At 34.1% G+C, this 72,089-nt stretch overlaps 2 protein-coding genes across 4 annotated transcripts; both read right to left on the reverse strand.

Moving 5' to 3' along the window:
• Nucleotides 1–26,193: 26,193 nt before the first annotated feature.
• LOC120080336 lies at nucleotides 26,194–30,073 on the reverse strand. Its single transcript, XM_039034979.1, has 7 exons — nucleotides 29,696–30,073; nucleotides 29,457–29,537; nucleotides 29,180–29,356; nucleotides 28,351–28,521; nucleotides 27,867–28,079; nucleotides 27,661–27,749; nucleotides 26,194–27,283 (listed from the first exon to the last, which is right to left on the reverse strand). The coding sequence occupies exons 1-7, from the start codon at nucleotides 29,778–29,780 to the stop codon at nucleotides 26,552–26,554; spliced, it is 1,548 nt and encodes a 515-aa protein (XP_038890907.1). The 5' UTR covers nucleotides 29,781–30,073; the 3' UTR covers nucleotides 26,194–26,551.
• A 4,687-nt stretch (nucleotides 30,074–34,760) lies between these two features.
• LOC120079363 (potassium transporter 8-like) lies at nucleotides 34,761–41,496 on the reverse strand. 3 transcript variants are annotated; one of them, XM_039033524.1, is made up of 9 exons: nucleotides 41,118–41,496; nucleotides 40,549–41,044; nucleotides 40,392–40,445; nucleotides 39,036–39,296; nucleotides 38,894–38,946; nucleotides 38,657–38,780; nucleotides 38,312–38,566; nucleotides 37,193–38,214; nucleotides 34,761–35,082 (listed from the first exon to the last, which is right to left on the reverse strand). In XM_039033524.1, exons 1-9 carry the CDS (start codon nucleotides 41,151–41,153, stop codon nucleotides 34,909–34,911), a joined length of 2,475 nt encoding a protein of 824 aa, XP_038889452.1. In that variant the 5' UTR covers nucleotides 41,154–41,496; the 3' UTR covers nucleotides 34,761–34,908. The 3 variants fall into 3 exon arrangements, with proteins under 3 accessions (XP_038889452.1, XP_038889454.1, XP_038889453.1); XM_039033526.1 differs by lacking the exon at nucleotides 41,118–41,496 and having other exon boundaries at nucleotides 34,769–35,082; nucleotides 40,549–40,836; nucleotides 40,965–41,044; XM_039033525.1 differs by lacking the exon at nucleotides 34,761–35,082 and having other exon boundaries at nucleotides 37,018–38,214; nucleotides 41,118–41,153.
• Between the last annotated feature and the right edge of the window lie 30,593 nt (nucleotides 41,497–72,089).

The following is a 72,089-nucleotide window of genomic DNA, read 5'->3' on the forward strand; positions in this document are numbered from 1 at the left end:
CTATAGGTTATATTGTATTTGATACAATATAAAAACTATAGATTATATGTTATATTTGATATAACATATAGTTTAATATATATATTATATGATAAGGTAGTTATCATACAAATATATATTAAATTGATTTATGATAATAAATTAATTTAATTTGATTTATTTTGAAAATCATTTTGGAAGGGAGTTGTAACTCCCTGCCCCCTCTTTTCTCTAAAAAACGTGCTAGTGTGCAGAAGAGAAGTAGTTATTCTTCTTCCTGATGTGGTCTTCACATAAAGGGAATAAATCCATAGAAACGTTCTAAGATTTTTGGAATCCATCACTTCCTCTCATATCTCTCAAAATCTCTCTCTTCCAAAATAGCCAAAGCCCACAAAACTCCTGGATTTTCACCTAGAGAAAACAGAGGTAATATTTGTGGTGGTGTCCTCATTGGTGGTTAGAGGGTTCGAGGTTGTTCGTGACAAGATTTGGAGAAGGAATCTCATGAGAAAGAGTGCTTCAAGGGTAAGGTTTCTTAAACTTTTTTTTTTCTTTTCTGTAATCTTTGTTTTAAAGCATGGTACATCTATCTTATAAATGCATAATCTGTATTTTTTTTTGCTGTAAAATTTATGCTTTGTAAATTTTGGATATTTGGTCTGATCCCATGCTTCTGCTCAAGGATCTTCAATGGTTCCTTCAATTATATATAACTTGTATTCAAGATTGGGCAAATATTTGTAAAACTCTATTGAAATTTGTATAAATAGATGATTTTCAAATGAGATGTATTAGAGAAGTTTCAAGCAGTAGATATCACAAAAGGATGGTATATGTCATCCTCACACCTCCATTGGGGATTCAAAAGTGAACTTGGGAAGGGGTTTGACAAGTTAGTATTATAGCATAAGATTTTGGGAATGGGTTTATTAGTATAAGCATGATGACATTATAATATGTCTAATGTGTGATATATTGTAGGAAACCATGCCCCGTAAAAGTGGTTGACTTTGAAAGCAACTGCCGAAAGAGACTCATGATGCTACTTCTAAATCAATGGAAGAAGACCAGAGTAAGTCTAGTCGTCCGTAGTTAAGAATTGAAAGAGGAGAGCAACTCTTAGGGAGATTTGCTCAGTTTGTAGCAGAAGGATTAGGAGCATGGTCAGTGGACCCAAAAAAGCGTTTCGAAATCGAAAGGTTAAAGGCACTAGGTGCCACAACTTGCCAAGGAACTACAAACCCAGCCGACATTGAAGCTTAGTTTGTGCTGATAGAAAAGTGCTTCAGGGTAATGCAATGCCCTGACGATAGGAAGGTAACTTTGGCTACCTTTTTATTGCAAAAGATAGCTGAAGATTGGCAGCGTATGTTAAAAAGTAAAAGGAGGATGGGGAATGAGTTTACCTAGGAAGAGTTTAGGAAAGCTTTCCATGAGAAATTCTATCCCTAATCTTTTGCGACGCAAAGCGAAATGAATTCTTAAGACTTGTACAAGGCACCATGTCGGTGGCCGAGTACGAGCAGAAGTACACTGAACTTAATAGATATACTGCCAATATAATTGATGATGAAGAATAGAGATGCAAGAGGTTCGATAAGGGATTAAAAGCAGAAATCCGCACACTTGTAACTGTCGATGTTGATAGATTGGAATTTTCCAAATTAGTTGAGCTGGCAATGCGGGTAGAAGCTAATCTAGCTAGGGAAATCGAGTCGGAACCCAAAGATTTGGGAGAATAGAGTCAGAAGGTTACAATAGGGGTTTCGAGTAAGAACATATCTAAGATCAATTCCAGAAAACGGAAAATGGAAGTAGAACTCTCACAGGATGAAGTACACACTCAATACCCTGGAAAATCCATCGCGAGTGTAAATCGGAAACCGTGGTGCTTCGAATGTAAGTGGTATCACTTAGGGCGATGCTATGGAGGTACTGATGTGTGCTACTGTGGGGAAGAAGGTCACTACAAGCGGAACTACCCATGGTCTAAACAAGAAGATAAGGAGAAAACAAAGACTTTGGAAACCTGAAATGCGAATTTATCTTTCTAAAGTTAAACTTTTTAGTTGAACTTATATTATCTAGACCAACTATTATTGTATATATATGTTTTATAATGAATGAGGTACTTTGACTTTATGATGATTTTTGTTTGTTCATTAAACTAACAGATGGGAATAGAGGAAAAGAGAAACCCTTTCTGCATGATATGTGAAAAGAACCACATGGGAGAATGTTTGCGAGGAACAAACGGGTGTTATATATGCAAGCAAGTAGGACACATAGGAAAGAAATGCCCGAAATTTTTTTGATTTCTAAGACATCGGGACGCAGTGACTAGTTGAAGTACAAATCTTCCCTACCGAAATTGTCATAGAAACCATAAGAAAGACTAGGAAGGAAGAGAAAGACTATGTTTAAAATGTGAACAACAGGTCATCACTGCAAGGATTGTCCAGCAAATAGCCTAGATAATTCAAAGAAAGCTTGGAAATATTATTGGTATTAAATATCAAAGGTTGTATATATGTAAATACAAGAATAACTAAGGAAAGTGTAACCTGTAAAAGCTTGGTAAACAAATGAATAAAAAAGAGTTTCTATAGTTAGTATGATCCAATTTCAAGGACGAAATTTCATAAGGGGGAGATAAATTGTAAACCCTGAACCCTATTTTCCCTACGGTACGTTAATAAGTAGTAATGAAAACTAAGTTTAAAAGAATGTTATGCTGTAAGGAAAAAGCTTGAGAATGATAAGGGAAAAGAATATTCTAAGGGTTGAAGCATATATCTCTTGGGTAAGAACTTGTTTATGTGCCTAGAAGGAAGAAGGAAATTTACCTAAGTGTAAACCTTGCGTTGAAGCCTTGATGCATTGAGGACCAAGGTTGGCACGACAACCATGTATAGGTACGGTGGAAAGGTGTGGTGCAAGACATGTGCTGATGGGGGCAAATTTTATGCATGCATGAGTTAGCAAGGGCCGAGAGGGATGCCATGTGGTGAGCGTTGGCCTATGCATTAATAGTATGACAAGGACGCTTGCATGGACAAGGATACTATAGGCGATGTAGCTTAAGCGTGCGATGGTATACGATGGCCAGTAAGGATGTGCATTGGGTGCAAGAGGAGTGCTGAGGCATGCGCTGGTTAAGTAGTTTATACGTTTAAGGTGGCCTATCCGATGCCAAGGCCGGTGGGCTATGCGATGCCGAAGCTGGTGGGTTGTGCAATGATGATTGCTATGCGTTAATAAGGTGGTATTGAGCCATACGTTGAAAGTACTACCATGGATGCATGAGGAAGGTGTTGAATGCATGGAGGTTGGCTGTTGATGCAACCATGAGAGGAGTCTTGGAGGACAAGGTCAAGTTGACAGCACAATGAAGTACGTGCCTCAACCAAATGAAGCACTAGACAAACCTAGTAGGAGGTGGACGCATATTAGGGAATGCAATGGAGACCTATGTGTTGGACATGGCATGGAAAGGACATCTCAAGCTCATGCAAGGAGGTGGTGTCTGATAGAGTATATTAATATGCAACAGAGAAAATTAGAATCAACAAGCACTCTAATTATACTTAATTTGAGTTTAAAACATTCTTCAAAGTAACTATTACAGAAGAGGGTTTGCTGAACACAATACCTTTGAAGAAACCTCTTCAACACTAACTGAGTTCTACGTAAATGTGCTTCAATCTACAGACCACCACGAAGATCTTCTCTACTATTTGATGGAACACGAGACATACGCAGCAGAAAAAGGACCTAATTACACTATAATTGCTTTTAATTAAAAGGAAATTAGTATGCAATTGAAGGGGAAAAAAGTAAATTAAAAATTACCTTTGAAGCTCCCAAAATGCTTTTATTCGCTGAATCTCGACTCGAACTCTTCCGGACCACCACTAGAGCTGACCTACTATCCTCTGGACTCTGAACCGGGTTGTAGGACCCGATGTATGAAGAACCCGAGAGAGATAAAGAGATGGAAAAGAAGATGGAAATTTTTTGTTTGGGTTTTTATTTTTTCAGCCCAAATTTAGAAAACAAGTTTGGCAAAAATGGCAAAAAAAATTTCATTCAAATTGAAAGCCCAATTTATAGAAAAAAGCCATGCAACAATTGCATAAAACAAATCCATAAAAATCCAACACCCAGAATCCACTATCTAAGTGAGCTTAATGTCTCCACTATAAGCCAACACCTAACCCACTATTTTGTTAGTGAAATTATCCAACAAAAGTTTGGATTTTCCCACTAACTTTAGTCAAAGGGCAAAATAGTCATTTTGTCAAAGTCAAACTTTGACCAAAAATTCAACATTTTGACTTTTTATGATTTTTTTCGTGTTGACTAATTTTGACTTCCCGAGCATAAATCCGCATTCATTTTCTCGAAATTCAAATATGAATCCGCATTCACATTTGAACATTTTGATTTTTTATGATTTTTTTCGTGTTGACTAATTTTGACCTCCCAAGCATGAATTTTGACCTCCCGAGCATGAATCCACATTCATTTTGACCTCCAGTGCATCTACTACCACGATCACGAATTCTGATACCAAGATGCCCTGGCGATGGCGCAGCGGAATTCGTGATTGTGCCGCTGGGACTAGTTTTTTTTACGCTTCCGCATCATGACATTTAGAGTCCTTATTTTTCTCTTAATGTTTAGTTTTATTGTTTTAAACTTATTATTAAGGATTATTTCTTTTATATACTTTTAGTAGTCTTTACGAATTATGGGTACCCTATTATTGTTTTAACAATTGCATTTAATAAATGCCTTTTGAACTTCTCTTGTTTAATTAACCTTTATTTCAACATAATTGAGCGTCGTTTTAAATTCTATGCATGCATTTATTATAGTAACGACCTAACCTAAGTTCTAGGGGGTCGGGTCGTTACATCCACTTTGAATTTTCAAAATTTTTTTTGTTTTCAAATTTAGTTTTTCAAAAATTTATTTCTAAAACCAATTTTTAAATAAACCAATTTATTTAGTTTTATAAAATTAATTCAATTAACTAATTTTAAATAAAACTAATTAATTAAACCTTTTAATTAATTTTGTTAATTTAATATCTAATATTAAATTAATTAAAAAACCAATTCCATTATAATGAAATTAATTTTATGCAATTAATATTTAAATCATATTTTAAACATTAATCGATTCTCCAATTTCGTTTAATTTCGATAAAATTAAACATTTCAATTGTATCGAATATAATAAATTGAAACCCTAATTGAATTTGAACATTTCAAACTCTAAACCCTAATTTCAAATCTCATCAAGATTACTCAATTTACTAATTCAAATTACGAGCTAGTAGAGGGACCTTATGAACCTACAGATCATGAGCTCCAACGATTTGTAATTAATTGGTTAACCTCTTTAAACCAAATTAATCACTATTCGTTAACTACCAAGACATTCCACTATAGCTCGATAGTTGCACTCTTCTCACTGTAGATATATTTCTGTCCATTTTAACCATAATCGGTAAGTCAATCCTTCACAAATCGTTCGTATTTACAGCTGGGTCAAAGATTACTATTTTACCTCTGTAAATACATCTTACTCCTTAACCTCCCACTGATCCTCCATTGAATAATTGGTTTATAGTCTAACTTATAAATCATAACCCTCTCTTCCATGAGAGGGCAGACCCCATTGTTCAAGACGGGTAGGAGTGAATTCCATATTACAAAGTTGTCCCAACTATCTATCCAGTCTTATCCCCAAAATAGGAGATTTATTGAGCAGTGTTGTTGGACTATTCTCACCTATGCAGATCAAAGGATAATCCCAAATAAACAGGAGTTCATAGTTAGCTTAGGATTAAGATCAAGTTACCCTAGGTCATTGAGTTTGAGATAGTCAATTTTAATAGTAAACGATTGTTATAAAGAAAAGTGACTATTTCAAGGTTCGGTATTTATGCAAACTCATTGCACAGGATGCCTCCACTCATATGTCTCTACATGCATGATTTTTGGATCACATCATTTGCATCAATATACAAAATGGAGCACATCCAATAGTGTCACCAGGATGAGGTACCCAATCTCATCCGTATACTTATAGACCATTTTGGCTACATACTAAAACTTGATCCATTTTTATGTCGCTACATAAAGTTAAAATATTCATATTATAGCCATGGATTCGTTTATTGGATTTTCCTAAAAGGATGCAATATCAATAATAATTTATTGATTAAAAAACTCAACAACATTTTTATTGATAAATAGAATATGTTACCAACATTTACGAACTATAAGTTTAGGACATTCCTAACAGTGTCAAGGACCCTTATGCTGGACATTGCGTGGTGCTGACACTTAGGATTTTCATACATTACATGTGGCATGCGTTGAAGGCTTGTAGTTGATGACCAAGAAGCTTCCTTAAAACCTATAAATACCCCAACAATGTTTCATTTCATCTCACAACACATTTTTCTTCAAAAGAGGCTCAAAAGAGAGTTTTTTAGGGAAAATTAGGGTTTTTGTGGGAAGACCATGCGTTGACCACAAGAGGATTGCGTTGATCAAAAGTAATCCATGCACCTAACACTGTCCATGCGATGATCAAGTGTTGTCCATGGGTCCTGAAGGTGTTGTCATGCGTCCAACAACTTAAGAGAGGCTTACCTTGTGTCCAACTATTGTCCAAAGATGTCTAGGATCCTAGTTTCATATCAGCACGACAACGAACAGCTAAAAGACCAAAGGTTTCTCCTAAGTAAAACGACCATCTTTGGCATCTAAGGTTAGGTCACATCAACCTCAATAGGATTGAGAAGTTGGTGAAAAGTAGACTTCTAAAGAGTTTAGAAGAAAACTCCTTGTTGGTGTGGGAATCATGCCTCAAAGGCAAGATGACCAAACAATCTTTTACTAGAAAAGGTTACAGAGCCAAGGAAGTCTTGGAGCTTATACATTCAGACCTTTGTGGTCCAATGAATGTTAGAGCTTGGGATGGGTATGAATATTTCATCTCTTTCATAGATGATTATTCAAGGTATGGGTATTTCTATCTAATGCAATGTAAGTCCGAAGCCCTTGACAAGTTCAAAGAGTATAAGACTGAAGTTGAAAACTTGTTAGGTAAAAAGATAAAAACACTACGATTTAATCGTGGTGGGGAGTATATGGACCTCAAATTCCAGAACTATGTGATGGAACATTTGATTGCATCCCAACTTTCAGCCCCAGGTACACCTCAGCAGAATGGTGTATCAGAAAGGAGAAACAGAACCTTGTTGGACATGGTTCGGTCTATGATGAGTTATGCTCATCTTCCAGACTCGTTTTGGGGTATTACAATAGAGACTGCATGTTATATGCTGAACAACTTCCCTCGAAAAGTGTTTCTAAAACACCTTTTGAGCTGTGGAAAGGCCATAAAGGTAGTTTACGCCACTTCAAGATTTGGAGATGTCCGGCCCACGTGCTTGTAACTAACTGAAAGAAGTTGGAACCACGTTCGAAAGTTTGCCTCTTTATAGGCTACCCTAGGGAAATGAGGGGTGGATACTTCTATGATCTGAGTGAGAACAAAGTTTTCGTCTCTACAAATTCTATCTTCTTGGAAGAATACCACATCCAGGATCATAAGCCACGGAGTAAGCTCGTTTTGCGTGAGATCTCTAGTGAGACTGAAACTACTGAGGGCTCAACAAGAGTTGTTAAAATGGCTGACAGATCAATAAGAGTTGTTGAGGTCAGAAAATCTAGTCAACCAGCTCAAGAGTTGAGGCTGCCTTGACATAGTGGGAGGGTTATGAACCCACTGGATCGCTACATGGGTTTGACTGAAGCCCAAAATGTCATTTCGAATGATGGGGCCGATGATCCGTTGTATTTTAAGGAAGCAATGAAGGATGTTGACAAAGATGAATGGATTAAGGCCATGAACTAGGAAATGGAGTCTATGTACTTCGATAACGTTTGGGAGCTTGTTGATCCACCTGATGAGGTAATACCTATTGGGTGTAAGTGGATCTATAAGCGAAAGAGAGGTGTAGATGGAAAGGTGCAAACCTTTAAGGCTAGACTCGTGGCAAAGGGTTATACCCAGGTTGAGGGAGTTGACTATGAGGAAACTTTTTCACCTGTTGTCATGCTCAAGTCTATCAGGATTCTCTTGTCCATAGCCACATTTTATGATTATGAAATATGGCAAATGGGCATCAAGACTGTCTTTCTTAATGGTAATCTTGAGGAGACCATCTATATGACTCAACTAGAGGGGTTCATAGTTCCAGATTAAGAGCAAAAAGTTTGCAAGCTTAATAAGTCCATTTATGGGCTGAAACAAGCATCTAGATTTTGGAACATAAGATTTGACATTACGGTCAAATCGTTTGGCTTTGATCAGAATGTTGATGAGCCTTGTGTCTACAAGAAAATCATTAAAAGCTCAGTAGCTTTCCTGGTACTGTATGTGGATGATATCCTACTCATTAGGAATGATGTAGGAAATCTGACTGACATTAAGAAATGACTAGCTGCCCAGTTCCAAATGAAAGATTTGGGTGAGGCATAGTATTTTCTAGGGATCCAGATCATTCGGGATCGTAAGAACAAATGGTTAGCCCTATCTCAGGCATCGTACATCAATCAAATATTGATCAAGTACAGGATATAGGATTCCAAAAGGGGTTTGTTACCTTTCAGACATAAAATCATTTTGTTTAAAGATCAATGTCCTAAGACACCTCAAGAGGTTAAGGAGATGAGACGGATTCCCTATGCTTCAGCTATAGAAAGCTTAATATATGCAATGTTGTGTACCAGACCCAACATTTGCTATGCAGTAGGGATTGTCAGTCGGTATCAGTCCAATCCAAGATTTGATCACTAGGCGACGGTCAAGAAGATCCTTAAGTATCTTCGGAGAAAAAGGGACTACATGCTCGTGTATGGAGATAAGGATTTGATCCTTACAGGATACATGGACTTTGACTTTCAAACAGGTAGAGATTCTCGCAAATCGACATCGGGGTCAATTGTCACTCTGAATGGAGGGGCTGTAGTATGGCGAAGCATCAAGCAAGGATGCATCGTGGACTCCACTATGTAAGCCGAATACGTAGCCGCTTGTGAAGCAGATAAGAAGGCTGTTTGGCTGAGGAAATTTCTTTCTGATTTGAAAGTTGTTCCAAATATGGATTTGCCTATCACTCTGTATTGTGATAACAGCGAAGCCGTGGCAAATTCAAAGGAGCCTCGGAGTCATCGTCAGGCTAAGCACATAGAGCGAAAATACCACTTAATCATGGAAATTGTGCATTATGGTGATGTGATAGTTATGAAGATCGTTTCGGAGCACAACGTTGTTGATCCTTTTACAAAGACTCGCAAGGCTAAAGTTTCGAGGGTCACTTGGAGAGTCTGGGTATACGAGACATGCGGCATCTTGTCTAGGGCAAGTGGGAGATGATACAGGGGTATACCTTAGTTTATTGTTTATTGTACATATTTTATATTGTATTGTACATTAGTCTCCTGAGGCATTAGGACAAGTGGGAGATTGTTGGGATTGGTATCCTAATTCTCCTGGAGTCTCGTTATTTGTAATGATACACATTGTTTTATGAATAAAATAATTGTTATTTCATTCTGGTATTTACTCATATCCAATAAACAAAGCTTCATGGTTATCTTATGTAAACTTAAGCATGTATATGTGATATACAAGTGGATCATGCCTTAAGTGATAACCTAAATAGGTCTGTAGTATAAGGATTAAGGTGGGATTCCTGATCCTAGTGATACTACGGATACGGTCCGCTTTGTAGAGGTTTGCAAGTGTTGTAAACTACTATAGATGGTAGATCATGTGAAGACATGCAAACAGGGGTGTCCTATACAAAGAGTTTATATAAGACTGGACCACGAGATGACTAGACTCTGTATATAACGCCGTTGATACTAGAGACTTACATCTCACCTAAATGACCATAGGTGACACGACCTCAATCCTGAGTGTTTTGGGAACTCTTGCCTTCGAGGACGGTCCTTTGATTAGTATGGGTGAGAGTGGCCAGATTGCCAACTCTACATACCTACCTTTTTAGGGACTTGTTTGATCTGGGAGCTGGGAACTCAATACACAAGATGGAATTCACTCTTGCCTTTGGAGCTTTGAGCTACAGGTCCATAAGGTTCCCTTAGTAGCTTAATGGATTCAGTTGAAGATCAGTTCTTGGTGTTGATTTGAAATATTCAAATTGACAAGAGGTAGTTCGATTATATATGATATGATCGATATGGTGTATGAGATACATCAAGTGGAGAATTAATGTAAATGAGATTTATATTAAGTACCATGGAATAGAAAAAGAGTTATGATTTGTATGTTTCATGAGATGAAATATTAAAACTATAGGTTATAAATATAGTATGATAAGTTGGTTATCATTTATATTTATAATAATGTTAATTATTGGATAATTATCTCTTTTTCTCTAATAACCAATTGAGTGGGAGATTATTGGTGGTTCTATGGTAACCGTGAGATAAAAAGAAAAATGTTTTCCTAATTTTAGTAAGTTTTTGACAAGGTTGAGAAATCTCGGAAAAATTCTCGCGGAGAGTTGTTAGTAAATAATTAATTAGATCATATAATAAGGTCCAATCTAATAAAATAACCTAATGTGATAAACTATTAATCCACATATATAGCCCATACTTTAATTAAACATATTGCTATTTAAATATGTCTAACAATTCCAGTGGATATAAGTTCCTTAGCCAATTCCTAGTCAATTAGGGTTTAATGACTATAAAGACTTAATGGGAACGTCCAACAATAATACCACTTTTCAAGAATAACATACCGGATTCCATTGCAAAATTGATGATAGCTTCAAGATGATGATGGATGACCATGGTTTTCCTCAACCAAAACTTTGAATGCCCTTAGTGGGATCTCTCTCTAGATGGGATTCAAGAAAGACTGAGTGCTTATATTGTTTTGGTATATCGAGGACCATAGCCTAAGGTCTCTTTATATACTAGTTCAATTAGGGTTCCCATTAAACCCTAATTAACTAGGAATGGGCTTCTACCCATTAAGTTCATACTCAATTAGAAATCTAGGGCCTTAATTAATTAGATCACATAATAGGGCCCAATCTAATAAAATAACCCAATGTGATAAATTATTAATCCACATACATAGCCCATACTTTAATTAAACATATTATTATTTAAATATGTCTAACAATCTCCCACTTGGGCTATGTTTATGTACCTAATATAATTAAATCACATAAATCTTAAGCGTGCATAAACAAGTTATTTCAATAATAGAATTCCCCTTTAGTTCAATCTAGTCCATCTCCTGTATTAGCATGGAATCAAGGCGGCTTTCGTCATTACCCTTGTAACTAAACCTTCCTTGATCACCAATTCCAATACATTCAATGACATAGATCGAGTATGGATGGATAGCATGGAAACTACATGCAAAGTGATCTAGATCATGCCTGTTTCCAACTAGTCCAAATTCCTTAATGAGATCATTCTAAAAAACTTTATGCTAAACTGCATGCATGATAAACAAGTTCAAATAATAAAACATAAACCATCAACTTTATTCTAAATAAAAAATAAACAAAGTAAGGTCAAAGAACATCCTCAATAACAAATTCCCACTAAACCATGGAATTAGAAAAGTGACTAACACCCATGTGAGCAAGATGCTCATGAAAAACTTTAGGTGGTAAACCTTTAGTCAATGGATCTGCCACCATAGAGTTTGTTTCTATGTGTTTTATCGAAATTTGACCATTCTGAACTCTTTCTTTAACAACCAGAAACTTCACGTCTACATGCTTAGACTTCGTATTGCTTATGTTGTTTTTGGAATACATCACAACCAACTTATTGTCACAAAATAATTTTAGTGATTTTTCTATGCCAACCACTATCCGCAGCCTAGTGACAAAATTTTGCAACCATATTCCATGATTGGATGCCTCATAACATGATATAAACTCCACAGCCATGGTAGAAGAAGCCAAAAGCGTTTGTTTAACACTTTTCCAGGATACAGCTCCTCCAGCCAAATGAAGATATAGCCTGAAGTGGATCGCAAAGTGTCTTGACATCTAGCATAATCAGAATCAGAATACCCAATGATCTCCAAAACTTCTTATCTCCGATAAGTGAGCATATAATCTTTTGTTCTCTGTAAATACCTCATAACCCGTTTGGCCGCTTTCCAATAATCCATCTCTGGGTTACTCAAATATCTGCCTAACACTCCAACTATGAACGCAATATCTAGACGCGTACATATTTGAGCATACATTAGACTTCCAATGGCCGATGCATAGGAAACGTTCTACATCTTCTTAGTCTCGAGTGTGGTCTTGAGGCATTGACCTAAATGAAATTTATCACCTTTAGCGATCGGGGTATCTCCCGGCGCACAATCTTTCATGCCAAATCTACTTAAGATCTTTTCAATGTAGTTCTTTTATGACAATCTCAAAATACCTTGAGAACGATTTTGTAGTATTTCAATTCCTAATACAAAAGAAACATCACCAAGATCCTTCATCTCAAAATTTCTTTTTAGAAATCTCTTAGTGTCATGCAATAAACCTACATCATTACTAGCTATAAGTATGTCATCAACATATAATACCAGAAAGATTGATTTACTCCCATTGAACTTGTGATATACACAATCTTCCACAATGTTTACCTCAAAACCAAATGAGGTTATCACTTTATGGAATTTTTGATACCATTGACGAGAGGCTTGCTTGAGACCGTAGATGGATTTCTTTAATTTGCATACTATAGACTTTGAATTATCAGACATAAAGTTTTCTTGTTGCACCATATAAATCTTCTCATCAATGTTCCTATTGAGAAACGCAGTTTTTACATCCATCTAGTGTAGCACTAAATCAAAGTGAGCTACCAGTGCCATGATTACTCTAAAAGAGTCTTTCGATGAAATCGGAGAGAAAGTCTCTTTGTAATCAATGTCTTCCTTTTGAGTAAAACCCTTTGCAATAAGATGAGCCTTATATCTTTCGATATTGACATGTGAATCCCTTTTGGTTTTAAATATCCATTTACAACCTATGGGTTTCATTCCTGATGGCAGTTCGACAAGTTCCCAAACGTCATTGTCTTTCATGGATTTTATTTCCTCTTCCATAGCACTTATCCACTTTTGAGAGTTAGAACCTTGTAAAGCTTGTTGGAAGTTGATTGGATCATCTTCCATTACGCCCACATCATCCTGATGTTCTTGAAGAAACACAATATAATCATCTGAAATTGCATTTTTTCTTTCTCTAGTAGATCTTCTTAGTGGCACTTCTTGAGGTTGTTGAGTTTGAACTTCAGGTTCAATAATGGGGACTTCAATGTTGTCTTGTTCTATAATTGGTTCAATAATGAAGTCAGGAATTGGAGCCTGAACATCATTTATAATCACATGAGGAAAAGAAACCAATTCCTCTTCAAAGACAACTTTCCTTATGTTATATTTTCCCCCAAACTCAACATCCTCAAGGAATCTAGTATTTCCTGTCTCAAACAATGATCTAGAAGTGGGATCATAAAACTTGAAACCCCGAGAGTGCTTAAAATACCCAACAAAATAGCAGCTAATAATTCTTGAGTCTAATTTTCTTTCATTAGGCCTATAAGGCCTAGCCTAGCTGGACAACCCCATATGTGAAGATGCCTAATACTAGGCTTCTTTCCTGTCCACTACTCATAAGGGGTTTTGGCTATTGCTTTACTAAGTACCCTATTAAGGATATATGTTGCAGTCTTTAGTGCCTCATCCCAAAGGGATTCTGGTAGAGAAGAATGACTAATCATACTTCTTACCATATCCTTAAGCGTTATATTTCGCCTTTCCGCTACACCATTCATGCTGGATTTGCCCGGCATAGTGTACCCTAAGTACCAGATGCACAAGTAAATTTTCATTATCTCGATATCAAGTGCCTTTAATTTACTTGCGAGATTGGACATTTCCATAATGTACTCCCTTATGTTTCCATTGCCCTTATACCTCATAGAAGTTAAAGAAGTCAAAAGACTACTTGCTTCCCCTTTCTCATTTTTAGCAAAATATTTCTCAATTTGAGCAAGGAACTTATTGGCATTTTCACTTTCCGTGATAGAGCCCCGAAAAGACTCCGAAATGGAGTGCCTAATGATCATCAGACACATGCGATTTGACTGTTCCCACTTCTCTATATTAGCCGTATTTGGTTGTTCCTCTGTAGAAGTAGGTTTATCGGTCCTTAATGCAAGGTCCAAATCCATACACCCAAGAAGTATCTCTAGGCTTTCTTTCCAAATCTTAAAGTTCGATCCATTCAACTTACAGATTGAACTTAGATTTCCAAATATTGAGTAAGACCAACTGAAACAATAAACAAAAAAACATATGCTCACAACTAAAACATAACAAAATAATTTCACATATATGGTGGACCCCTTTAACAAGATAGCTAGCACAACATTGATGTCCAGCCTTTGGGCAAAAAACACCAACTGTAAATGGTACTCTCAACGTAGTAATCAAAGTACTGACAATTAACTCTGTCAAAAAATAGCCTTTCTTTGGACCGACTATTTTTCACACGAGCAATTCTTATAATTGCCATAACTTATTACCACATGCATACTCACAATTTGGTCAAATAATTATCTTCCTTTGGGCCGATAATTATCCGCATAAATTCATGAATATGCACCATCTTATATTTCATATTAAAATGATCTAGATAATAGAGGCTTACTTTGGTAACATATTATTTTTTTACCAATTCAATCTAAAATATAAGATACAATAATATAATTAATATTATTGTACAAAAAATAAAGGAGGAAGAACACCAAATAGTCTTTTACAAAATTCACCAATTAAAATAACATAAACATGTGAATACACAAAAAGAACAACAATAATTTGTAGATTTTAATTCACCAAAACTTATCAATCTAAGACTAAGAACTCTTTTCAATATATTTCACCAAGTTTATTAATCAATAAACTTAGATTTCACTAAATCAATCAGTTTTTTTTTTTAAACTCATAATTCATCAATTAAGTATTACATAACTTTTAGTTAAAAAAAAAAGGGAAAAAAAACTAGTGAACACATTACTTTTTCCATTACTAATTCAAATTTGAAATCGAACTCGATAAAGTCCATCCATTAAGAATTAAAGGAAAAAACTCGATAATTAAAACCAGAACCACCGGCAAGGCTTTAATTGATAATTGGACCGATACCTTCGCCCACCCGACAACTCCAATCAAATCATTAAACCGAAAGACTTGATGGGTAAAACTTGTAGCAACTAAAAACCTCTAACTCCTTCGATCGGTTCTTTAACTTTTTTCTAGTGGAGTTTCATCAAACATTTGTGGACTTTTGTCAAGAATGTTGAACTGTAACATCCTTAATTTTTGACTAATAATAGAACTAAGACATTTTTTTTCCTTTAAAAAAATTTTTAGGAAAACCACGTTCAATCAAAATAATCAACCAAAAAAAAATCACTTATAATCCACCACTAGCACATTCATTCATAATCGGTGATGGTATGCCCAAATAACACAGACAAGAATTACAGTTTGCAAGAAACCACATATTGCCAAAGAAAAAATGATCGCCGAGATTTCCATTCCTACCGTCGATGAGTTTTACAACACTGCTATAGTTAAGCACCGACCATTTTTTTTAATTTCTTTAAAATTCTTTACCGAAACCAAAAATTTACCAACAATGCCAATGGAAAATCAATAAACTAACTAATCCAACAATAGAAATTCATGCTTTGGATACCACTGTTAAAATAAAATCTCTTTATATCTATATTGAATAGTGGACTTTTGTCAAGAAAAAAAATTGGTCAACTTCAAGAAAGATGTGTCCCAAGTACGCAAGTGGTACTATGTATTCCTTCCATCGTGTAAAGCAGAGGGTACGAACTTCTTTACTTTTGATTTGTTCTAAAAAGTTTTATTTAGCTTCTGTACCTACAAAGATACTTAGTGAGTAAAATTCTTTGTGGCTACTACTCACATAAGTATATCAATGCAGGGTTACCTGTGGGCTGGCCGCCAAGTGGATGTGAAAGATTCATCTATGTGGGCGATTGGCCAAAGCAGTTCTAGTTAAAGACTATTAGAATTTTTAGATTACCTTTTAAAAAGACTGTTTTTATTTGGGATCTGAATGAGACTTTTGTTGGTCTGTACCGTTCATTTAGACGGGAAATTAGTTTTCTATTTCCAGTTTGGACAAATGTTTTCTTGTTCTTTTGGAAAATAATAAAGTTTAGTCTTTTTTTTTCAGATTCTAAGCTTATGGTACCGGTTCTTTTAATTGATAATCTATATATACTTTGATTCTTTTGCTGCTTCATTTAACAAGATCTGTTATCTAATCATGTGGTACAAAGCATAATAAATGAGGAATTCTCGCTATGTTATTGGCACAAAGGCGTTCTGTCACATCTCTAAACAAGAGGAATTTGAGAGATTGTGTCAGATGGAAATTCTTGTATTTCCTTGATTTAAGTAACTTCAACGTTTTTGTATGGAATGTTATTAAAGGGAAAACAGTAAAGAAACATTAAGAAAATTAGGTGCAATCAGATGCTCAGACGTCTTAGAACTAATACATTACAGACATTGTGGTCCATTTCCGTACGGCCTCTTGGAAATTGGACAACCAATATTTTATTACGTTCATTAGACGACTATTCAAGATATGGGTACCTATATTTATTCATGAGAAGTCTCAATTCTTGGACGTTTTCAAGTCTTCAAAGTTGAAGCTTTTGGAAGAGAAAAATTTAAGGCTGTCAAATTAATCGTCGGTGGATAACATATTTACAGTAGATATGATGGATCAGTGAACAAGTCTTAGGCCCTTTGCCAAATACCTAGAGGAATTGTGGGAATCGTCCCACAATTACACCTATGGCCGAGCAACCGCAATGAATGGTGTGCAGAATAGGCGAAATAAACAGCTTAATGGATATGGTAAGAAGTTATGATTAGTCATTCTTCTCTACCAGAATCCCTTTTGGGTGAGGCACTAAAGACTGCAAACATAAATTCCTAATAGGTACTAGTTAAAGGCAATAGCCAAAACCTCCTTATGGCAGTTGTGGACAGGAAAGAAGCTAGTATTAGGGCAGTCTTCAGATATGGGGTTGTCCAGCTTTGAGGCTAGGCCTTATGGACCTATTGAAAGAAAATTGACTCAGAATATATTAGCTGCCTATTTTGTTGGGTATTTGAAAGCACTCTTGGGTTTCAAGTTTTATGATCCCACTTCTAGATCATTGTTTGAGATCAGAGAATGGACTAGATTCTTGAGGATGTTGAGTTTGGGGGGGGGGGGTGGAAGGATAACATAAGAAAAAGTTGTCTTTGAAGGAATTTGGTTTCTTTTTCCTCATGTTATTATAAATGATGTTCGGGCTCCAATTCCTGACTTCATTATTGAACCATTATTAGAACAAGACACATTGAAGTCCCCATTATTGAACCTGAAGTTCAAAACTCAACACTTCAAGAAGTGCCACTAAGAAGATCTACTAAAGAGAGAAGAAATGCAATTTCAGATGATTATATTGTGTTTCTTCAAGAACATCAGGATGATGTGGGCGTAATGGAAGATGATCCAATCAACTTCCAACAAGCTTTACAAAGTTCTAACTCTTAAAAGTGGATATGTGCTATGGAAGAGGAAATAAAATCCATGAAAGACAATGACGTTTGGGAACTTGTTGAACTGCCATCAGGAGTGAAACCCATAGGTTGTAAATGGATATTTAAAACCAAAAAGGATTCACATGGCAATATCGAAAAATATAAGGCTCGTCTTGTTGCAAAGGGTTTTACTCAAAAGGAAGGCATTGATTACAAAGAGACTTTTTCTCCGGTTTTATCGAAAGACTCTTTTAGGGTAATCATGGCACTGGTAGCTCATTTTGATTTAGTGCTACACCAGATGGATGTAAAAACTGCACTTCTCAATGGGAACATTGATGAGACGATTTATATGGTGCAACCAAAAAACTTTGTATCTAATAATTCAAAGTCTATGGTGTGCAAATTAAAGAAATCCATCTACGGTCTCAAGCAAGCCTCTCGTCAATGGTATCACAAATTCCATGAAGTGATAACCTCATTTGGTTTTGAGGTGAACAGTGTGGAAGATTGTGTATATCACAAGTTCAGTGGGAGTAAATAAATCTTTTTGGTGTTATATGTTAATGACATACTTATAGCTAGTAATGATGTAGGTTTATTGCATGACACTAAGAGATTTCTCAAAAGAAATTTTGAGATAAAGGATCTTGGTGATGCTTTTTTTGTATTAGGAATTGAAATACTGCAAGATCGTTCTCAAGGTATTTTGAGATTGTCACAAAAGAACTACATTGAAAAGATCTTGAGTAGATTTGGCATGAAAGACTGTGCGCCAGGAGATACCCCAATCGCTAAAGGTGATAAATTTCATTTAGGTCAATGCCCCAAGACCACACTCGAGACTAAGGAGATACAAAAGGTTCCCTATGCATTAGCTATTGGAAGTCTAATGTATGCTCAAGTATGTACGTGTCCAGATATTGCATTCATAGTTAGAGTGTTAGGCAGATATTTGAGTAACTCGGGGATGGATCATTGGAAAGCAGCCAAACGGGTTATGAGGTATTTACAGAGGACAAAAGATTATATGCTCACTTCTCGGAGATAAAAAGTTTTGGAGATCATTGGATATTCTGATTCTGATTATGTTGGATATCAAGACACTTTGCAATCCACTTAAGGCTATATCTTCATGTTGGTTGGAGGAGTTGTATCCTGGAAAAGTGTTAAACAAACATTTATGGCTTCTTCTACCATGGCTGCGGAGTTTATAGCATGTTATGAGGCATCCAATTATGGAATATGGTTGCGAAATTTTGTCACTGGGCTGCGGATAGTGGTTGGCATAGAAAGATCCCTAAAATTATTTTGTGACAATAAGTCAGCTGTGATGTATTCCAACAACAACAGAAGCAATACGAAGTCAAAGCATGTAGACGTGAAGTTTCTAGTTGTTAAAGAAAGAGTTCAGAATGGTCAAATTTCGATAGAACACATAGGAACAAACTCTATGGTGGCAGATCCATTGACTAAAGGCTGTCTCTTATACACATCTAGATGTGTATAAGAGACAGACACATAGGAACAAACTCTATGGTGGCAGATCCATTGACTAAAGGTTTACCACCTAAAGTTTTTCATGAGCATGTTACTCACATGGGTGTTAGTCACTTTTCTAATTCCATGGTTTAGTGGGAGTTTGTTATTGAGGATGTTCTTTGACCTTATTTTGTTTATTTTCTATATAGAATAAAGTTGATGGTTTATGTTTTATTATTTGAACTTGTTTATCATGCATGCAGTTTAGCATAAAGTTTTTTAGAATGATCTCATTAAGGAATTTGGACTAGTTGGAAACAGGCATGATCTAGATCACTTTGCATGTAGTATCCATGCTATCCATCCATACTTGATCTATGTCATTGAATGTATTGGAATTGGTGATCAAGGAAGGTTTAGTTACAAGGGTAGTGACAAAAGTTGCCTTGGCTCCTTATTAATACAAGAGATGGACTAGATTGAACTAAAGGGGAATCCTATTATTGAAATAACCTGTTTATGCGCGCTTAAAGTTTATGTGATTTAATTATATTAGGTATATAGACATAGCCCAAGTGGGAGATTGTTAGACATATTTAAATAATAATATGTTTAATTAAAGTATGAGCTATGTATGTGGATTAATAATTTATCACATTAGGTTATTTTATTAGATTGGGCCCTATTATGTGATCTAATTAATTAAGGCCCTAGATTCCTAATTGAGTATGGACTTAATGGGTAGAAGCCAATTCCTAGTTAATTAGGGTTTAATGGGAACCCTAATTGAACTAGTATATAAAGAGACCTTAGGCTATGGTCCCTGATATACCAAAACAATAAGCACTTAGTTTTTCTTGAATCCCATCTAGAGAGAGATCTCACTAAGGGCATTGGAGTTTTGGTTGAGGAAGACCATAGTCATCCATCATCATCTTGAAGCTATCATCAATTTTGCAATGGAATCTGGTATGTTATTCTTGACAATTTGACATGAATGATCCTAGGGTTTATCTATTCAATATAGATATAAAGAATTTATGCTAACATGTCAAGGGGCCATGAAGCCTAGTTTCTAAGCCTGTGGAAGGAATCCTTGTGTGGGATGGTCAGAGGGCCGACAAGCCTAGTTTTTTAGCCCATAAAAGGGAAGATCTATGTACACATAGCAAAAAAAGTAGCTATAACGAGATTATGAGACATGAGTTTGACTATCTACCGTGTGTGTAGGTAAAGCAGTAAACATACTTGTTCGAGATGAAGGCTTGCGTAGTAACCTCGTGTTGTGATATGCTTTTATGTTTATAAGTTGAAAGAGATTCTTTATGATGTTGCCACTCACCGAGCTCAAGACTCACACTTTTCTCTTATGTTTTCCTTTGCAGGTAGCAGAAGAGTCCAGGTTGCTATGAGAAGTCGAGGTCTGCCACGAGCTAGAATGTTATATATAAGTTGTATTCAGGATTGGGCAAATATTTGTAAAAACTCTATTGAAATTTGTATAAAGTGATGATTTTCAAATGAGATGTATTTTCAATTGTTTTCTTAAATCCCTGTCTAAATTAGGTTAAGATAATTAGAGAAGTTTCGGGCAATTGATCTCAAAAAAGGGTGGTATCCGTAGTCCTCATGCCTCCTTTAGGGATTCAAAAGTGAACTCGAGAGGAGGTGTGACATGGTAAGTTAAGTTTAAAAAATTAGTCAAGTCGGTATAGTCTATCACACAATCTTTTAAAATCATAACTAAAGTTTGATTGAAATGACTTTTCAAGTGTTTAGGAATACTTTTTTAAGCATTTAGGTCTCATTTGATGATGAGTATAACTCAACCAGTATAATGTTTGTACTAATATTTTTAAAACAAAGTCAGTTTTGAAAACTAAGATTTGTTTTATAAATGTCTGTTTAAATTTCTTGTTTTGTTATCTACTTTTTATCCATGTCTTTAAAAATCAAGCCAAATTTTGAAAACTAAAAAATAGTTTTAAAAAAGCTTGTTTTTATTTTGGAATTTGGCCAAAATTCAATTCTTATACTTCAAAAAAAAAATGATGTAGACCCTGATAAGAAATTAAGAGAAAATAAATTTAATTTTCAAAAACTAAAAACAAAAAACGAAATAGTTACCAAATGGGGACTTAAGAAATAGGCTTTAAAAAATATTTTTTTTTTTTTTGAAATTTAGCTAACAGTTCAACTCTTTTACTTAAGAAATATGAAAACCATTATAAGAATTTGAGAAGGAATAAGTACATTTTTCAAAAAGCAAATGGTTACCAAATGGAACTTTATCTTTTTATTTTAGAAAAATTAAATAACACTACTTTCATTTATTGCTTTCTATTTACCTTCTTAAATATTTTCAAAATCATAGCCAACACTTGATATTTGAAAAAAAAAAAAAAAAAAAAAAAAAAAAAAAAAAAGTCAAAAATTTTGTTTTTGTTTTTGAAAATTGGCTAAGTACTCTAATTTAAGAAATTATGAGAAAACAAACACAATTTTCAAAAATTAAAAAAAAACTCAAATAGTCACAAAAAAAAACCTAAAAAATAATTTTTTGAAAATTTGTTTTTCATTTTAGAATTCAGCTATGAATTCAAGTATTTTGTTAGAAAATATGTGAATATCATAGTAAATAAATTGTAAGAAAAAAAATGGTTATCAAAAGTAACTTTAAAAAATCTTTCCATACAAACCCTAACCCGACTTTGTTTGGATCGATAAAACTAGAAAGGTAGGTGTTCCTTTGTCACTCTATTATATTTGATAGTTCATTTATTGTTAGATTAAATTACTAATTTAGTTTATAAACTTATGTTCATGTCTAACATGTATTTGAGTTTTAGTAAGAAACTAATAGGTTCTTAAGTTCTCAATTTGTATCTAATAAGCCAATTTTAAAAATGTTTAGCATGTCTTTAAGCTTTCAAATTTGTGTCTACTAAGTACAAATGTTCTACATTATGTAAAATTAACAAGTCTATTAGATATAAAATTGAAGGAAAAATCTTCAAATTTTAATTTATATCTAGTGAGTTCATGAATTTCAAAAAAATGATTGAAAAAGATGAATTCGTGCGATTTATTTTATATAAAATTAAAACCTAAGAACTTATTAAACTTTTTTTTTTTTAAGTTTAGAGATTTATTAAACATAAAATTGTAAATTTCAATGATATACTACACACAACAAAAGGTTTACGAGTTAAACTTGTAATTTAACCTCATTTCTATCATCTAATTATGTTGGGTTAAATTAGCTAAATTTCTGTAATAAGCATGCTATATTATTATTGAAAAACTTTAATACAATAAATTATACGAGATCACAATCTTCATACCATGGTTGAATTTTAGTTTATGAACTCATAAACTCCGCTGTCATCAAAATTTAAAAATTGTCAACATGAACATGTTTAATGGTAATATAATATACTCCTTTCTTTAAAGTCCAATAATCAAATCTTTATACCTCATATTTATTGTAATAAAAAATATAAAATTTGAAACTAAGATCTCGTTTGGTAATCATTTGGTTTTATGTTTTTGTTTTTAAAAACTAAGACTATTTCATGTACATCAAATTCCAAAAACAAAGACAACTTTTAAAAAGCGATTTTTTTTTTAGTTATCAAAATGTGGTTTGTTTTTTAAACCATAGGTGAAAGGTAGATAATAAAGAAAGAAATTTGGAGGTAAAACTAATGTCCATAAGCTTGATTTTTAAAAACAAAAACAAAAAAATAAAATCAGTACCAAACAAAAACTAATATTTTCGTTCAAATTTCTTAACCATGGAATTTAGGTAGGTATTCACTTATTTATTCTCTCTTGAATTTCTTATTAGTCTTGGTTGTAATAGAAAAGAAAGAAGTCCAAGTCTTGAAAATAATCACTCACATATATTTAAATTCATGGATTCAATTCATTTGGGATTGAATTCAAAGACAATCCTTATTTGATTGATGGTTGAAAAACCATACATAAATCTGTTCTTAATCGTTTAATTGATTCTCGATTTGTTCATCATTCAAAATACTTAATTTTATCTAATCTATTAATTTTTGGTCTTTTTATTAAAAGAAAGAAAAAATTGGCACAAGAGAAAAACTATTCACAAAATCAAAGTTTGGAATTCAAAGTATAGATAGTATTTTCCATCCATCCACCATTAAAAGTAATTTCCAACACTTCATTTTCCAACCTCCATATTCCTTTCCCTCCTAATCACTTTCCCTCCCTGCTTCCTCCAACTCACACACAAATCACATCAAAGTCTTTGAGTTTAATTTGAACCAACTTTAGTGTATATGGATTGGATTGGATTGAGAAAACTTTTGGGACCAATTCGAAAATTCGGATTGGTCTGATTGACTATCCAAATGACCCGAATAGAGTCTCCAACCCAATCCTTAAAATTCGAGTTAAGTTAGGTTGTCGGGTTATTTATTTTTTCTTTTCTTTTTTTATTACTTTTTTTATTACCTTATAATACTTAAATTTGTGTACAACACATATTAATAATTAAAATTTCATAAAACTCAAAGGTTAAATATCAAAATCCAAGATACTATCATAAACTTCAAACAAACATCCTATATATATATATAATATATATATATTATATTATATATATATATATATATATTAGAAATTTGGGTCGGGTTAAGTCAACCCGGATTTTTAAAAGTGTAACCCGAGCTGAACTCAACCCAATCCGAAATTATAATTAACCCAACTCAACTCTTACAATTTGGATTGGGTAGTCTGGGTTGTTGAGTCATTTGAACACTCTTACTTTCTACCAACATTTTGTAATATTTTAATTCTAATTTAGGAAAAATATCAACCTATCAACTTTAAGCATTTTATCAATTTAAACCCTTAACTCTTGTAACTATATTAATTTATATCATCTATTATTTTTCGTTCAGGAAAACCTGAAGTAAAACTTATAATCATGTGAATTAAACCCCTAAACTTTTATAAACGAATCACACTCTTAGACATAATTTCTTTTTAAAATTGTCCATGCATTTACTCTAAACCTTCGTAACTGAATCATTTTTAGAGTTTAAATTGATACAAACTCAAAATTTAATGGTATAAATTGATATTTCTCCTAATATTTATTTATACATTTAAAATATCTAAATGTTGAAAAAGAATCTTATTACGAAGATAAGTGAACAACATCTTCATTAGTATGAAGCAAAACTCGGACGCTTATATATACTTCAAAGTAGACAATATCATGTCAATATAAAAGATCGATCATCTCTAACACAATATTGTAAAAAATATTCCCTACCTGCCCAAATCATCTGGTGGTCAAAAGAGAAGGAAAAAAGAAAGTATAAATAGAAGACAAAAGGAGCAAGAAAAAAGCATCGATCCTACGAGCAACATCAAACACAAAAATGACGAAGAATTTGAAATTCAATAATGGGTTGGTTGTGTTAGTTTTTACCTTCATTTTGCTGCTTTATTGTGCACAAGGCCGTCCATTGCAGCGCATTGATGAGCTTGTTGAGCTTTGGGGAATGAAGCACTCCGGTCCAAGTGCCTCCGGGGATGGCCATTGATTCTTAGTCACCATATAATAAACATTGGCTTCGTTGCCAAATGCCTTAAATTGGTCATACGACTGATACTTAGATACATTATCGACGATGTCTATTCTATATGTAATGCTTATATATAGAATATAAGTTTAAATCTCATTTTCGTCTTATGTTCTATTTTGATTCTTGAACTTTTGAAATGTCTATTTTAGTCTTTGAACTTAAAAACAATCAGCTTTGTCAATGTTTATCCGTTCATTTGACATGAAATTATGCTCGTACTAACATGTTTGTATACGTATTCAAAGCTACGTTATTAATTTATTTATATTAAATTAAAAGTAAGGATCAAAATAGTTTTTTTTTCTTAAGATCAAAGTATAAAATAATAAGAACGATTGATGAATGTTGATGCTTCTTGGAATTCTAAGAAGCAGTGTGGTAGCATGGGCATGGGTGGTGTGTGACTCCCTTGGATCTCGAATCTTTGTTGGATTCTGAAAGTTTGCCTAGGAGTGGTTGGTCAAGTTGTTAGAAGCTCAAGTGATCATTGAGGGCCTTCATCATCTCGTCCCTCCTTACCCTCTCTTCTTTTCTATTGTGGCTCTTGGGATGTGGTTAATTTGGTAAATAACTACTCATCGAATTTTATTGAAGTGAAGAATGTAGTTGATGAGATCAATATGCTGACAAGGCATTTGGGAATTGTCTCTTTCTCTTGCTGCCCTCATGTTCGAAATCAGACTGCTCATAATAATGCTGATTTTTCTAATTCTTTTGGTTCTTTTTATCTCTCCAATTTGGAAGATGTGAGGAGATATTGAAATTCTCGTATAGTTACTCCCTATTCTCAATAATGAGACCTACATGCATTATTGATTGTATATTTCATTGTCAAGTCCATCTTTGAGCTAAAGGTCCTTCAAATAAGACTTATTTACATCATTGCATACTTCATTTTCAAGTTTGGCCTACAAATTTAAGTCTTTGTTCTTATTATTGAAGAAATTATGTATAACTTTTGAATATTACTATCCTACCCCTAGTCGCTATAGCTTGCAAAGCTTTATTCCATTTATAACGCTTTAAAGAGCATCATTTTTATTACCTTTTTGCTTTTTCCACTTTCATATTGGAACTCTATCAAACCTTTTTTTACCTGTCTTGCTTCAAATCATTAATATCACTGAGAATCATAAGGCTATAGATATTAGCCATTGATAATCATCACATTATTTTTAAGAACATTAAAAATTGTTTTAGATTCACTGACCTTTCAGTTAAATCAGAAGGAATCATTAAGCATATTTAATAACAAACCAACAAACTTGACAGCTAGGCTTTACTTGGTAACAATTATCAATACAAATTACAAAGCTTGTAGATCTGAACATTTCACATTTAGAACATCAAGGCATTTTTCTTTTGCAGAAATGAAGTCTTGGAATTGACACATTCAGAATTCCTTTTGTTCATATTGGTTTTACTGTCTATGATAGGATGGGACATTCACGAGCGCATTAGTACTCTTGATATCGACAAACGATATGCATACAACATTAACAAGCATAAGTATCTTTGATTTCAACCGACGATGTGCAAACAACAACATATATCATTATGCAAGAACTCTAAGAAAACTAGCAGTCCTCCCCATAAAAACATGGTTAGGACTTTGGCAATAAACAAAACAAAACATATCTTGACTCCTAAATCTACTCCCACATATTCCCCAATTTACTAACTGAAAGCATTGATATATGTTCTATTTCTTGTCAATAAGAGTTGGGGTTACCAGTATAGTTGTATCGAGCTCGAATGTTGTGATGGTTATATCTCGGATCTCCATAATCAACAGCCTTGATGACCATAGCTTCACGACGTCCATCTTGCTCTTGAACTGCACCGAACACAATTTCATTTGTCTCACAACTCTTCTCGTAGTAGGTCGTCGGACCTGCTGAATATTGCCGATGGTGGTATTGCTGCTGCTGTTGATGATGATGTTGTATATGCTGCGGTTGATGATGATGCTGTATTTGCTGTGGTTGCTGCTGTTGATGGAATTCACCATCCCACCCACTAAAGTAGCTCCTGTTCGGCTTGAACTGGTGAGATCGATCGAGGTCTTGTGTCATAAATGGATAGGTTTTTTTTATTGTGGGAGTTTTTGTTTCGATGGATGGTGGCTCGTCTTCATCTGGAATCACAAAACTTTCTTGCAAGGGCCAAGCATTTGGATGTCTGTTAACTGGTTGAAACTGCTGATGAATCTGGTTATTAAGAGGCTTCCTTCGAAATCCAGTCAACAATCCCCCAAAGATATCGGCCATAGATGAGCCGCTGTTGACGAAAAGCCTCCCGAGAGAACCAAAGAAGCCTTCCTCCAGTTTCTCTGGCTCATCTTCACTTGGAATCAAGGAGGGCCTCACTGACTTCAGAGGAGGTCTTTGGTATGGGGCAACTGGTGTAGCTTTCATCATTTGCTGACTTCTCACATCCTGATCCTACCACCCAAAAAGGAAAAAGAAGAATAAGTTTTGAATATGACATGAGGCTTTGAGAGTCCATTTCATTTTCAGCCAACTAAAGATCAAATAAAATTTTCATTTTGTTAACACAACCAAGTGGTCTCTAATAAAATTGCATCTTCATCTCAAATGACCTCTTTTAATACAAAATATATAAGCACTCAATTTTCCTAGGATACAAGAGATTACAAAGACAAACGAAAAGGCAGTAGAAGCTATTGTAAGATAATGGAAACCAGAGTCCAATCAAGACCCACACGTATCCGCTTGGCAGAACCGAGATGTTCATAGCAATGTAGATATATCTGAGACAACATAATTACTTGTTTGGTAAAAAAATTGTAAAAGGCTACCTTCTGTGAAGAAAACATCGCTTGCAACCTACGTTGGAGCAAAGCAAGCAGGTAACCAAAAAGACCCGCAGCAACCAGCAATACTACCCCTGCAGATAGAGATTGTGCACTTCATGTCACCAATAAGAATAAACAGCAGAGATGAAGAGTTTATTTTCTAAGAATGACAAATGAAAATGGCAGGGATGGTAGGCTTTTCATTCTACCTAAGTTGAGACTATCAGCATATTGGGTATTGCAGTCGTCGTAGTTGAGTTCAATCTCTCGAATTGCCTTGTTTCCTCTGTCTATAACCAAAAGAGAGCAGCTACTTCCCACATAAACGACATCGAAATCATTTGAGAACTTAGCATCTTCACTTGGACCATCAATATGACCACTCCCTTGGTTCCATCTACCACCAGCAATAGTTGTAACCCCTGTAGTTAATAAAGATTAGCTCGCACATACCGGAGTTTTTACCCTATGGTAATCGACACGGCTAGAAGTCCCATTTGCTTAGAGTCTTAGATTTTGTAACCGTTAAGATTTAGGAAACATTCGTAATCAAGATGTGCTGAATTTTTAGAGCAGAATATACAAGGAAATGAAGACAAGTAGTTAACAATTTGGATCCTGCTGCAAAAATCAAATTGAAAATTGAATTTTGGGTGCTTGGAGAGGGAATTTCTAAAATATTTGTCAAATTACCTGTGTCACTAATCTTTCTGATAGCCATATTCATTGTATCTGCAATGTATATATTTCCCCTTTCATCTAAAGTAAGTCCTTTTGGATGGTTCATTCTCGCTTCTCTCGGATGACCATCGACATGTCCAGAGTATCCTTCTGCTGATCCCGAAACCAGCTTAGGCCTGCTAACTACAAATATCCATAACATAAGATTACAGCAACTTCACTAGAAAGCACATGCATTGCACAGCCAGACCCTTTCATGAAACAACCCACTAAATTTTATTCAGATAGTGAATATTGAATGCCACATCTCTTGGCAAATGGCTTTACAGAAGCTGGTGCTCTTTCTTCAGTGATTTCAGGAATGAGTTAAATGTTTATTTCTGGATAAAATATTAAGAAGCACTTTAACCATACAAAACTTGGAAGGAGTCTTCCTAAGGAAACTCAAAAGCATCTCATTTAGATACACAAGCTTTCACAACAGAAGTACTTAATAAGCTCAAGGGATTTGGCACAGAAATATATCAATGAAAGAAATAAAGGTCCAAAACTGCTACCATTTAAAAAGTTCTATGAGATAGAACTAACAAAAGTACATTATACTCCAAAAAGTGGAGCCTTCTTCAAAACGAAAGTAAAATGCTCTGTAAGTAAAGTTAATCCAGAGCTCAAGAAAGAGTGGAAAATTAGCACTCCTGCAGAAAGTTAACTAAGAAACCAAACTTCAATTTCAAACTTGCAATCAGGAATAGCAAGAAACAAAAAATTAAACAGCTCAATCTTCATCATGTGGCAAAGAAAAATGCATGAAAATATAATGTTAAGCCTTAAAGTTGCTTACATCGAGACAATGGCATTGAGATCTTATAGATGTTACTGTTTTCCGCATCTAAGATCAGAAGCTCCCCACTAGGCGACATCTCAACTGAATACGGATCGATTCCCAACTTACTGCCATCAAACACAGTCTCAACTGTATATCCACTCTCGAATTTCATCATCGAACGGCTAGAAACAGCTGAGAAGATTGAGGAGAAAACCCAGTTTAGAAATTACATACAACTTCATTTCCCTAAGCAAAAATGAAAGAATGCAAAGCAGCTAAAGAAGATCCATACCAGTTTTGGCGCTGGATTTCATCGACCACAACTTCTTCACAAGAGAAGAAACCACATTCGAAAGAACCCCTCGAACAATTTCTGTTAAAAAAAAAAAAAAGGAAATGCCGTATTTAAAGGAGGGAAAATTGCAAAAATCATAAGATTAAGAACATGGGTCTTTCTCATTCTTGTTCCTTTTCTTCTTCACTATCATCATCATCATCATCATCATCATTATCATTATCCTATATACTTACTTGCAGGAGGCGTGGCTGAAGCAGAAGAAACCCCACCAAAAAGAAGAAGAAAAACAAGAGCAAAAGCGACCCAAATCCTCGCCATTGTCGAAAATGAGGAAGATTGAGAAGCAAAACCCTCAAAAACTTAAGGGGTTGAAGCTACACATTTTGAGGAAGCACTTGAGTAGAGACCCAAAAATAAAGTTGACCGCTTTTCACCTCTACATATCAACCATGTGGTACCCTTTTTCTCAGAAGGAATGACAGTGAAAGAGACAAAGAAGGTTTAGTGGTTTTAGAAGATGCAATTGACGAAAGAGAGCTGTCCAAAGAGTGAAAAAAAGTAAAGTAAAGCCAAAACGAAAGCTGAAAGAGCAGGAGAAGAGGCAAAGGGATATCGCTAATTGTAATTGCTATGGTACAGTGGAGTAGCGAGAAAGATCCGAATCACATTCCCTGCTTTTAGTGTTAACACATCAAAATAACTTCATTTATTTCAACTTTAAGATTTTGGACTTAATTAATAACAATAATATTTGGGTGATTTCTTTTTTTCTTTTTCTATCTATCCGACTCGCTTACACACACTTCTACTAATCTTAGGTAACAATTTAAATTCTACACTAGAGAATTTAGTGAATTGAACTTCTAATCTCGAAGTTGATGGTATATGTTTTATGCCAATTGAGCTATGCTCATTTTAAAAGTAACGGTTAAATATCGTTGTCCATTTTCGCTGTAGTTTTCTTTTTAAATTTAATAAATTTGAAGATGGAGATTTGAACCTTGACTAATGTTTGGATATAATCTTTTAAAAAAATAATTGTTAGTTAAGTTACTTTAGTCCTTAAACTTTGAAGTTTGAGTTTATTTGGTCCGTAACCTTTGAAATGTGTCAAATTGGTTTCTCAATCTTAAAATATCTAATAGATCCTTGAATATTTAATTGTAACCGGTGGATTTATGACATATTTAAAATTCTTTAAAAATAATTCATCGATTAGATATGAATATGAATTTGAATTTGATATTTAATAAAACTCTTTTTTCTTTTTTTGTCTAGTTAATTCAGGAAATTTTAAAATTATTGAAATAGGTCCAGAACTTTTTAGATAAAATTTAAAAATTAACGATTATTGGATATAAAATTGAAAGTTCAAAATCAATTAAATAGATACTAGACAAAACTTCTAATTCAAATGTTTAATATAGGACTAATAAAATTGTGTGATCAAATGTAATAAATAATAATAAAGTCTAAGAACCTGTAGTAATTTAACTGATATAGTTTTTATACTATCAACCTCGAAATCATATATTCTATTCTCATATCCCACATATTATCAAAGTAATAATAAAAATAAATAAATAAATAAGAAGCTGTAGTAACAAAATAACATTTTAATTTAGTAAATGTGAAAACTTACCATTTTTACTTATTAATAAAAAAATAATATAATAACCTTTTATGTTCACAAAATATAATTTGAATATTATTTTTAGAATAGAGAATTTTACATTTTTGTCATTGTATTTGGTTCACAAAACATCTCACAAGAGTCATCTTTGTGGAAAAGAAAATTGTATGTTTTAAAACATCTCAAAGCACATAATATTCATACTTAAAATAAAATGTATGAAAAATATGAATTTTATTTTCCATTCTAATGGGAAAAATTAATAATTTATAAAAAAAAAATAAATAAGAAACTACATGAATTTACCCTTATAGCCAAAGGGAAAAGACTGTAAGGAATCAAATTCCCTATGCTTTTGTCCCAAAACTTCAAAACCAAGTTTGTGAAAAACATCAAAGCTTCAATTGAGTAGTCATTTGAAGCTTTAATGTACTCTTTATTGCCAAAGTTTTCAAAATTATGGAGATTCAACATCTCCAAAGGATCCAATAAAAATACTGATCAAATCGATTCAAAATATTTAAGATTAACGATATGTAATTGTGATGGGTTGAAATATAAATTCGAATAAACTTCTGGATTCAAATAAATTAAAACTCCGTAGGTAGATTAGTTCATAAATTATTTTAGAGTTTGTTTTAATTTAATTGATCAAACTAGGTATGGTTATTTTGTTTGGTAAAATATGTCGAGTTTGAGATTGGGCTACTAATTTAATTTCGATTTACAATTTAAAAAAATGGTGAAATAAATTAAATCATGTGCTTTTAAAAAAATAATAACAATGTTGAATTTCTTTATCTTATTTCTAAGGAGAAAGTTTTGACAATGAATGTAATTGATTCAAGAAGAAGAAAATTTACTACTAGTCTTTTAATCTTTGACTTATTGATGGAACAATAAATTATTCAAATATTTAATTCACCTAAAAGTTTTAGGATAATTTGCATAATATCATTTTGGAAACATAATTTGAAATAATTAAATTATATTTTATGTGAAATTCTTTTCACACTCAAATTCCTCCATTAATTAAAATCCCTAATCCCATTTTTTACCTGAAAAAATTAATGTTTGAAAAAAAAAAAAAACAATTATATAGTCTAAAACCAAACAAGCATTTGCATATGGTTTTTTAGCCCTAACTTAAATAAATGGTTCAAACAACTCAATCCAAAATATGGTATAATTCAAATATTTTTAAGAAGTTCTTAAAAGTTATTTTTTTTTAGTTTTCAAAATTTGGATTAGTTTTTTAAAACCATCGATCAAAAGTAGATACAAAAGAAAAAATTTGAAAGTAGAAATAAGTGTCTATAAACTTAATTTTAAAAAATAAAAAACAAAAAATTAAACGAGACCTTAATTAAATCTTAAAAACCTCCCAACTTAGGACATATAGATTCTTCTAAGAGCCCATTTGTTTTATAGTTTTTGTCATTGAATTTCAAATAGACATTTAAAATCTTTGTTTTTTTCACAAAGCTTCACTTTGTAAAGCCCAGAATATTAGAATTTTTATATCCGGAGATGAATAGTAAAATTATAACTGGATTAATTAATAAATTAATATTAGTTTATTATTGTTATTGTTATTTTAGTTACTTAATAAACATAATTACATTATTAATAAATATTTTGTGTTATTTTAATTATTTAATATAAAAAGTTTATTATTAGTTATTAATATTCTAATTAATGTATATTTATTTTATTTAATTAAATCACTAAATAATTTCTTAATTAATAATATTCATTTTTTTCAATTGATTAAATAATTAATTTATATAATAATATATTAAATAATGCTAAACTTATGACTATACTACTCGTTCTCTCACATTTAATTAAGTAATTATTTAATTATGTCTATCCAAACGTAGACATCATCTGCAGTCCAACGTGTCAAAATGAGTTTAACTCAACAATAATTGATTTGCATTTCTTTTTTTAAAATCAAGACTTCGATTTTGTATACTCATAATTGTTGTACTAAAAAAATCCCTAATCGGATTAACAAGTATCTAAAACTGGATTTTTAGTATTGTTTGTTTTTTTTAATGGCCACCTTTGGTTTCTTCTCCCTCAGCAAATCACGTGCTTTTTTATTTGATAATTCAGATCTCAATTATTATGTGTGGAATAATCATAATAACAAATAGGCCTATCATCTTTCTCTCTCTCAGGAATGTTTTCTTTGAAATCTCTTAATTAATCTTTATAAAGTTTCATGTGTCAATATTAAGGTTTTTTTTAACCAAAGTATGCATTTATATATATATTTCCTTATGGCCCATCCATTTGCTTATTGGGTTTGGTGAAGACATGATCCATTGCTCTAAAAACCCATCAAACTTTATGATATATTTATTTCAAAACTTTTTTTTAAATAATTTTAAAAATTCATGACATTAACGAAATTATGTTTATGTCGATTATTGATTCATTCAAAATCAATTTCATAAATTGAATAATTTTGTTTAAATAGATACTTTTAAATAGTCGAAATATAGTTCGGGTTATAATTATGTCGAGGAAATTGAATTATTGATCTTCGGAATTATAATAAATGTTTTATCCACTAGGTATAAAATGAAAACAAATTTTTTGTAATGAGCTAGTAATCAAAATTTGATACAAATAATTCAACACTTTTCCTTTCATAATTTTGTTATTCTATTACTCAAATAATAAAATTTGTCATTGATTGAGTTTTTAATTCTACCCTAAAACTTCAAACACTTTTTGTTAAAAGAATCTTGGAAAGAAAAAAAACATGCGGTAACATTATGTTTCAAATTTACTTCTAAATTACTGGTCATTTTGGATTGATTTGAGAAAAAAGTGTTTTTTAAAAAACTTATTTTTATTTAAACTCTTTTGATGAAAACTATTTAAAATACCCTTCAAATATTATTTTGAGTGGTTGTCAAACGCTCCAATTTTTTTTTTTCAAAATAACTTATTAAAATTGAATACTTAAAAACATATTCCAATTAAACATACAACATTGTGAATTCTAATTTGGCTCCTAAGTGAAATTGCAATTTTCGCCTTAAACTATACATGAGTTTCAGGGTCGACTTCAAGTATACAAAATTTTAAGAGCAGTTGTAAATATAGAAATTAGGCCTAAAATATTAGCAGATATAGTATAATGTAAAAGAATTTACAAGTATAGCAAAATTTAGATCCAGAGAATCTTTAATGATAGACGTTGCTATAGTTACAATTCTTTAAAGATGTTGCTATGCAGTTAATTATTAGCCCTAAAAATGCAATTTTGAAAGGATAAAAAAGTTGTAAAGATAAAAGAAATAAAAGTTATGTTTTAGGCCCAAAAACTATAACTTAGTTAGGGCCGACAAGAGATATAACAAAATTTAATGTTTCATTTGAAAAAATGATAAAAATGTTTTAAAATTAAAAAAAAAATAGCAAAACAAATTTATATAATAGAAAATACTAATTAGTAAATGACAAAACTAAACTAAAACAACAAAATTAAGTACAAACGAGAATGCAAAGATATACGACTTAAAAAACGAGAATGCAAAGATATACGACTTAAAAAACAACTCGAATTTCACAAATGCACTCAATATCATTTCCGAAGCAAAAATTAAAAAACACCCAATATGATCTTTAACGCTCCCAACAACTCAAATTTCACAAATACACTCAATATCTAAACATTTCAGAAGCAAAAATTAAAAATCACCCAATATGGTCTTTAACGCTCCCAGCTGCCAATAGAACACGTGTATGCAAAGGAAGATCTTGGGGTCATTAGAAACTTATGGTTATGGTTGCCTACAACGATGGACTTCCTCCAAGGTGAGAAAGAGCAAAGGTAATTGTACCAGTAAAGTTGTTGTTGGCAATTGAGTAGACGATGTGACTATTGAAAATATGATTGCATTTAACATCAAACTTCGCTTCATTCCATATGACCATTTTGCTCATAGGATCTTCAAACTTTAAACCCTGTCAATCCCAGAACGTCATTGTTGAAAGTGATGTTCAAAGTAGAAACAAAAGTAGGAACCATGTGTATGAGCAAAAAAAGGTAGGCGACCTGGTGAGGGTGGTCGTCAAAAACTAGCCAAGACGATGAAATTCAAGAAAGGGTTACTAAACCAACGTGAAGAAAATGAAGAATATGAGATTTAGAGTTTTTTTGTTATCTTATTTTAACAACAACAACAATAATATTAATAATAAATTGAACAATATATATATCACCCATACATGCTTCATTTAAAATTTAATTCTCATTTATATGTTTCTTTTTAAGTACAACAAATCATTTTTATGTGTTTTTATATGAAAAATTGAAAACATCGGAAATATGAAAAAAAAAATAATTTGATAATAATATATATAAAATAATGAAAAAATATTTAGACACAATTGAATTTATAACAAACATTTAAATAATTTGAAAGTTATTTAGATAAAATCAAATTTGATAATAAAAAATAAATTCAAATATAAATTGTAGAGAAAAATCAGGAAGTTTTTGTTTATTGTGATTAATTCGATAAGTAGTTAAGATAAAATCTAATTAGATAGTAAAATAAAATTCAAATATAATTTAAGAGAGAAAAATCCGGAAGGGAGCTCGTTTATTAACAATTACACTCTATTTATCATTCTATTTTCATTTAAACTTCAACAATTACACTGTATTATAACTCTATCAACCACAAAACCACGAAAGAAACAAACTCGTTGTAGAGGCATAACAAACAGCGAGATTGCAAAAGTGAATATTTATTTATTTGTCAAAAAGACAATGACTAATAATATAATAAGATGATAATGAACAAAAGGTGATTAAAAAAATACAAAAAATGATAAAATTTAAATGAAATATACAATTTGTTAGATGATAATATGTATAAAATATAAATTAAAGTCCTAATTGGGATAAAAAAAATTAATCCGAATTTAAAATAATAAAAAAATGTAAAATCTAAAGATATATTGTAAATCAAAATGGTGATAAATAAATTAAAGATGGATTAGTTCTAAATATTTTTGAAAAATGGTTAAATCAAATCAAAACAGATAACTAATTTAAATTAATTAGGAGAGAAAAATAAGGAAGAGAGTGATCAATTCGTAAAGTAGTTATCAAAATCTAATTTGAATATTAAAAATAAATTTAAATTCCAAGAGAGGACGCTCAATTTTAGTTTTGAAATTGGATCTGTTAGATTATAATATGATTAATTTGGTTATTAATCAAACTTTCTAATTACATTGTATTTATATCTTGACTATTCATCTAGCTCTTACACTGTATTATCTTGGTTATTAATAAAACTCTACACTTACATTGTATTTAATATTTTGAACATACGAACTATGTAAGGGCAAGTCAGATATTATCAAAATGCTAGCTAAAATAGTAACTAAATATGAAATATGTACAATTGAATCTAATAGCATGTACAAAACAATTTAAACCTTCAAAAAATTTGAAAAAAATATCCGCTTAATTTATCAAGAATATGTATAAAATAATGAAAAACAATCCAAACATTTGAATAAATTTAAATTTTGATTAGATAAGTAAAATTTGGTAATATATGAATATTTAAAATATAAATTTGGTAGAAAAGTCTGGATAATTAATTCAACTAAGATTAATTCGAAAGGTGGTTAAACAAAATCTAAATTAATAAGAAAATCACATTGAAAAATTAACAACATTACTAAAATTAGTATCGACGGTTATTGTGAGGAAGGTGATTATTTTTAGTTTTTCAAATGAATGGATTGGAGAGGAGGTAGAGAATTAAGGCATCAACAATTACTCTGTATACAGAACCCCACCCCTCATTGTTATGATTCTACACTTATCATACAATCCATATATATATATTTATATGAGGACAAATTTGAAAAGATAAAGAAAGAAAAGTAATGTTTTAGGCCCAAAAACTATAACTTAGTCATCCATCATTGTGTTTCACATTGAGCCCTAGGGCCCACACATTTAATTATGATTGCAAATGGCACAAATTAGTGAATACAAAAACTACACTCACAACTTGGGAATTTTTTAAACATAATAAACCATACCAACCTCAAGAGTAGAAGCATAAGGAATGCTCAAAGCATAAGATGGCCCCCTTGAATTTTTCCTCAAGAAATCATATCCATAATTAATCACAAGCTTCTTCATCCAACCTGATCCTTTCTTTGCTTTCACATATGAATGTCCCATTATGAATGCTATTCCTGCCTCCCTTGCCTCCATCAACTCTTGCAACTCTCCCCTCGTATCGATGTCCATTTTCGGACTCTCGGGAAGAACGAATCTTACTCTTTTCCTCAACTGCTCCGACTTTATTATCTCTGAAGTTCCAATGATTGGCGAAGCATACGTTTCGTTTTCACACATATGTATACCATCTAGTTGGGTTGATGAAGTGCCAATCACTGTCATTCTTTCATTGTCGTCCAAGTCCTCGTGTCTAAAATCGTTGCATTCTGTTCTCTCGGACCGTATGAATTCTGCAATGCTGCAAGCAAGATCTTTCTCAAACTCCAAGTCGTCCTTGTGCATGTCACGGTAGCCATACCGTGCAATGCAACGGTAGAGTCGATACTCCTTTGGCCCAACTCTTCCAACTAAAAACCTTTCCTCAGGCCTCACATGAGGCACTGTGACAGATTTGATGCAGAGGAAGACTAGAATTTGGTGAAAGGCTGGAAGGTTGGTGACAAAATGAGAGAAAATGGCAGGGATCCCCGAAACGAGTTCGGTATGTACAAGGCCGATCCCTCGGACTCGAACGATCCCAATTTTGGGTCCTATGCTGAGGAGCCAGTTGATAGGGACTTTGTTTTCAACATCAGCCTCATATTTCTTCACAGTGCCATAGTGCCAAACATACATAACCACAAGGAAGGTCAGTGAAAGAGCAATAGGAACCCAAGCCCCTTCAAAGAACTTAATAAGAGAAGCAGAAAAGTAGAGAGCTTCTATGGAGCCAAAGAAGAGTATGAAGGCTATGGCCAGCAACACGCTTTTACGCCAACATAATACAATGACGAGTGACATTAAACACGTTGAGACGAGCATAACGGTAATGACCGCCAACCCTGTATGATAAACAAATAGATCGAGTGTGTCCTTGAGTCTGAGAAATAGTTAGAAAAGCAGAAACACAACAGTAGAAAAACATTTATGAACAAATACCTGCCGCATTTCCTAGACGTTTTGTGTCTCTAAACCCAATGGTAACAGCCAAACATAATATCATTAGTATCCAATTGATCAGCGGAATGTAAATCTGGCCATGTATTTTCGAAGACGTATGAATGATCTTTACCCTCGGAAAACAACCCAAAGCAGAACATTGTTTGATGATCGAAAATGTGCCGGTGATGATCGCTTGACTACCCACCACTGCTGCAAGTATTGCTATTGCAAGAACTGGCCATCTTACCTTCTCTGCAACAAAACATAGGCAAGACTTAACATTACTTCATACAGGTCTAATTTGATTCTCCAAAAGAAAAAGTTAGTAATGAACCAACCTACCAGGAACAGAAACATAGAATCCAATTCGATAATCATTGTCGAGATTGTGGTGCTTGGATAGATAAGCAGCTTGTCCCATATATGCAAGAACTAAGGACGGATAAACCGCAAAAGTGAAAGCAAGCTGCAGCATTGTGACTTACTGTTACGAAAACATTCGAGAAAATGGCAAACATTGTTTTTACATTCAGATTGCATTCGCTAAAAGTTGTGCTTTGTTTTGCTTCAGTTTAATACCTTGATAGAAAACTGTGAGAAGTGCCCAAGATCAGCAAACATAGCTTCTGAGCCTAAAAATGAAGAAAAAAAAAAAGGCATATCAGAAACAAAGAAAACACATGGATGGAATTGATTGCGGTTGGAATTAACGTCTTTGCACCTGTTATACACAAAAGGATTCCGCCCAATGCCATCCAACCTTGCCTTTTGGTTTTTTTCAAGAATTTATACATGTAGTATGGGGAGAGTGCTTTGTAAACCAGGGGATTCCAATAGAAGATATTGTACAAACCAATTGCACTGATGCATAGAAGCCATACAATTACAACAGGAGCAAACAGGAACCCGACCTGATTCGTTCCATAATGTTGCAATGCGAATAAGAATACCAATATACCACATGCTAGAGGGACTTCGATATCTGCAAGAGAGTATAACATTCTTCCAAATTAAACACCAGTTAATCGAAAGTATATATATATGTTGCTACAACAAAACAGGAGAGAGCAAAATCACATGGTAATGAGAATAGGAGCTTTATTCAGAGTTACTGCCAAATAGTATAACAAAAGTAAGAGACTAGCAACTCTACCAAACCACTTTACAAATTTGATCATCTTATTTAAGATCATTCCACAAATTGACTTCCTAACATTTAAGAGAAGGTGCCTTGATACTTTTCAGTTTTCTCCTTCCATTGTATTGACCACAGAGAGGCAACCTATTCAGAAACTTATGTTACACCATATGCAAGATATTGCAAGCTAGAATTTTAACATCATAACAAAAAAATATGGCAAGCTCGGTGCCGACTTCCCTTCGATTAAGAGAACTAAGAAGTACTTCTTAAAGAAACCTTCCCACATCGAAAAACCAGATTAAAAAAGACGACCATAATCGTTTGGGTTAGGTTTGAAACAAAAATGAAAACATGAAAACTGAACCAACCAAGATAAATACATATATTAAAATTTGGGTGTCTTATTAAAATTCTAGGTCGGTGTAGATAGCGCTGAATTGAGATAATGCCAAAGTGAGCTTAGCTCAATGGTAATTGGCATGACGTGTCCTTCCTCCCTAGAGGTTGTAGGTTCAATCATCCATCCAGCAATTTTTGTAACTAAAAAAATTTGTGTCCAGCCTCACTTTGCAGCCCAGCAGCATCCTTTGTTTCACTGTTCCCTAGGCCCAGCCCAATCTGCCATGCTTGGATTAGCCAAACGGCAAACTGCTGAACCGAACAAACTGAACCGTCATTTGAGTGGTTCAGCTGTTAACTCATAAACAGTTCAGTTTTCTTATTTTTCTATATAATTGGCAGTTCGGTTTCAGTTTGACACCCAAACCGAACCGAACTGAACCAATTATAAACCTACTTCCTACAGACCTTGTATAAACATGTTATTTCACATTGTCATGTATATATATATATATGTATGTACACAATTACACACAGTAGATGAAGAATTGCAAAACTCATGGATGACCAAAAAGAAAAAAAAAAATGGAAACATACACTGGTGATGTTCCTTAGCCATGGATAACTCAAGCCCAGAAACAGCTGAAAAAACTGCAACATATGAACAGAAAACCCCAAATCAGTCAAACAAAACTCTATAATAAACATTCTTAAACCCCAAAAAGAAATAACTCTAAACCAAAAAAATAGCCACCTGAGATTGCTGGTGTGAGAACACCATCTCCAATAACCATACAAGTCCCAATCAAAGCAAGAACAAGCAACATTTTTTGCAGAACTTTACATTTCTCCAAAGTTAATTTCAAACAAGAACTAAAACTAAAATTAGTAGTGTTTTCAGTTTGAGGCCTATCAATTGTATATGCAGAAAGTTCTTCATCAGCTAGTTGGTGATTTGGGAGAGAGCTCAACCGAGCATGGCGACAGAGCAATGAATACAGAGCAAAAGTTCCTCCTTCACCATTATCATCAGCCCTAAGAACTATAAACACATATTTAAGTAAAGGAATAAGTGTCAAAGTCCAAAATACAAAGCAAAGAACCCCATAAACCTCCTCATTAGTCTCAGAATGCTGAAGATTCTCAGCAAAAGTGCTTTTGTATACATACAAAGGAGAAGTGCTTAAATCCCCATAAACAACCCCTAAACTCTGATAAGCTAAAGTGAAGATTGTCCTCCATGAATCTCTCTGCAACAACAGAAAAACCCAAAAAGATTAGATTTTTTAGAGATCCATCCGTTGAAATAACAAATAAAATTACCTTTCCAGGATGACCCCAGAACAAGCTTGTATCCATTGAGGCTAATTCAGAAGAAAAAAGGTATAAATTTGAAGAAAAGGAAGCTTTTTTTTCAATTGCATGGAGGAATATTGCAAGAGAGAATGCAGATAAAGCAAAGAACAATGAACAATACAGAGAATGATCAGCTCTTTTGGGGTTTTATAGGAGAAGAAGAGAAGAGGGAGTGGGTTTTTGGAGTCAATTTCTTCTCAAAATGGGACATTATTATTTGTTAATTGTTCATGTTTGATGACATGATATACATAGAGAGAAAAAAAAAGGAATGATTTTTGAGATTGATGAAAGTGAGAAACGTGGGTGGCTGTGTCAGCTAACATACAATGTGATTGAAAATTTAAAATTCCTTTGCAATGAAAGCAATGGAACAATGAAATGAAAAGTTTAAGGATTTTCTGTCCACTCAGTGTGTTCGAGACAAAAAAAAAGAAAAAAAAAAGTGAAATTGTGAAGTCTTGAACCTACGGTTTAAATAGTTTAAAAGAACTATAAAATTGATATATTTTTAGTCATAGATCACAAATTCTTTGGACCAGACAAGGAGAATGAAATTAATAACTTCCAACTATTTGGGTCAAATACCTCTTAATTCTAATTATTTATTTGCTAACTAGGTTACACCTATTTTTTTATAGTCCAATAAAGTAGGTTCAATTATTTATAAACTCTAACTAAATATAGACGTTAGAAAGATTCGAACCGGCGATTTTTTAGTAACTAACACAATATATGTCAGTTGAGTTATGTTCGTTTTTTACTAACACATATTTTTTTAAATGATAAGTATTACTTTGAATGAAAGTAGTATTGTTTGTAATTTGCAATAACTAACCTAAAAATGGAAATTTTTAAACATGGTGGAATCTTTATATTGTTAGAACAAATTGGTTATAAAAGTAAAACGTGGTCACGTGTTCGATACCATGTTATCAATTGTAAAACATTGTCATGTTGTTTCAAAAGTAGGATAGAAATACATTGGATAACCCTTTCTTTTATTTGTTACCTATTGTTTTGAACTTACTCAAAGGTTCTAATTTTTCTTTTTATTATAAAGATTAAATTTAAAAGTATATTGGCTCTATAGAAATTTATGTGTAACGTGTGGTGACGAAAGAAAGCGAACAACTAGATAAGATAAAGTAGAACATGCGGCATTTCTTTGTTTTTGAACCAAAAATCAAATACTTTTTACCTAGTTGTCACTTGATTTTGACTACTAAAGATATTATCCAAACTAAATTAAATAAAATTATTATTGAAAATAATAAAAACTTAAATGTGATTACAGATACAATTAACAAAAACTTAAACGTGATTACAGATACAATTAAGTTGATTTCTCTTTCAAACACATATAGAGAAGGAAAAATATGTCAACTTTAATCGATTGACCATTTAATAGAAAAGGAGACCGAATAGCAAAATTTAATAATTCTAAAGAATTGACGAACACATAATTGGTTATTAGAACAGATTTAAAAAATGAATAACGATCAAAGTATTGTAAAATTAAATAATTGATTCATGATATTAGTCAAGACGAAGTATCTACCTCGAACACCTCGAATATTATTTAAAAGAAGAAAAAGAGATTGGAAAAATGGAGTGAAGTGTCAAAACACTATTAGAGTGTCATGGAAAATTATGAGAAGCACATGTGACGTTTAATAAATTATGGGGGTGGGAATGGGGTCCCACAATACACATTTTTTGGTACCATGGCATCGCACATTGGCCATTGGTAATCCCTATTCCCCAACCGTGTGTGCTTTTTTTTTTTTTTTTTAATATAACAATTCGAGAATAGAAGAGTTTGTCAATTATCGTACGAAATTTAATCTGACCCGTGTATTTATTGTTATGATTGTATTTTTTATTATTATTATTATTTTTTTTTTACGAAAGAATGAAAATTCAACATGTGACTTTAAAGTTGATATTATAAATTTAGGAAAAATACCTTTTTAGTGTCTAACTTTTTGGTTTAGTATCTATTTCGTCATTAAGTTTCAAAACGTTACACTTTTAATACTTAAGTTTTGACTTTAGTCTCAATTTTATCTATTCAAAGAATTACACTTTTAGTTCTTAATTTTGGATTTTGAATTTTGAATTTTGTTTCAATTAGGTCCCTAGATTTCAAGATTTACTTTTAATCTTGATTTTTCATCAAATAATCACTTTCGATTTTGTTGTTAATATCTATTAATTAATTTAAAATAATTATGAAACAAAATTTTAAAATTAATTTTAATAGTGATGGGAATAATAGTGACACTTAATTAATTATACATTCTTTTAAATTAATCAATAGGCATTATCATTGAAAAAATGAGTATTTAGTGAAAATTGAGGTCAAAACTTAAAAGGGTAAATTGAAATAAAATTTAAATCTCAAGAGTAAAATCGTAATATTTTAAAACTTATACAATAAACAGAAATTAAATTGAAAATTTAAGAACAATATTCTGGAACATAAAGGCTAAATGAAAACTAAACTCAAAACTTAGGGACCAAAAAGTTATATTTTTTTCCAATAAATTTCATGACAGTTGATTTATTCTCATTTTGGCTCAAGTTAATTCTTTTCTTACACCTTTGATAATATATGAATAAAAATTATAAAATACGATATAACTATCAATATGAGTATGATTCAATGGTAATTGATATATATTTCATATGTGATGGAAGATGCTTTTCGTATGAACTAATGTGTACTAAAAAAAAAAAGGAGAGAGAAGACTAAATTATTCCATAAATCTTTCTCTATGTTTATAATAATATAATTGATAAAACATCAATTACTTTTGTTTTTTTAAGAGAAAATATCAATTACTATATCTCAAAAATTAAATTAAAATAAACACCCTATATTTTAAATTTTAACTTTTTGTCTTTGTCTTTGTCTTTTTTTTTTTTTTTTTTTTTTTTTTGTTTTGCATTAGAGTAGTTGTAGGTTTGTAGTATATGTGTTTTTTTTTTTTGTATACCTAATTCTATATCTTTGGTAATGATTCATACACCCATTAATTCAAATCTTGTTCATGTAACAGTAGAGAGCAATATAATTATATGAATTAACATAATTATATTAAATTGCTATGTGGTCAAAAATTCAACAAATGGAGCCATGGAATAGCACTTTTAATATGAAGTGATGTTAAAACTAGGTCAATTATTCCACAAAAGATATAGATAAAACAAAAATAAATAAATAAATAAATAACTTTGTAGATATTTATATGTTTATGCATAAAAATAATTATAATTAATAAAAAAAATCAAAACATCTCTTAAATAACTTATAATTTATCAAAATAATTTTTAATTATTGATATTTTATCTTTATACATATACACATAATATTGTTTATTTATTTATTACTATTTTGACAAAACACACTATTTTTATTAAGAAGAATATCTATTTTTATATTGCATCAATATATAGAATCATTTCGGCAAAATGAGTTTGACTTAATGATATTGACATGACTTCTATCCCTTAGGACCGGAAGTTCATTTCTCCATCCATAGTTGTTGTACTCAAAGAATATATATATATATATATATATATACATACACATACATATATGTGTGCACGCATACAAAATAACAAAACTCAATCTTCTTTGATAGTGATTGAAATTTATCAATGTCTATAAGTGATAAAAATTGATAGAAGTCTACCATTGATACTATCAGTGATGAAAACTGATACAAGTCTATCACTAAAAGACGCAGGTAGAAATCATCAGTGTCTATCAGTGATAGAAATTGATAAAAGTCTATCAATGATACTATAGTGATAGAAACTGATACAAGTCTATCACTGATAGACACCGATAGAAATGTCTATCAATGTCTTTTTTTCTTTTTTTACTATTTCTATAAATAATTTGACATTTTCTCAAATTGTGAAAATTTCTTTATATATAATCATTCGATTGGTATTTATTAAGTAGTATTTTTCTTTTCTTTTTTTTCTTTTCTTTTTTTTTTTTTTGTTTGGAAAACTTAAAGAATCATAAATTTTAACTTGAGAGCCTCAAAGATGGAATATTATATATATATATAGATAAGAGGGAATAATTAATTATGGAGGAAAAACGAATTTATTACATATGAATTTTTAGTTGACATTACTAATATATATATTTTTTAAATTAAAAGAACTTATAATTCGTGCGATAAGTTTTTAATTATATGAAAAGTCATGATATACAACAATAGCTTGTTGCTCAATGTAATTTTAAGAAATACTCATTACAATTATATAATTAGGGTGAAATGCTAGTATCGACTATTAATAATATTATTAATACGTTTTATTAATTTTCATAAAGGTTATAATCACAAGAGTCCATTATTAAAATTACAGTAAATAATATTCGTTATAGTCATTACAATATATTTTTTAAATTTCTTAATATTTTTTTTTTTACAAAATTTTGAGTCATATGACATTAAATAAAATAAACATTACTCTTTCTTTCCATAACACCATAACTATGTCTCCAACATGTTGGTTAGCTTTTGTATTTTGAGAAAGTGAAATCAATTATGAGTATAAAATTATATAATCTCATAATGTTTATACAAAACTAATATTTATCGGTAATGTCGTATGGTATACATTTATTGTTCGTGCAAGTTTATATTACTCTACCACTCACGGTAGTAAATTATAGATTTAAATAGTACTTTGGTCATTGTACTTCTAGTTTTTGTTCATTTTGGTCCCTATACTTTTAAAATGTTCATTTTTTATCATTGTACATTTAAAAAATGATCATTTTGGTCCATTCATATTCACTTTTACTTTATATTTAAGATATCAAGTCACGTTTTTAAAGTTTAAGGACCAAAATGAATCATAGTTGAAAGTACAAGGACTAAAATGAACATTCTGAAAGTATATGAACCAAAATGAACCAAAGTTGAAAGTATAAAAATCGAAATGAACATTTTAAAACTACATGGACTAGGGGTGATCATTGAAACTGCTAAAACCGAATCGGAATTGAACCAAAATTGAACCAAAACCGAATTAATGTGGTTTAATTCGGTCAATATATTTTCAAATTGAATCATTGTGGTTCGGTTCAGTTTCAAATCTAGAAACCGATTTGAAACTGAACTGAGCCACATTTTTAATAAATATATTAAAATAAGTATATATAATTTAAAATATAAAAATCATAAAAAATAAAAAAACTAAAAAAACTAAAAAACTGTGAAACCGAATCAAACCAAACCGCTTATAATCTAGAAAATATGAAAAAACATAAAAAATAAAAAAAATAAAAAATCATGAAATCAAACTGAACCGAATATGTGATTCGATTTGGTTTCAGAAAATACATTTTTTAAAATTTACAATTCGATTCGATTTGATCCCCAAACCGAACTGAATCGTGAACACTCCTAACAAGAACCTGAATGAATCAGAGCTAAAAATACATGGATCAAAGTAATATTTAAACCTAAATTGTAAACCGAAATCTCAAAATTGAAGTATTTTACAAAAATACCTTTGGAGAATTTAGAAAGAAAAGGGGAAAGAGGGTATTATTGGAAATGAAATTAAGTGAAAGAAGAAGAGTTATGGAAGTGGCACTGTCTCACTCACAACAACTCACATCAACAAGCTTTTTGCTGTTACCCTTCCACTACCAAAACCACTATTCACTGTTTGCCCACTCAATACTTTTTCCCCTTTCTCTTTGGCTTTGGAGTTATTATTGGGGAATCTATTTTAAAATTATAGATAAAATAGTTTCAATATTTTAATATTTTTCAATTTTAATCTCTACACATCCAAATTTTCAAATGTTCTATTATAATATTTATACCTTTAATAAAATTTAAATTTAATATCTCAAAATTAATTTTTATCGAAATTGGTTGAATATTATTATTATTATTATTATTATTTTCAAACAAGAAAATATAATATGTGAATATGTTTCCAAAATTTATACTAAAAATGCTAATAGATAATAATTTTTTTGGTTAAATTATCATTTTGGTCCTCATAATTTTGAAATTTATTTAATTTTAATCCCCATATTTTCAAAAGATTTTAAATTTAGTCCTTCAAAATTAATTTTAACTGAAATTAGTTAAATAATAATAATAATATCCATGCAATTAAAGACATACAATATGTGGATATGTTTTCAAAATTTTATTATAAGTTAAATGTCAATATATAATAAAAATGTCTAAAAAAAATCAATAATTAACTAACTACGTACACTAGATTTGAGATTTATTGAAAGCATAGATAAAAGTTGGACAATTGACAATATATAAACTTAAATTGAATAAACTTCAAAGTACTAGTACCAAAATGACATTTTAACCAAAAGTTTTTTAAAGTCAATAATAGATTAATAGTAAGGACTAAATTTGGACAAACTTGAAAATAAAGGGATGAAAATGAAATTTGGACATAAAATTAAAGATGGAAGAAGTACTATGATGATGGTGATGAGTACAAGGTTGGAATCCATGCACCATGGCCATGAGTGACTTCTTCTTTTGTCATCTTTCTATAGCAAACCCCTCATTTAATTTGCAGCAAATTATATATATATATATATATATATATATGACCCTTTATTTAATGTTTTTCCTGTTTGATTTGTTCAGGTGGGGAGAGGAACAAACTAGCATTTGTCTTTGTTTTTGAGAAAAAAAAAAGGGTTGATTAACAAAACAACAATCATATAAACTTAGGAGGAATTGATGATCAATTCAAATACAATGAATTCAATTATGTTGTTTCTTTGAGATCTCTCATCTATTTGAAGTTCCTTAAAGCGATAATTATTAAATCCTAGGACATACCACGTGTTCTTCTTCTTCTTCCTTTTTTTTTCCTCAAAAAGAATATAATAGAAGGGTGGTGTGATATAGAAATTAAATTATTTGTGTTTTGTGATAAACTTATTTTGTTTCTTTTAGGATTATATTATATGGAATAATAGTTGGAGCTAAGTGAAGCTAGAGAATGAACTTTTATAAAGAAAAATATTTTCCACTTTAGCACAAAATTTATATGAATTCAATTTTAGTCGGTCCACCTCTAGAAATGCCCATATGGGTTATATTTACACGTGAATTTTATGCTTTAAAAGGTGGGTCGGGTTTGATATGACTTGAACATATAGATTTTTGGAGATTTGGTTTGTTGATTTTATAATTTTCTCTAAGGTAGTGGTACGATTTTGCAGATGTCTCAAATAAAGTCTTAACTGTTGGGGTTGATGCCCTAAGTCTCGTGGGTCATGTAGTTTGTAATTGTAATGTACAAATAGTTTATTTATTTAATAAATCTGAGGTATTTTATTTGACATTTAATAATATTAACCCATAAAACCAATAAACTATATCTTCTGTAGCTTAAACAAGTATGTAGAGACATACATGTGGATCTTGTTTAAGTCATAACTAGTGGACTCTGACTATTTTGATTAGAGGGAAAGTTTGGGTGGAGGAGGAAGAAGATTGAGAAAGTTTTCACACAAAAAACTAAAGAGAGAACACTGTTGTAAGTTTCTCAATCGTTCAGCCAAATTGTATGTAGAAGAAGAAAAAAACTGTTTTTCTTTTATTCTTTTTTTTGCCATAAAAACCATAACCACCCACTAAAGTGGTTGGAGAGAAAAGATGGGAAATATTATTCAAATAATAATAATAATAATAATAATATAAATAAATATGATAACTAACTTATTAAAAGAACTCTTATACAAGAGTACCTCTGAGTGGAAGCGAATCGTTCCAAATACATTGTGACGAAATTACCACATTTACATTCAATCAGAACAAATATGCATTATACTACAAATTACTGGCATGCTTTGAAAATAAATAACAAGAAAACAAGAAAACATACCAGTTGAAGAACCCTTCTTCACCGAAATCTCATTCTCTCCAAGTGACTACTCCTCTCGCTCTCGCTAGAACGTCTAAGCAATCGTTCACCAAAACCAACGATCATCTACTCACAAATGGCCTCCACACGAACAAGAACAAATGAGGATGACACCATCAATTAGAACCCTCGGTATTCTCGGTGTGAGAATCCAAAGTGTAGGCTATGTTGGAATTTGGTAGAGGGAAGGAGGATATGAAGATCGTATACAACGACCAAGCAAGTGGGAGAAGGCTGAGTCTATCGTATAGACAATGCTTGATCGTTTAGAAGAAAGCACACGATCGTGTAGTAAATAGCCTGCAAGCACACGATCGTGTAGTAAATAGGCTGCGATCATATAGATGATCGTTTAGTAAGCGCTCGGGCGCTAGACGATCGTTTAGAAAAACTTATGCGATTGTTTGGAAAGAGGCGTGCGTGTATACAATTATGTAGCAATGATGAGCTATCGTGTAGTCTTTTAGTTTGCTAAACGATAGGCTGTATACATTTTCTTGAGCGAATTATCGATCTCTTTGCAAAATGAAAACGATTTTCATTTTATTCTTCAGTTACAAAAACTAAATTAAACCTCCCACTAACACACGGTTACGGAGAAAATGCTGGCTCAATTATCTTCTAATTGTCCAATTAAAAATAATAAATATGATCATATTATATTCATTAACCTATAGTTTAATATCACATATAAACCATAGTGTTTTCTCCTCCACTAGATATATATTTATATCCATTTTCCTTCAATTAATGTATCTCATACATAAAGTCAATCATATCATATATAATTAATCAGTTCAATCATATCACATATAATCGAACTCCCTCTTGTCAATTTGAACATTTCAAACTAACCCAAAAATTGATTCTCAACTTGAATCTATTGAGCTACCAAGGGGACCTTATGGACCTATGGCTCGAAGCTCCAACGGTACGTGAATAACTTGAAGGAACTCTTATACAATAGACCTATGAGTGGAAGTGGATCTTTTCAATTCATTGTGATAGAATTTCCACATATACATTTAAACATACAGATTAGCATTGTAAAGCTAAATTACTGGCATCTTAAAGGATCAATAAATAAGAGATCGAGAGATCATACCAGTTGAAAACTTTTCTTTATAGCAAATCTTGCTTTTGCTGAAACGGCAAGCTATCGTTCAACAACACCCAATTATCTACCACGAATAGTCTCCACACGAACAGAAGGAAACGGGGACGACACCACCACTCGAAACCCTCAGTATTCTCAGAGTGAGAATCCAAAGGGTNGAAGGAAACGGGGACGACACCACCACTCGAAACCCTCAGTATTCTCAGAGTGAGAATCCAAAGGGTGGGCTTTGTTCGGATTTGGTAGATGGGAGGAGGAAAAGAGATTGTATACAATGATCAAGAAAGTGGGAGAAAGACTCGTCTATCATATAGACAAAATGCTTGATCGTTTAGGTGAAGTATACGGTCGTGTAGGAAAAGCTAAGCGATCGTTTAGTAAAGCTCGGGCGCTAAACGATCGTTTAGTAAAAGATAAGCGATTGTTTAGTAAATAGCACGTGCGGGTGTAAGCGATAAGCGATTGTTCAACACTATCATATAGGCTTTGATTTTTATTAAGCGATGACACACTTAAACACTTCAAATCTTGCACTACACCGTGAGCTATTTAAGCATCTCAAAAAGGTTTTTCATCTTACTCATCCGTTACGAAAACAGAAGAGACGCCGCCAATTATCCTATAACTATCCAATTAATAAATAATAAATATAATCACATTATATTCATAACCTATGGTTTAATATCATATATTAACCATAGTATTTTTCCTCCACTAGATATAAATCATATTTATATCCAATATACTCCAAATTAATGTATCTCAGACATAAAGTTAATTATATCATATATAATTAACTAGTTCAATTATATCATATATAACCAAACTCCCTCTTGTCAATTTGAACATTTCAAACTAACCCGAAAACTGATTCTCAACTTGTATCCAAGCTATCAAGGGAATCTTATGAACCTTGGCTCAAAGCTCCAACGGTATGTGAATAATTGACTAAACTCTTTAGCCACGATATCCACCATCTATTAGCTGTCAGGCATTTTAGTAAAGACCAACAACTGAACTCTTCTTACCATAGATATATTTCTATGTCCATTGGATATAACCAATCATCAGTACGATGACCCTTCACAGATGCTTGTAAGTACAACCAAACCAATTTACCGTTTTGCCCCTGTGGTTACATCTTACTCCTCAAGTACCACTAATCCCTCTAATGAATAATACAACATAGTCATACTATGTGTGAACACCTCTCGGGCCATGAGAAGATGTGTGGTGCCACGTCGTTCAAGCCCTGGGATCAGCCCTCAAGGGAGCAATTTATCTACTTACCTCTGTTTCGGGGAAGAAGTGAACTCCATCTTGTGAAGCTGAGTTCCTAGCTCTTAAATCAAACGAATCCCCAAAGTGGTAGGTTTGAGTCGGCGCTCTGGCCACTCGCACCCAAGCAAATCAAATAACCGCCCTCAATGGCAGGAGTTCCCAACTCACTCAGAATTGAAGTCATGTTACTTATGGTCATCTCAATAAAGTGAAGTCTCTATCATGAACGGAGTTATATGACGAGACGTTAACACTTCGTGGTCAGGTCTTATACAAACTCTTTGTATAGGACGTCTCCGCACACATGTCCTCTACATGAATGATTAAGACAGACCATCTATGACAAGTCACAATACTTGTAACTATTCCACAAAGCGGGCTACATTCGTAGCGTTTTCAGGATAAGGTTTCCCTCCTCTATCCATATACTACAGACCATTTTGGTTATCACTTAAGACATGATCCACTTGTATATCACCACATACGTGCTTAAATTACATTAAGACAACCAGAGATTTTAAGTTTATTGGTTTGTGGTAAAGCAAATAAAACATCCAAATGTACAAAGTTAAGAAGTGAAGTAAATATCATATAATATACATCACAAGTGTTTGTACAAAATTGTTTACAAACTACAGGACACGAGACTTTAGGGCATCAATCCCAACAATCTCCTAATTTTCCTAAAGCGAAGTGGGTTGTACAAAATAATAAACTAGAGCATAAAAACCCAGTACAATAAAATCTCCCACTTGCCTTAGTCCAACTGCGGGCGGTCCTGTAGACCCATGCTCTAAAAGTGATCCTCAAATACTGTATCTGTGAGAGCCTTCGTAAACGGGTTAGCAATGTTGTGCTCCGAGGCGATCTTCGTGACGATCACATCTCTTCAATGCACTATCTCACGGATCAGATGATACTTTTGCTCTATGTGTTTGCCGCGCCTGTGACTCATGGACTCCTTGGAGTTCGCCACAGCACCACTATTGTCACAATAAAGGGTGATGGGCCTAGACATATCTAGAACAACTTCCAGCTCTGTCAAGAACTTCTTGAGCCAGAAAACCTCCTTAACAGCTTCACAAGCTGCTACGTACTCGACCTCCATCGTGGAGTTGGCGATGCACCCCTACTTAGTGCTCTGCCACATTACAGTTCCTTTGTTAAGAGTAAAATCTGACCCTGAAGTGAACTTCTGAGAGTTCTTATCAGTCTAAAAGTCAGAATCCGTGTATCTAGTAAGGATCAAATCCCTAGACCCGTACATGAGCATGTAGTCACTCGTTCTCCGAAGATACTTGAGGATGTTCTTAACTGTGGTCCAGTGACCCTGGCCTAGGTTAGACTGATACCTACTGACTATTTCCACAGCATAGCAGATGTCTGGCCTAGTGTAGAGCATCGCATACATTAAACTACCAATGTCAGATGCATATGAGACTCGTCTCATCTCCTGAACCTCTTGAGGCATCTTAGGACACATGTCCTTAGACAAAGTGACTCCATGCCTGAATGGTAGTAGGCCCCTTTTGGAGTCCTGCATCGAGTACTTGAGCAAGATCTTGTCAATATACGATGCCTGAGACAGCGCTAGCACTTTGTTCTTACGATCCTGAAAGATCTGTATACCTAGAAAAAACTGAGCCTCTCCAAATCTTTCATTTGGAATTGGGTCGCTAACCAGTTCTTAACTGCAGTCAGTAGACCTACATCATTCTCAATGAGTAGTATATCGTCTACATACAACACTAAGAAAACTACTAAACTATTGACGATCTTCTTGTAAACACAAGGTTCATTAACGTTTTGGTCAACGTCATAGATTTGATCGCAGTATCAAACTGAATATTCCAAGATCGAGATATTTGTTTCAGCCCATAAATGGACCGATTTAGTTTGCAAACCTTTTATTCTTGACCTTGTGCAATGAATCATTTGGGTTGCACCATGTAAATGGTCTCCTCAAGATTGCCATTCAAGCGCGCTGACACCTTGTTCCTTTGGATCATAATTTTCCTTGTGCCATCGCATTTTTCCTGTACATAATAAGTAAATTAACTGCTTTTATGCGATGGGTGCATGCGATCGCAATTCCTTTTAGTTTAGCACTTTTGGACATGATATTGCTTATTTTACCGTCACATTCTCTCATTGTTTTACTTATTTGAGCTGTAATAACTTGTATTTCTATCAGTTATCACACTCCCAAATTTAAAACAATGCTTGTCCTCAAGCATAAACTAAAGATTTTCTTTAAAGATTCAACCGCCTTTACCTTACCTATACTTCTCAAGGTGCCTTATTCAAATTTCATGAACCAATGCCTTCTTAATTTCTATCCTGATCTCTTCCTAAAATATTTCTAATCTTTAGGGACCGCAAGTTTAACCTTCAAAAAAAATTTACTCATTTCCAGGACATCGCATGATTTATTTCAAACTTTCTCCAACGGGGTGTTTCCAAGTGATTTTTATCCTTGTGCGATTTAGATATTCTTTTTGTGATCTTGCACTGATCCAAGTGCCTAGCCTTCGTTTTGGCTTGCCCCCACGGGTGTCATGCGGACATCCAACTACGAGCGAGATCTGATCTCGACGTTATGATTTTTAATTTTTTTTTTAAAGTAGCAAGGTTGAAAATAATAATACTAGCACCCCCAAATTTATACATAGCAATATCCTCATTGCTGATAGACGAAATAACTCATGCGATGAACTTAGGAAATTTCGTAAAAACCGTTTTGAAGGAAAACTGGTGGACTGCTAACTTTTAGAAATGTTTCATGAATTGACTGTCCTGAAATTAATTTGACTCTAGTATATGCGGTAAGAAATAAAGGCATGAGTTTCATCATTGAAATCATAATTGGTACGGGAAAGAATGCGGTGACTAAATAAAGTAATCGAAATTAAATTATTGAGTCAAACTAAAGAGGATGCGATAGTAGAATTTAGCAATATTAAAATGTGATACGAGAAGTGCGAAATTGAAATAAAATGAGTCAAGAAAAGATACAACCCCCAAATTTGCCATGTTGCCGCATCATCTTTGATCGCATCCTATCTTGCGGTGGGCTGGTTCCTTGATTTCGATGGGCTGATCAAACCGCTCACGTGTTTTTAGGTTATTGCATAGCTCCATTACAATCGTTCACTACGATCATTACTAAATCAAGAGGGTAAAAAGTATGAAAAACAGAGTTGGAAATTCTAAAGAGTAGTGGTTATACAAAAAGTAAGATAAGTTCATGAAAGAAAGATATCAAAAGGATACCAAAAAAAGATTCATCCCTGATGAGTGTGTGTCGCATATCAATGCAGGGACTACTTGTTTCTTCTTTAATTTGGATTTTTCAGGTCCACGGAGGTTTTCTCTCCTTTTCTTGATCCTCTGGGATCTTGATCGCCTTAAGCCTGAACTTCTTCCCATTGATGCTCATCGTGATCTCTCCTTTGTGCACATTAATTTGAGCACAACCAGTAGATAGAAATGGTCGTCCCAATATGATAGGCACATCTTCGTCCACCTCATAATCTAGAATGATGAAGTCTACTAATAGAATGAATTTATCAATTGTGACCAAGACATCCTTCAACTCTCCCTCAAGGTGTACTAGGGACCTGTCCGCAAGCTAGAGAGTCTCCATCGTGGGCATCAGCTGTCTCACATTTAATTGTTTAAAGATTGAAAGTAGCATTAAATTTATACTCACCCCAAGATCGCATTCTGCTTGACCGATATAGATCCCGCCAATTGAGCAGGGTATCATAAAGCTTCCTGGGTTGCGCATCTTTGGTGGGGTTACAATGTTTGATCTTTGTGTTAATGACACCGTAGTGATCTTTCCTTCATCATTTCACTTCTTATTCAGTCTTTGTGGGAGTGATGGTAGTTGTACCTTCTCGGTTTCGTGGTCTAGAGTTTGGAGGTGGTCGCAACTTTCGGTTCCATTGTCTCAGGCTCTTCTGATTCATTTTGCGTAAACGGGTTCTTGGATTCCATCGCATTTGGATTGGTCCCACTAGGCTCTTTCCTTTCTTCCACCATCACTTTTCCACTTCTTAGGGTGACTGCTAGGCATTGTTCTTTCCCTGTATTCCCCGGGTTGCGAGGGAGCTCAATTGAGCTCGGTAGTGTCCCTTGTGGTCTATTTTTCAGCTCTCCCGCAATCTGTCCTATTTGAATTTCTATATTGCAGATGGAAGTCATCTGGTTCTAGAGGACCATCTCATTCTTTTCAATGTACTGTTTTAAGAGGTTCTCAAGAGAAGATGATGGCGGTGTTTGCGAGCTGCTGGCTTATTGTTGTTATTGACCGTTAGTTCTTTGGAAAAATCCTGGTGGTCCTTCTTTATGCGCCATAGGTTGGTAACCTTGTTGTTGGGTATTTTTGCAAGCAAAATTAGGGTTGTTTCTCCACCCGGGGTTTTATGTATTTGAGGAAAGGTTGTTCTTGACAAAGTAGATTGACTGCGGGTTCCGTGGACACTCATCAATCGAATGCGATTCTCCATATGTAGCACAACTCGTGCACATCTGTTCAATTGCGTTGACTTGCCCTCTTTGCATTCCAGGGTTGTTGATTGTGATGCCCTGTAACAGATTAATCATCGCATTCATTTGATTTTGCAAAGATGCAATGGCACCGTTGTTTGCATTACCTTCTCTTGGTTTTATTTGTTGATCGCTTTCCTGCCAATCTTCATGATTCTTTGACGATCAAGAATGTTTTTAGCCTCATCATAAGTTTTATCAAGCAGATAGCCTACTGCTGCCGCATTGGTAGCTGTTTGCGATGCAGGATTTAATCCATGGTAAAATATCTCCATTTGGAGGCAGTCTGGTAATCCGTTGTGCGGACAATCTCGCATTAATCTCTTAAACCTTGCCCACGCATCGCTGAGCGATTCATCTTTTTCCTGTTCAAAATTTGTGATTAACTTCCTCCTTTTTGCATTCTCTGTTGGAGGGAAGTATTTCTTCATGAACTTCTCGACAACCTGTTCCCACGAAGTTATCTCCCCTAGTTCGAGAGAATATGCCCATTTCCTTGCTTGATCACATAACGAAAATGGGAATAGCGTGAGTCGAACTTCTTTAGCAAAGATATTTAGGAACACAAAAGTATTACAAATTTCAATAAAACTCAGGAGATGGGCATGCGGATCCTCGCCACGCCATCCACCAAACTATCCGGCTGTCTGGATCATCTGTAACATAACCAGCTTCATCGCAAACCTTGGTCCGTCCAAAGCTGGCCTCATGATTCCTGGGGTGAAATCATAAAGGTTAGGTGACGCATAGTCACAGATGGGGCTATTGCGGTCATTCGCCAGGAGAATGGGGTTTGCCATGATGTTGTTCGCATTTGCATTCTTCCAGTTGTTCCGCCATTCTGGGAGTTCTTTCTTGTTGTTGTTGGCGGTTGTCTCTCTGTCTTCTTCGGAATGTTCTTTCGATCTCTGGGTCGTAGTTGGGCTCAGGAGCGTGTCTTTCACTCATGCGATGCTTGCTTCTTTCCTTACCATAGGAATGACAGTGCACAGAGGTCAAAAGCTACAAAGAAAATCAAAGAGGTTTACTGTTAGCACAATATGTACCGTAGTCCCTGGTAACGACGTCAAAAACTTGATGCGTTCAATTATGATGTGATTTTGCGGTGATCAATCAAGTTTTCCTAACAAGACCCAAGTATAAGCCTTATTAGGTTTTCTGGTAAGTCTAGGGTCGAACACAGGGACTACTAAGTAAATATGCGACAATCACTTTGATTTTCTTGCTTTAGTAAAAACAAATGAAGTGGATGTTGTTTGATTAAGAATTTTTCCTATGCGACGGACTTAAACGCAAAGTTGATAAAAGTGTAGAATTACAATGAGTATGTGACAAAGGGGTTGGAAAGGGGTTTTACTAACACTTCTTAAGATTATGCATAAGTTATGCAATCATGCTACATACAAATAACAACACGCCATCTCTCAATGCAGAATGCCATCATTCCTATTTTTAGGACGCATGCGATATATACGAAAAAGTCAATAGAACTTCTTTCTAAGCCTCTATTCTTGTCTATGCGATGATGAATGATGCACACATAAACAAGGTGACTGCATACTATCATATCCTATTTCTAGGGTGCATGCGATGTGTTAATAGCAATAAAACTTATGTCTAAGTTTCTATTTCTTTCTTATGTGGTTCTAATCTGACTCTCTCAAGCCTAGATTCTAATTTGACTCTCTCAAGTTTAGATTTTATCTTTAGACTACTCTCTCAAGTATCTCTAATGGTGAATGACGCATACATAAGACAAGATGATCGCATAAAATGTAAATCTTAAGTCATGCTAGCGAAGTACTTCTCAACCCACTCAGAAATTTAGCTACTCATACGGAATATGAAGAGATAGAACATAGATTGAAATGAGATTTCCATTTTTTATAAATAAAGTACTAAATACAAAATAACAAATGGAATTGAGAGATAAGAAGCCCAGTAAGCAATGTCTTGCTTCTTGTTGCCTTTTACACTGTTCTTTTTCACTCAAACTCTGTTCTCGTTGTGTATTCTTGCTCTCACAAATGTTGGCCCTCTATCCTTTGTAACACTTTCCAACAGTCTCTCGATCTGTTCGAGAATGATCTCTTGACTTCCTCGTCTCCTTGTTCATCTCCGTCTTCTAAGTATATCTATGAGTATGTACGGACTAACAACTCTCTAACTTGTTCTACAGATTTGTGAACCCTTTTTACATTGGTGGCCTTTGGTATTTATAGAGCTTAAGGTGAAAAAGCGTTCCTTTCTAATGATTGTAATGATGGGCAGTTTAATTATCCTGCTCCGATGCACCGATTAGTGGTCACCGAAAGTTGAGTGTACTTGCTACAGTGTGGCTTTAACGGCTTGTAAACTAAATTCGGATTCAACCGTCATCAACTTTCCATCCCATTATGATTTATTATGTTGTCACCTTGATAAGCAGTTTTTATGTGGCCACCTCTTTAAGAAACTTCTCACGATCGCATACGATTTCATGACTTTGCGATCGCAATCTTCAAGTGCGCTAATGCCTTGTTCCTTTGGATCACAATTTCCCTTGCACCATCGCATTTTTCCTGCACATAGTAAGTAAATTAACTGCTTTTATGCGATGGGCACATGCGATCGTAATTCCTGTCAGTTTAGCGCTTTTGGACATTATATTGCTTATTTTACTGTCGCATTCTCTCATTGTTTTACTTATTTGAACTGTAATAACTTGTATTTCTACAGGTTATTAATCAGCAATGTTGTGCTCCGAGGTGATCTTCGTGACGATCACGTCTCTTCGATGCACTATCTCGTGGATCATATGATACTTCCGCTCTATGTGTTTGCCGCTCCTGTGACTCCTGGGCTCCTTGGAGTTCGCCACAGCACCACTATTGTCACAATAGAGGGTGATGGGCCTAGACATATCTAGAACAACTTCCAGCTCTGTCAAGAACTTTCTGAGCCAGACGGCCTCCTTAGCAGCTTCACAAGCCGCCACGTACCCGACCTCCATCATGGAGTCGGCGATGCACCCCTGCTTAGTGCTTCGCCACACTACAACTCCTCCATTAAGAATAAAATTGACCCTGAAGTGGAGTTTTGAGTGTCCTTATCAGTCTGAAAGTCAGAATTCGTGTATCCAATAAGGATCAAATCTTTAGACCCATATACGAGCATGTAGTCCTTCGTTCTTTGAAGATACTTGAGGATGTTCTTAACTGCGGTCCAGTGACCCTGGCCTGGGTTAGACTAATACCTACTGACTATTCCCACAACATAGCAGATGTCTGGCCTAGTGTAGAGCATCACATACATCAAACTATGAACGACAGATGCATATGGGACACATCTCATCTCCTTAACCTCTTGAGGCATCTTAGGACACATGTCTTTAGACAAAGTGACTCCATGCCTGAATGGCAGTAGGCCCCTTTTGGAGTCTTGCATCAAGTACTTGAGCAAGATCTTGTCAATATACGATGCCTGAGACAGCGCTAGCACTTTGTTCTTACGATCCCAAAAGATCTGTATACCCAGAACAACTGAGCCTCTTCCAAATCTTTCATTTAGAATTGGGTCACTAGCCAGTTCTTAATTGCAGTCAGTAGACCTACATCATTCCCAATGAGTAGTATATCGTCTACATATAACACTAAAAAACTACTAAACTGTTGATGATCTTCTTGTAAACACAAGGTATATCAATGTTTTGGTCAAAGCCATAGGATTTGATCATAGTATCAAACCGAATATTCCAAAATCGAGATGCTTGTTTTAGCCCATAAATGGACCGTTTCAGTTTGAAAAATTTTTGCTCTTGACCTTGTGCAATGAATCCTTCGGATTGCACCATGTAAATGGTCTACTCAAGATTGCAAACTTAAACATGTATGCAGAAACATACAAGTGGATCGTGTTTAAGTGATAACCTAAATGGTCTGTAGTATAGGATAAGGTTGGGTAACTTATCCTGGTGACACTACGAGTATAACCCGCTTTGTAGGTATTACAAATGTTGTTAAGTGCTACAAATGATTTGATTTTGATCATTCATACATTAGACATGCGAGCGGGGATATTCTAATACAAAAGAGTTTGTATACAATCGGACCATGAGATGATTCGTCTCTTTATATAACGCCGTTGATAATTGAAACTTACATCTTACTAAAACGACCATAGGTGACATGACTTTAATCCTGAGTGTTTTGGGAACTCCTGCCTATGAGGGCGGTCCTTTGATTAGTATGCGTGAGAGTGGCCAGATTGCCAACTCAACAAGCCTACCTTTTTGGGGATTTGTCTGATTGGGGAGCTGGAAACTCAGTTACACAAGAAGGAATTCATTCCTTCCCTGAAGTAGGGGTAAGTATATAGATTGCAACATCAAGGGCTGATTTCAGGTCTTGAACATAGTGGCCAAAGCTTCTCTTGGGAAGAGAGGATTCAGTTATAGTAAGACTATGACTTATTGTTCATTAGAGGAATCAGTGGTACTTAAGAAGTTAGATGTAACTACAGGGGCAAAACGGTAAATTGGCTCAACTGTACTTACGAACGATCTGTAAAAGGTTATCGCACTGTTGATTGGTTAATATGGACACAAATATATCTTTAGTGAGAAGAGTGCAACTTTCGGTCTTTAGTGGAGTGCCCGACAGTTAACGAATGGTGGATCCTGTGACTAAAGAGTTTAGTCAGTTATTCACGTATCGTTGGAGCTTCAAGCTACAAGTCCATAAGGTCCCTTTGGTAGCTCAATGGGTTCAAGTTGAGTATAAAATTTTGGGGTTGTTTTGAAGTGTTCAAATTAACAAGAGGAAATTCAATTATATATGATATAATTGGTGTGATGTATGAGATACATCAAGTGGAGGAATTGATATAAATATTATTTATATTAACTACCATAAAATAGGAAAAGAACTATGGTTTGTATGTTTCATGAGATGAAATATCAAAACTATAGGTTATAAATATAATATGATAAATTGGTTATCATATTTATTTATAATATATTAATTATATGATAATTAATTCTTTTTCTCTAATAACTGATGGAGTGGGAGGTTATTGGTAGTTTTATGGTAACTGTGAGATAAAAGAAAAATTGTTTTCCTAATTTTAGAAGTTACTTAATTCGGAAAGTTCTCACGGATAAACTATCAAGTGAAAGAGTTTCACTAAGCGATAGCATTGAGAGACTACATGATCAGCTAAGTGATCACTTACCTTTGGCTATATGATAGTTAATCAGCTGATCGTTGCTACACGATCGAGTGGCTAAGTCTATATGATAGGCTGTCATTTGCTAAACGATCGAGCACATCGTCTATACGATAGACAATATCTTCTCTCCCAATTTCTTGATCGTCGACTCGATCGTAGTCCTCAAGTTTCTTCCTTAAGCCAAGATCATACAGAACCCACAACTTCTGAATTCTCACACCGAGAATACCAAGGTAGCCATTGTGGTGTGTCCTTACTTAGTTCGTGGATCAAGTTAGACTCGATTGGGTTCGTGAAGGCTGTGTTTGTTGGCTGTACCGGTCGTTACGTTTGAGTGTACTGTACTTGAATGCTTGTAGATTGATCGAGGGATTTGTGAAGAATGGTTCTTCAAAGGTATGCATCCTCTACCCTTTGTATCATCGTTTAGCATGCTGTAATTTCTATATATGCATGACCTGTTAGTTTCTGTTTTTAGACTGTAATTGTTTGTGTTCAAAGGAATTTAGAATGATCCCTTCCACTGCTCACAGAAATCCTCGTGTTTGATTTCCTTCAATTGGTATCAGAGCCAGGTTGTTATTATATTCCAAATACCATTTCTGTTTTGAACTTCTTTTATAGTCGTGGTGGGTTTTAAGTTTGTTCTGCATTGCGTTTAAGAGTTAAATGTGTTTGTGGTTGTGTTCATGAATGTTTATGGGTGCCTCTATCTAAAGTTTTCTTTAAGTTTACAAAGTGTTAATTTGTAAAAGCCCCTGCATTTTTGGGCATAATTAACAAGCAATAGAGTTTGTAATTCAAAGTTTTGAAGTTTATTGAGTCATTCATGATGAAGTTTCGAAGCATAGAGATGCGGTTCTCATCGAGGAAGAAGAACAAAGGTTGGTCATATCGTGTAGCCTAAGGTAAACAATCGTTGAGATTTGGCTAAACAATTATGTATAAAAGTTCTGTGCGATTGTGTAGTATATACTAAACTATGCTAAATGATGGGGTAAAGAGTTTGCTTTATCGCGTAGTGTTGGTTGCTTGATCGCGTGGATGCTAGAGGTAAACAATCGCATAGAGCATTTTATGCTCATCGTTTAATAAAAGGTGCGTACACTAAATGATCCTGTAGTTCAGCATGCCTCATCGCATAGTTACTGACTACATGATCACCTGGTATACGATAACTTACGCTTGCTCAGTGATCGTTTAGACAATTATGCTTCACCGTATCGTTGTCGTTTAGTCGATCGCTTACGGCTTGTGTTGCATGATGCGCGTTGCACGATCGCGTGCCTTCATGCTTCATTGCATAGTTAAAGGTACACGATCATTGCTAAACGATTGTTTAAGCTTAGGAAGCATTGGTAAACGATTGAGTAAAGAGTTTACTCTCTCGTATAGGCAATCATAAGGATTTGGTACACAATCAAAGAGACGCATTTCTTCGCCCGAACGGTTCAAGACCCAGTTCGCCTGTTTGAACCGGAGACTCATTGTGCTGTGTAATAGTTAGCTTTGTTTTTTTTTTTTTTTTTTTTTTTTTTGAGGATTTAAGGCTAATTATCCCGGTCCATCAATTTTATTTTATATATATGAGATGTATGTTGTTTATATGCCATAATGTATGACATATAGATTTAAATCCGATCTTAGGTTATGCATTTTATTCGTGCATCATATATTATAAGTGTTATAATATAGTTTTTGGCATGATGAAATTACAAGAAAGCATGTGCATGCATCATGAAATATATGAGTTATATTTATGCATGTAGTAAGCATATTCATGCATCATCTTTATATTATAAGAGTTATAGTATAAGGGTGTATGGAAGCATGTATGCTTGGTTCGTTGCTTTATTATATAAGTGTTATATAAAATTAGTAATGAATGAACAATGCATAGAGCATGACACTTAGGCTAATTTATAAGAGTTATAAATGCCTTGTATGTGTAGCTTCGCATTGTGTTGGTTTTAGTTGTTTCTTGTTATAAGCGTTATACTGGAAATTAGAACTAAAATCGATAAGAAAGAGTTGCATGCGAACTTAGGCAAACTCATGTTTTAAAAGGGTTTTAAAATTGGATTGAGATAGACCTAAGTTCAAGTTTTAACGAGATTAGATACTAAGTTTAATCTTTTTAAATCGGTTTAATAGCATCAAAGTGATTTCCATAAAAGATTAAATTTGTATTAAATCTATCTATAAGGGACCTTTTATCTAAGGCGGGTTTTGTCTTGGCTGGAGTATTTAACCTAACAGAAATGGAACACCCCTACCTGGTAACCTACCTAGAAAAGTGAATTAGATAGATTTTCTATAAGAATACAACAGTTGATCAAAAACTTCGTTAAAGAGTTTAATGAATGATGATCAAAAGTTGTTCAACTTTCCAAAGTAAGCATTACTTTTTGGCAAACTTAAAAAATTCACTTAGTTAAAATTCTTAGCCATATTTTTTCTAAGTAAACTATACCCTAGGTTATAAAATACTCAGTGGGAGGAAGAGATATATATGATATGTCAATGATTCCGGTCATGTTTCTCCCTGAATGTTTACGCCATGAGATTCATGCTTGGCCTCGTGGTGCCTTTGGAGCATCCCCCTTCGAATGGTGTTTGCATGAGGCAATATCAAGGTGGACGGAGAGAGTATTTATAGTAAGTGGGTGAAGAATGTGTGTCAACATGTCCTGCGGTCTCCTTCATTGGTTCGCACCGTGAGATCTTCTTGCACTCCCTCATGGGGCCATGAGAGTGTCCCCCTTCGGATGGGTTTTGTGCGGTTGGTCAATATCAAGTGAACTCTAGAAATGGATAGGGCCACTTTAGTTTTTGCCCCAATCAGATTTTTTCCCTTTGGATTGGCTGCTTGGGGCAGAGCTCTAGGGCCTAAAATGACTGGTCACACTTACGGGAAATTGTTAAGCAAGTTAATGATTTCTTGATCGAATCAATGATGGCTAGTTGTTATAGGAGTAAGTGTTGTTCTGGTATTAATGGCTTTCTGGTATTAATGGCTGCTTGAGCGGGTCTCAATTCAGATGAAGGATAAATTGACTACCCTTCAGTGGCTTTTGTCCTAAACCTTTGAAGCATCATTGCGAAATTAGATGTCACACGAGGTTCATTTCAGTTTTGCTAAACCGTATTGGATGTTGTTTTTTCAACGAGTATTTGCTAAAACCTAATGTAGGTTAATGTGTTTGTTTTTTCAGCAACATGAATGATTTTCTGTTAGTTGCCTCTTTTAATTTGACCGATTAGATACATTGGAAAGATTCTGTTAAAATATATTTTGTGGTAAACGACCTCGAGTTTTTCATGGTTGAGGAGTGTCCTCAAGTCCCGACCCTTGATCCACCGCAAATTGTTCGTAATGCATATGAGGTGTGGATGAAGACTACTCGAGTTTTTCATGGTTGAGGAGTGTCCTCAAGTCCCGACCCTTGATCCACCGCAAATTGTTCGTAATGCATATGAGGTGTGGATGAAGACTAACTCATTGGCTCGACTTCACATTTTGGCTAGCATACCTGATGCATTGGCCAAAAGGGTTGAGAATATGGTTATTGCACGTGAGATCATGGACTCGTTGCAAGAATTGTTTGAATGTTAGTTCTCACTTCTTGAGCACAATGGGATGGATGACAAAGAAACCAGTAGTGTCAGTTCCCAAAATAACCTCTAATCTTTCTTGAATGTCAAAGGAGTAGAAGAGAAAGCAAGTGTTGCTGACTCTATTGAAGTTCATCGGCGAGAAGTGTTCTCTGAAATGGAACTTAGAGTTTATTTAGGTTCTGATACTGATCCCACTACTCTCCAGAAGAAGAAGAAGTCTAAAGACCGTAAATATGATTTATTTGTCTTGGAGAAGTGTTTGATAGAGAATGTTGATTCTACCTGGATCCTTGATTCAGGTGCTACTTATCACGTTAGTTCTTCCTACTAAAGATTTAGTTCCTGGCAATTGTTGCAAGAGGGAGAGTTGACTCTTCAAGTCGGTACTGGTGAGGTTGTTTTAGCTGTTGCTGTAGACAGGCTGAAGTTATTTTTGGACAAGAAACGTTATCTATTACTAGATAATGTTTTTGTAGTTCCTCATATTAAGAGGAACTTAATCTCAATTTCTTGTCTCATTGACCAAGGTTATACCGTCTCATTTTCTGAGAGTAAAGTGTTTATTTTCAAGAATGGTATGGAGATTGGTTTTGGTTTCATAGAAAATAACTTGTATGTACTAAGGTCGTTAGTCATAAAAGTCTTGCTTAATACTGAAATGTTCAGTACGACAACAACTGCAAAAAGACCAAAGGTTTCTCCTTAGGAAAACGCCCATCTTTGACATCTAAGATTAGGTCACATCAACCTCAATAGGATTGAGAAGTTGGTGAAATGTGGACTTCTAAAGAGTTTAGAAGAAAACTCCTTGCTGGTATATGAATCATGCCTTGAAGGCAAAATGACCAAACGATCTTTTTCTGGAAAAGGTTATAGAGCCAAGGAAACCTTGGAACTTATATATTCAGACCTCTGTGGTCTGATGAATGTTAGAGCTCGATGTGGGTATGAATATTTCATCTCTTTCATAGATGTTACTCAAGATATGGGTTTTTATACCTAATGCAACGTAAGTTTGAAGCCCTTGGCAAGTTCAAGGAGTATAAGGCTGAAGTTGAAAACTTGTTAGGTAAGAAGATAAAAACACTATGATCTGATCGTGGTGGAGAGTATATGGACCTCGAATTCTAGAACTATATGATAGAACATGGAATCACGTTCCAACTCTCGGCCCTAGATACACTTCAGAAGAATGGTGTATCAGAAAGGAGAAATAGAACCTTGTTAGACATGGTTCGGTCTATGATGAGTTATGCTCATCTTCTAGAGTCGTTTTGGGGATTTACAGTGGAGACTGCATGTTATATTTTGAACAACGTTCCCTTGAAAAGTGTTTCTGAAACACCTTTTAAGCTGTGGAGAGGTCGTAAAAGTAGTTTACGCCACTTCAGGATTTGGGGATGTTCGGCCCACGTGCTAGTGGCTGACCCAAAGAAGTTGGAACCACGTTCAAAAGTTTGCCTCTTTGTAGGCTACCCCAAGGAAACAAGGGGTGGATACTTCTATGATTCGAGTGAAAATAAGGTGTTTGTGTCGGAAAATGCCATCTTCTTGGAAAAAGACCACATCAGGGATCATAAACCACGAAGTAAGCTTGTTTTACATGAGATTTCTGGTGAGACTACTGAGGATTCAACTAGAGTTGTTGGACAGACTGACAGATCAACAAGAGTTGTTGAGGTTGGTTCATCTAGTCAACCATCTCAAGAGTTGAGACTGCCTCGATGTAGTGGGAGGGTTATGAACCCACCGGAACATTACATGGGTTTGATTGAAGCCCAAAACACCATATCTGATGATGGAATCGAGGATCCATTGTTTATAAGCAAGCAATGGAGGATGTTGACAAAGATGAGTATATTAAAGCCATGAACCAGGAAATAGAGTCTATGTACTTCAATTCTATTTGGAAAATTGTGGATAAGCCTGATGGGATAAAACCTATAGGGTGTAAGTGGATCTACAATGGCTTATACTCAGGTCAAGGGAGTGGACTATGAGGAAAATTTCTCACTTGTTGTCATGTTGAAGTCTATCAGGATACTCCTGTCCATAGCCATATTTTATGATTATGAGATATGGAAAATGGACATCAAGACTGCCTTTCTTAATGGTAATCTTGAGAAGACCATCTACATGGCTTAACCAGAGGGGTCATTGTTCTAGATCAAGAGCAAAGAGTTTGCAAGGTTAATAGGTCCATTTATGGCCTAAAACAAGTGTCTAGATCGTGGAACATTAGATTTGACAGTGCGATCAAATCGTTTGGCTTTGATAAGAATGTTGATAAGCCTTGTGTTGACAAGAAGATCGTCAACAACTCAGTAGCTTTTCTGGTATTGTATGTGGATGATATCCTACTCATTGGGAATCATGTAAGTTTTCTGACTAACATTAAAAAGTGGCTAGCCACCCAGTTCCAAATGAAAGATTTGGGAGAGGTGCAGTATGTTCTAGGGATCCAGATCATTCGGGATTAAAAGAACAAGAGGTTGGCCTTGTCTCAAGCATCGTACATTGATCAAATGTTGATCAGGTACAGGATGTTGGATTCCAAAAGGGGTTTATGACCCTTTAGGCATGGAATTGTTTTGTCTAAGGAATAGTGTCCTAAGACACCTCAAGAGGTTGAGGAGATGAGATGGATTCCCTATGCTTCAATTGTTGGAAGCTTAATGTATGTAATGTTATGTACTAGACCTGACATTTGTTATGCAGTAGGGATTTTCAGTTGTTATCAGTCCAATCCAGGATTAGATCACTGCACGGTGGTCAAAACGATTCCCAAGTATCTTCGGAGAACGAGGGACTATATGCTCGTGTATGGAGATAAGGATTTGATCCTTACAAGATACACAGACTCTGATTTTCAGACTAATAGAGATTCTCGAAAATTGACATCAGGGTCAGCGTTCACTCTAAACGGAGGGGTTGTAGTTTGGCGAAGCATCTAGCAAGGATGCATCACAGACTCACTATGGAAGCCGAATACGTAGCCGCTTGTGAAGCTGCTAAAGAGGCTATTTGGTTTAGGAAGTTCCTTACAGATTTCGAAGTTGTTCCAAATATGTCTTTGCTGATCACTCTCTATTGTGATAATAATGGGGTTGTGGAAAATTCTAAGGAACCTCGGAGTCATTGTAGGGGAAAGCATATTGAACGAAAGTATCATTTGATTAGGGAGATTGTTCATCGCACTGATGTGATAGTCAGGAAGATTGTCGGAGTACAACGTTGCTAATCCGTTTAAAAAGGCCCTCACGGCTAAAGTGTTCGAGGGTCATCTGAAGAGTCTGTGTCTATGGGACATGCGCCATCTTGTCTAGGACAAGTGGGAGATGATACTGGGTATAGAGTATGCCCTAGTTTATTGTATATTGTACTTGTTTTTCATGTATTGTACATTAGTCTCCTGAGGCATTAGGACAAGTGGGAGATTGTTGGGATTGGTGTCCTAATTCTCCCGGAGTCTCGTAGTTTGTAAACATTGTACACATTGTTATCAATAAAATAAGAGTTATTTTATTTGCATTTATTCATATCCAATAAACAAAGATCCGTGATTATTGTATGTAAACTTAAGCATGTATATGAGATATACAAGTGGATCATGCCTTAAGTAATAACTTAAATGGTCTGTAGTAGAAGGATTAAAGAGGGATACCTTATCCTGATGACACTACGGATACGACCGGCTTTGTAGAGGTTTACAAGTGTTGTGAACTACTACAGATGGTATGATCCTGACCATTCATGAGACATGCGAGCAGGGGCGTCCTATACAAAGAGTTTGTATAAGACCGGACCATAAGATGATTCGTTTCTTTATATAACGCCATTGATAATTGAGATTTACATCTCACTAAAACGACCATAGGTGACATGACTTTAATCCTGAGTGTTTTGGGAATTCCTGCCTGTGAGGGAGATCCTTTGATTAGTATGGGTGAGAGTGGCCAGATTGCCAACTCAACAAACCTACCTTTTTAGGGAGTTGTCTGATTGGGGAGCTGGGAACTCAGTTACACAAGACGGAATTCACTCATTCCCCAAAGCAGGGATAAGTAGATAGATTGATCCTTTAAGGGCTGATTCTGGGTCTTGAACATAGTGGCCACAACCTCTTTTTGGAAGAGAGGACTCAATTATAGTAAGACTATGACTTATTGTTCATTAGAGGAATCAGTGATACTTAAGGAGTTAGATGTAACTACAGAGGCAAAACGGTAAATTGGCCTAGCTGTACTTACGAGCGATCTGTGAAGGGTTTGCACTGTTGATTGGTTAATATGGACACAAAAATATATCAGTAGTGAAAAGAGTGCAGCTGTCAGTCTTTAATGGAGTGCTCGGCAGTTAACAGATGGTGGATCCCATGACTAAAGAGTTTAGTCAATTATTCACATACCATTGGAGTTTCAAGCTATAGGTCCATAAGGTCCCATTGGTAGCTCAATGGGTTGAAGTTGAGAATCGGATTTTGGGGTTGATTTGAAGTGTTCAAATTAACAAGAGGAAATTCAATTAGATATGATATAATTGGTGTGATGTATGGGATACATCAAGAGGAGGAATTGATATAAATATGATTTATATCAACTACCATAAAATAGGAAAAAAACTATGGTTTGTATGTTTCATGAGATGAAATATCAAAACTATAAGTTAGAAATATAATATGATAAGTTGTTTATCATATTTATTTATAATATATTAATTATATGATAATTATTTCTTTTTCTCTAATAACCGATTGAGTGGGAGGTTATTGGTAGTTTTATGGTAACCGTGAGATAAAAGAAAAATTGTTTTCCTAATTTTTAGAAGTTACTTGATTCGGAAAGTTCTCATGGATAAACTATCAAGTGAAAGAGTTTCACTAAGTGATAGCATTGAGAGACTACACAATCAGCTAAGTGATCGCTTACCTTTGACTATACGATAGTTAATTAGCTGATCATTGCTACACGATCGAGTGACTAAGTCTATGCGATAGGCTGTCGTTTGCTAACTGATCGAGCACATCGTCTATACGATAGACAACATCTTATCTTCCACTTGCTTGATCGTTTACTCGACCGTAGTCCTTCAATTTCTTTCTTAAGCCAAGATCATACAGAGCCCACAACTTCTGGATTCTTACACCGAGAATACCATGGTAACCATTATGGTTGTGTCCTCACTCAGTTCATGGATTGAGTAAGACTCGATTGGGTTCATGGAGGATGTGTCCATTGTGTTCGTGTTTGTTGGTTATACCAGACGTTGCGTTCGAGTGTGCTATTCTTGGACGTTTGTAGATTGACCGAGGGATTTGTGAAGAATGGTTCTTCAAAGGTATACATCCTCTATCCCTTGTATCATCGTTTAGCATGATGTAATTTCTGTATATGCATGACCTGTTAATTTCTGTTTTTAGACTGTAATTGTTTGTGTTCAATTCGAATGAAATTTATAACAATCCCTTCCGCTGCTCATGGAAATCCTCGTATTTGATTTCCTTCAAGAGTGGCTAGATCGCTGACTAAACAAGCCTACCATTTTGGGGATTCGTCTGATTGGGGAGCTGGGAACTCAGTTACTTAAGATGGAATTCACTTCTTCCAAGAAGCAGGGGTAAATAGATAAATTACTCCCTTAAGGGCTAATTCCGGTTCTTGAACAATGTGGCACCACACCCTCTCTTGGCCCGAGAGGGTTTAGTCATAGTGGAACTATAATCTATTGTTCATTAGAGGGATCAGTGGTACTTAAGGAGCTAGATATAACTACAGGCGCAAAACGGTAATTTGGCCCAGCTGTACTTACGAGCAATTTGTGAAGGATCATCGTACGATTGATTGTAATATCCAATGGACACAGAAATATATCTGTAGTGCGAAGATTGTAACTTTCGGACTTTAGTGGAGTGTCCGACAGTTAACGAATGGTGGATAATGTGATTAAAGAGTTTAATCAGTTATTCACGTACCATTGGAGCTTCAAGGTACAGGTTCATAAGGTCCCCTTGGTAGCTTAATGGATTTAAGTTGAGAATCAATTTTTAGGTTAATTTGAAATGTTCAAATTAACAAGAAGGAATTTGATTATATATGAGATAATTAAATTATAAATGATATAATTGATATAATGTATTCGATACATTATTGTTTAATTGGAGGAATAAATATTTGAATATGATTCAAATTTATTTTCTATGAATAAGATTCATAATTATTAAATTTAATATAAATATGATTTATATTAAATGCCTTAAAATATAGAAAAAGAACTATGGTTTATATATTGTATATGATGCAATATTAAAACTATAGGTTATAAATATAATATGATAAGTTAGTTATCATATTTATTTATAATTTATTAATTATTTGATAGTTAAATCCTTTTTCTCTATAACCACCCTTAGTGGGTAGCTATTCAGTTTTTTGTGGCAAAAATCGGATATATGAAATATGATTTCATTATTCCAAAAGAGAAAAATTTCACTATCGAGTAAGCAATCGAGTATCTATATGACAACATTAAGAGCCTATGCGATAGACAAGTTTCTCTAAACGATCAAGAGCCTTTGCTAACTGATAGCCTTGTTTCTACTTGATCATCTTCCTTCTTCAACTCTAAACTTCCCTCTAAGCAAAATTAGCCAAAGCCCACAACTCTTGGATTCTCACACCGAGAATACTAAGGTCATCAAGTGGTAGTGTCCTACTTTTGGTTCAAGTTTTTCGTTGCTGTTTGCTACTGTTCGAGGAGAGTTCTTGACTTGTTTGAACGCATTTATGAATGAGTACGATCGAAGGATTAACTTGAAGAATGGTTCTTGAAAGATATAATCTCTAAAATTTGTTTTTATTTCAAAAGCATGCTATAATTTAAGTTTTATGCATAATCTACTCATGTTGACTGTAAATGTATGCGTTCAATCGAAATAAGATTTAGACGATTCGCTTCTACTCATAGATTCTCTGTAAATAGAGTTCCTCCACATGAATAATTAATTAAACTCTTTAATTACATTATTCGCCATCTGTTAATTGTCGGGCACTCCACTAAAGACTGAAAATTTCATTTTTCACACTACAGATATATTTCTATGTCCATTGGATATAACCAAGCAACAGTACAATGACCCTTCACAAATTGCTCGTAAGTACAGCTAAGCTAAATTATCGTTTTGCCCCTGTAGTTACATCAAACTCCTT

The sequence above is a fragment of the Benincasa hispida genome, chromosome 6, assembly GCF_009727055.1.
Source record: "Benincasa hispida cultivar B227 chromosome 6, ASM972705v1, whole genome shotgun sequence".
NCBI classification, from domain to species: domain Eukaryota; kingdom Viridiplantae; phylum Streptophyta; class Magnoliopsida; order Cucurbitales; family Cucurbitaceae; genus Benincasa; species Benincasa hispida.

Bases quoted from the DNA above. Each gene is read 5' to 3' on its own strand.
- LOC120080336 (XM_039034979.1), bottom strand. From the start codon at position 29,780: ATGGCGAGGATTTGGGTCGCTTTTGCTCTTGTTTTTCTTCTTCTTTTT. The intron at 29,357-29,456 runs GTATGGATCTTC...CAATCTTCTCAG, and splicing joins GAAATCCAGCGCCAAAACTG to CTGTTTCTAGCCGTTCGATG. The intron at 28,522-29,179 runs GTAAGCAACTTT...GGATATTTGTAG, and splicing joins CTCAATGCCATTGTCTCGAT to TTAGCAGGCCTAAGCTGGTT.
- LOC120079363 (XM_039033524.1), bottom strand. From the start codon at position 41,153: ATGGATACAAGCTTGTTCTGGGGTCATCCTGGAAAG. The intron at 38,567-38,656 runs GTAGGTTGGTTC...GTTTTGTTGCAG, and splicing joins ATTCTATGTTTCTGTTCCTG to AGAAGGTAAGATGGCCAGTT. The intron at 38,215-38,311 runs GTATTTGTTCAT...TTTATCATACAG, and splicing joins ACGTCTAGGAAATGCGGCAG to GGTTGGCGGTCATTACCGTT.